General features: G+C 36.7%; 2 long non-coding RNA genes and 1 other non-coding gene across 3 annotated transcripts; 2 read left to right on the top strand and 1 right to left on the bottom strand.

The window, feature by feature from the left end:
* Nucleotides 1-1,154: 1,154 nt before the first annotated feature.
* LOC141617107 (uncharacterized) lies at nt 1,155-3,979 on the top strand. Its single transcript, XR_012531083.1, has 3 exons — nt 1,155-1,586; nt 1,958-3,257; nt 3,682-3,979. It is a non-coding gene; the product is annotated as an uncharacterized LOC141617107 (long non-coding RNA).
* A 22,303-nt stretch (nt 3,980-26,282) lies between these two features.
* Nucleotides 26,283-26,389, bottom strand: LOC141624299 (small nucleolar RNA R71). Its single transcript, XR_012534105.1, has one exon. It is a non-coding gene; the product is annotated as a small nucleolar RNA R71 (small nucleolar RNA).
* Nucleotides 26,390-42,760: 16,371 nt separating this feature from the next.
* LOC141617108 (uncharacterized) lies at nt 42,761-45,934 on the top strand. The gene is made up of 4 exons (XR_012531084.1): nt 42,761-42,903; nt 43,997-44,187; nt 44,274-44,407; nt 45,521-45,934. It is a non-coding gene; the product is annotated as an uncharacterized LOC141617108 (long non-coding RNA).
* The last annotated feature ends 26,155 nt before the right edge of the window (nt 45,935-72,089 follow it).

Here is a 72,089-nt window from a genome sequence, read left to right on the forward strand (position 1 = left end):
TTCAAAAACAATTTGAAAACTTCTGGGGTCGTGTGTAATATAAGCTCAGCATCTCAATGTTATAGTAGAAGAGCTATAACATTGAGTTCTTGCATAAGTAATGTTATAGCTGCCAAGCTATAACTTTACTAACATAAGAAATCCATTCGTATGTTACCATTACGAGATAATCACCTACACTATTCTAATCTTCTTAGGAGATCTTCGAGTATAGGCTACTTCATCATTCAAGCTTGATTAATCTTTAGATGAGCTTCATCTTCTCACGATGCTTGAATAATTCTTTCACTATCTTGTAATATCTTGATCATTGATTGAGGGCTTGATCACAATAGTTCTTTGTATACTTTCATCACAATTCTTTAAGCTTTGCAAATAATAAGTCTAATCTGAATAGACTAAACGAACAATTACGCGCAACAAGTATATATAATACAAAGTACTCTTGACATCATCAAAACATAAACATATATTCTATATGGTTCAACAGAAGTCATTACTTCCGAACCAAATTGGCCTATATTCTTTTCCTTAACTTGTTGGTGGATATGGAAATGGAGAAATAATGTCGTGTTTTGGCGTGACAATAAAAATCCTATCAACCCACGAACATTCCTCTACCAGCAATTCGATCGAAGAAGGCTTTTGATCGGTATAATATTTTCATCCCGCAACCTAGAGATTCAACCGTTGAAGTGTTCATTAGATGGTTGCTGCCACCTCATAAATGGGTCTTGCTAAATATTGATGGAGCGTCCAAGGGGAACCCAGGTCCCGCCGGAGGTGGAGGCATTTTTCGAGATGAAACGGGTAATTTCGTTACCGCTTATTACTTTTCGTGTGGTTTCTGCACGTCAATGAAAGCTGGGTTCCTAGCGCTACTACCTGGTTTGGAAAGGGCGAAGTCCCTCTGGATGACAAGGGTATTAGTTCACATGGATAACTCTAGTTGCGTCAAGATTATTACTGAGGATCAACTTATAAGCAATAGTCTAAAATTCATTGTCAAAAAATGTCAAGAATTGATACGCGAGGAGCATTAGATGGTTAAGCTGGATCATACCTACAGAGAAACAAATAGAGCGGCGGACTTATTAGTTAATCATGGAGTTTTCTCGAGTACTACACCTACACATCTAGAGGTCCCTACTAATGAATTACGTTCTATACTCCGAGAGGATATCTTTGGGGTAGCTATTCCCCGTGTAATAGCTAATAGTTAATCTCGGGGCTAAGCCCCTCATTTGTACCAAAAAAAAAAAAAAAACATATGGCTATCGTTGGCGATCAATCTGCCACCATCATTATTCGGGAACGACCCCCTATGGTAGCCCCTCTTGCCTCTGTTATGCATGATTTTTTTTTCAATTGATACGTCATTTTGCTTAATGCCTTCTCATGGAGTACCTCCAAGTGTTTAACTTGGAAGACATTCACACGGATCTCTGTTTCGAACCTTTCCTAGAGCAATTTTAATTATATTTGGATAGTTGATCATCATATGCTGTTATTAAATGTGGAATTTTGCATATTGGCATTTTGGAGTATATAGCATTTGTTGCCATTCAGTAGCCTTTGTGGTTCTGGTAAACATCTTCTCTGCAATGTGGATCAAATTATTTGTTATTCTGGCAGATGGATGTGTCATGTGTGCTATAAAATTCCCCTAATAATTTAAACCCTATCTACAATCCAAACAAGGGAAAATGTTTCCCTTCATTTTCCACCCCTCCCTCCACCAAAATTTCTCTGGTCAAACAAAGTTGAAAAAACGATTTGAGATTATAAGGAAATGAGTAATACTTTACTACGGAGTACTTCATTTTTCTGACCCCCTTGACATTCTCAGATCCTTGTAATGCTGATTACTATATACGGAGTAGTTAGTTGTCTTTGAGATGTTACTTTCATGGTTTTCACTTTTGACTGCATTATTCATTGCTCTAATTTTGTTCAGTTGAGCTAATGGAGCCTGGTACAAAAAGACAATTAGACCAGCAGTTGGCACATGGGATCGTATCGAGGTAACCAAGCCTGCTAGTTTCATTGTGAATGAGGAAACCCCCCATTTCTCCTTGGTTGACTATGACAGCGCAGAGAAAGTATCTTGGCTACTCTAACTATCTGAGTATCTGGTAATGTCTTGAAGTATTAGCAATTGTGAAGGGCTGTGTTTTGCTTGGATATTGGGAAATTGACCCTCTAGGTACAAAATCCATCCAACAGCAAAACTGACCCTCTCCCTTGTTGTGGGCTCCTAATTAATTAAATTTGAACATGACTTGTTCGCTGAAAAGACAGTCGTTACCGGCCATAACTCCGACGGATAAGGTAAAGGAGGAAGGTATATGAAAAGTGGCATGGTGGAGGCACAGTTGAACTTGAAAAACTGTCAACAAAACTCAGGGAATTAGGGTGTTTATTAATTTATTGTTGATGCATATTTTTGTTAACTCAGTTGTAAAGATATTTCTCTATGTGGCTATGTTACACAGACTTGGCTGCAAGAGTTGAAATGTCGGATACGGTTATTTTCCGTAAAATTTTCAATATTATGATCTAAAATGAAGTGTGTTAGTGTCGTGTCCTGACACGCGAGACGCAACCAATGTGAAGTGTGTTGGAGTCACTAAATTAATTAATAGGTTTGCTACTAATAAGTAATATGTGCCCTACATTAAGTCACAGGATGGCCTTCAATTAGTGGTGTGTGTTCCATATAGCAACTTAGTTTTGTTAGCTGTCATATACTTAGTCGGTAGAGCAACAGCAACATCCATCAAATAGGAAAGCAAGGAACATTTATACGCCATACTCTATAAAATAATTAAACACAGATCACTATCATAATAATAATACAAAAATTATTATTGCCTGGTTGGATGTATTTAAGTTACTTGTAGTATGAACTTAGTCAAAAGGGTTCCAAAATTCTTCATTTACTTTATCTCCTTTATCTTTTATGTCTCCCCTTTTTATTTATGTTCATGGAGAAGAAATCATAGGAGAGTATATCAGACAAGCTAGCTAACTGCTGATTACCCTTTTCGAGATCCCAAAATATTTTCCTGTGCAATGAAAGATGAAATTGTTATAGGAGTAGTAAGTCATCATCATCATCACAAAGACGAAGAAGAACAAGATGAACAGGAACCCAAGAGGAGAGGTTGCAGGCCAATAGCATTCTTGCTTAGTGTTCCGTTTGCCATTTGTGGGGTTCTCCTTTCTCTTGCTGGTGGCATTGTTTGGATTCTTGGGTATGCTTCCTTTCATCTTTATTTATATTTTTATTTATAATTCTTGTCATGCTCAGTAGCGGAACCATGATTTAAAGTCAGGGGGCAAAACTAGTAATATTATACTATAAAATAGAAGAAAAAAAATCGGAAAACTTTTAACTAAAATTTCAAAATTATCGGTGTCCAGCAGTGGCGAGCGACAGAGCATCCCAGCCTGCTAGATCCCCTTAGTTGTGCCTCTGGTCATGGTAACTCCAGATTGGAGCCTTGTTTTAAAAATCAGTCATCACGGTCTGATTTCTGCTGTTGATGTTGATGTTGAAATTGCGATAAATGAAAACACGATAAATAAATTATCTAAATTAGATGACAAATAGAATGGTTGTATACTTGTATGTTTATGATGGATAGAATTTGAAGGAGTCTTGTTTGGATTGAACAGGTCATTGTTGACTTACGTTTGCCCATGTCTGAGCTTTTGTGCCGACCTTTCAAATACAGCTATGGACTTCATCAAGTTCCCTATCAGTGTCTTCACATGGTTTATTGATAAGATCCCCTTCTGAATTAATTTTTTTTGAGGTGACGACTGCTATTAATCTGCGATCTATAGTTGAGGCTCGTCATGTTGAGTTGCTTAATTCCATTGTAATATTGTTAGTGACCAAGGGCATCACAGATAGGAATTGTCCACTTTGTATTGATGAATTTATGTGTGAAGAAATTGTTGGCCTTGTTCAGAGTTGATGAATTTACTTAGCTGTTTATCTTAAAAAACAAAAGGCATTAATCTTTCACCTTTGACACAAGAGTAACAGTGATCATTATGAGGAAATGATGCCTGTGCCTTAGGTTCTAATTCCCGAGGTGCGCTTGAATCTGGGATCGCATTTCACTCATGGAAAAGAATTGAGGTCGATTCTGCAGCACTCATAAAGCTTATTCAAATACTTAGGGAATGAGCTTAGTCAAAAGGTTTTAGTTGGTGTTCGCTCCGAGCGAACAGTCTGGTTACTAACTGATGGACTTTTTTTTTTTTTTTTTCATGTTCTATGGTGTTGATTGGTAATGTACGGAGCACTGCTTCTGGTGTCGGTCTAAGTGTCTTTAGGTTGTTTTTGTACTGCCATGTCAATTAGAGCCAACTTAGGGAAGGTCATTCGATTGTTGCTATCTACAGTGGCGGATCTTGACAGAAACAATTACATAGGTCAGGACTCAGAATTGGATTTTTTAAACAAAATTTTGGGGTCGGTTTCATCTTACGATAAATGCAGAGTATAATACAACCGTCTGCCCAACTCCTCCGTGGGCGATGACCTACTTGATGATTTTTGTTGTTTTGGTACAAACCCAGCTACCCAATACAGGCTCAAATTAACTTGACTCGAATCTCGATTGTCTTTCACATATGCCGAATTCCCAAAGTTTGAGAAGACCAATCTAGTCCTGTGTTTCAAGAGCAACTCCCTAACTTTGCTCGTTGGTTACACATTTTCGGGGCGGACTTTTTGGTTACATGTGTAACGATTCTAGATCAAAGATGTTATTTTCCAGTTTCGATTAACCTCCCAAGTCCGAAATATGGTAAAGTTCGAAATGCCATCCCAGTCCACTTCATCTACCACATTTGGGCCATCATCTATTCCTGTTATCGTCGTTTATCATGCTTCAAGCATAGAGCTGTATACGTTATGACTTTGGATAATCATACCATATTCATCCCTTGTGCAACTAAAGTGAGAAACTTTCAAGCTGTTGGGTAAAGCCGTGAAGGAAGCATTTCCGTCAAAAGTTTAAGTGAATGGTTGAAGCCTAATTAACGATTCTCTCTGTTAATACACCCTACACTGGAATGTAACTCTTCTTTAAGCTCACCCACACCATGTGATTGAAATTCCAACTTTTAGATTTAATTTAGAGGCTCTTAGGATTTAAACTCGAGATCTCTGTTGGTTGTTAGTTGGGGATTCAATCAACAATTTTCTGCCTTAATACAAACCATCACCCAAGGAGTTCATGGGCTAAAGAGTGGGTAATGTGCAGGTTTCCAAAGTAATGTGCTGAAAGTCCGAGGGTAAGTGTCAACGGTTTTCTTGGATTTTCAGAATCATCATGCTCTAAGCCTCTAATACCCGTTGACTAAAAACAAAACTATGAGTCTATGATAACATGTGAGAGACTCATCTCAATTAAAAGCGATTTCCCAATCATTATACTCCTAATAAAAAGTAAATAAATAAGTTATGATTGAAACAAAATGAGTATGTAAGTATTTGGGGAAAGCGGTAACTAAAACCCCTTACTTTATCTAATTTTTATCTAATGGTGAGATTAAACCTTCAAGTTTCAATACGAGTAATTAACCTCATTAAATTTGACAAAAAAAAAATGAAACTAAATATCTCATGATGAATTGAATACTATCTCAAACTACAAATTCAAATATTTAACCTAAAACATATTAAAATTAAAGAAAAAAATATAGAATTATTCTTACTTTATTTAAAAAATGATAATAGAAGAAAACAATTACATAATGTATAAAATATAAATTTTTGAAATTGATTTGGAATATAATTTAATTTTAAAAAATAGTTTAATTTTAAGGAAAATGTTATTCTTTTGTAGATAATGAGTTTTTCTTCTAAATAATTAGCATTTAATGTAGTAAAAGTCGGAAAACAATTAAATTAGCCAAAACTTGAAAATATAACTTTGATAATATAACTTATTTCAACTACTAAAAGTTTATCTTTTGTAGTTAAGAATATTTTGACAAAAAATGATGATCTTCCTATCAAAAGAATAAAAGAAATTGAAAGTACGAAACATATATAAAAAGCAAAAATATATATATATATATATATATATTTTTTTACTTTCCATAAATTTTAGAATTTCAATTTTTCATTTTTAATTTTTTTTTTCCCGATTATAACTATTTTTCTAAATTTTGTATTTAGGGTAGATCACAAAGTGTAGGGTAATTACGACCTCCAGGGTATCTTAAGATACTATGCTTATTTCCACACAAACAAGTTTTTGACGACCACAGTGGGAGGATTAACATAATTAGTCCTTCTAACGTTATAAATCTCATTAAGAAGTGGGAAATGTACTAAATCAGATCACAATCTAGAATGAGAGAAGGCGATCAAGGTAAAAGGCAAGACTTTACCAATGCTAAGAGTAAGATTCTTGGTAGTCTTGACTCTTGAGATAAGACTTATCAAAATCTTGAGACAAGACTCACTCAAAACTACCAAAGTCTTAACAAAGTCATAAGTTGAGTTTTTAAAATCTAAAACTCAACTTAAGACTTTACATGAGTCTTTACACAAATTTTTAGGGTTGTCATCCAATAAATGGCTCCCATGTATATTTTTTTTGTTTTTCTTTTTTTTAAAAGCTCATAAAAAAGTGAGGTGAAAAAGTAGAGTCTGAGGTGAGTATGGGGGATAATGTATAAAGTCGGAGGAAAGTCTGGACAATAAAAAAAATTAGTGAAAAACTGATGTGGTAGAGTCTTAAAATTAAGGAGAGTCTTACTGATAATCATACCCTAAAGATACATCCTTACAAAAAATATCTAGCAGTGATTCATTGGAGACTACCCATGAAAAGAACTTGGACAACCCTCGATCTATGTCTACTCCGATCCTAATGATGAATTTGTTAATACACATAAAGGGTCTGAACATGCTAGAAGCGTAGTAGATGACACAAATGATGTGAATAAATGTTATCTACCTAAACTAAATAAGAAATATATAGGATTTTTGAACAAATGTGTTGGTTGAGGTTATGATTTCCATGAACATTATAGGTTCTTAACTCAAGAAATTGTTAGAATTTTCACAAATATTGTAAGATCAATTGCTGAAAACCTTGAGAATAACAAATCAAGGGAGTTTTACAAGAGTTGAAAAGTCTTTAACCGATACTCAGAAGGCTTTATCAAAAGATGTAGCCCAAGAGGTCATAAGTCATTTTGAACCGTTGATTGACAAACACAATAACTTGAATGAGCGCTTATATAAGTTATTTGATGATGGGTTTCAAGAAATGAACATTAGAATCAATAGAGTAGAAAATAGTATTGGGCTATCCTTGAACAGTTCACAATGGTTTTAGTGAGTCTAGACTCTAGATCACGAAATCCCTTACCTACTTATTTAAGAGTATATGAGGCACAATTTGTACAACCCGTCGTTAAAAACCGGATGTATGAGCATGGTGAGTCATGAAGGCCTTTGGATAATAATCAAAGTGCTTATGGTTATCAGCGTTGTGTGTATTGAAATCGATGTGTTGAGGGAGTGCATCCTTACAACGGTACTCAGTCAACAAAACCAATGTTTGATGCTAGTAGGATGTCACCTAATAGTCAAGGTGGGTATCCTACACCGAACGCACATCCTGAAATGGGGAATGAGGAGCTTGAACCTCCATTAGGTTATCTAATCACACAAGTTTGAGCCACTTGCGAACTTTTCGAGCTGAGTCTGAGACCGAGCCAAGTTTTGACCGACCTGAGCTCAAGTTGCACATGAGCTGTCTCGTCTCATTATCACCCATATGGATGACCTGTGTAACACCCCCACATACCAAGGTGCCTTACTAAGGACCACCCTAGCATGAGAAGCTATTGCCATCTCGGTTGCTCGAGGTTAGTATACCAAAAGTAACCATTCCGAAACATTTATTAAAGTATAAAATTTAAACGATTACACTGTCTCAAAGAAATACCAAAAGAAAGTATATATGAACTCTCAATACAACTGAAATCCAAAACATCTAAACTCATAACAGCGGAAGTTAGACTCGAAGTGATGACATCCCATCCTTGTCCCCGTAGCTAAAGACAACCATCGCCTGTCATAATCTGCTCACCATCCCTGAATGGATCACCACATATTTACAAAACAACAACGGGGTCAATTCACTGCATAATTAAGATAAGCAAAATACAACAATATCGATAACAACTATTCCACAACCATTCTTCATTCCTAATCATGTCTCATAACTGACTACACACTTTAGTGTGTAGTCCTGCCAGATTACTGCCGCGACAGATAATCCACACCGCCAGTAGGGACCGCAGCCTTGCCCACCTAAGCCCCGCTCATCGCAATGAGCAATAACACATGTTCCTTAATGTGCACATCCTCTCTTGTGGCGGGTTCCACAAAGGGTGAATCAAGGGAGTGAAGCCACTCCCGCAAGTGACTCCACTCAGCCGAGGACACACCTCACAATCATAGTCAATCCACCACAAGTCCAATATTCCAGAATACAATCAACAACAATAATAATCATATGAATTAAATCACAACAGCACATCTTAAATCATTATACAATCAACTCAGTAGGGAAACCCTACCTTAGCACATAATCGATCACGAGTCAATAAGCAGAAGTTAGAAATGCTCTTCTACAAATTCTCCACCTAACAACAATCACAATAATCCAATCACAACATGCAAACATCCCCCAATTTCCAATACTAGGGTAAAACCCTAAAAGACAAAACTGACCAAAGGTATAAGACGGGTGACTTACCGACGCAAGAGAGAAATCAACAAGGACTCACGAACAATCAACGATCTTGGGAGAGATTAGAGATGATTAGAGTTACGTAGAATGTTTTAGGTTTTGGTAAAAGTGAAAAGTGAAACTGTTAATCGTAATTTATAACTCTAATCGTCTTTAATCAAACCGCGGAAATAATTCCCGTCAAACCGGATACTCGGTCTAGTATTGGGAATACTCGGCCGAGTATCCCTTACTCGGTCTAGTATTACCATACTCAGCCGAGTATTCCTGGACAATAGCCTGACCAGAAACACACGACGCATTACTCGGCCGAATAAGCCCTTATTCGACCGAGTAACAAGACTTAGAAAAACGTGGTATTACAGTCTTCCCTCCTTAAAACGAACTTCGTCCCCGAAGTTCACACCCATACCTACATAGCAAGCACACATACCACTCCACCAACCATCATCACATAACTCTCACCCTCTATCCTCGACACTAACTCACCCAATAACGCCTAACGCCTACCTAAAACGCCGCTCACAACATAGCATCAACCATACAGTAGCCCACCTAACTCCATAGCTCTATCGAATACCAACAACAGAGGTGCCGGCAACTTTGTCTTAATTCCATACCACTCACTAGTAATCCAATATCACCGCCATCTACCAAGCGAGTTGTTACATTCTACCACACTTAAAATGAACTTCGTCCTCGAAGTTTACTCACACTCATAACTGTCACCACCCAAAACTGACAATACTATCGTAACTATACCCATAAAATACATACTACTACAAGCATACCTTTATATTTCATAATATCAACCACAAATCCATCCTTTATTCCACATCAAGACTCAACACTTCCAAATACACTGCAACATGCATAACCATCAAACTTCTTCTGTCGCATCCTGCCACTCTTAAGATAAACGTTACGCCCTCGTAACCCAACTAGTACTATATCCTTAGCTATTTCTTCCTATTATCACCAATTCATGTCACCGATAACCGACTATAACCTCAACACAGATAACCATTCCCAGTACCAAGGCTCTCTCTCTCTCTCTCTCTCTCTCTCTCTCTCTCTCTCTCTCTCTCTCTCTCTCTCTCTCTCTCTCTCTCTCTCTCTCTCTCTCTCTCTCTCTCTCATTCCATACTTCTACTCACTCCGCACACCACCTAACACATACCACAAAATCCTCAACATAATCACTACCACAACTCTCCTACATTACCGCACCACCACATTCTTTTCTATTCACGTACTTATCCCCACCACTTAACTCACGACCCAAAATTGTTACACACCCACTTGATCCTCAAATTCCCCTTTTTATTGCCGTAAAACTCATCCATAACTTAACATAGTACTAATTCCCAACACCCTATACTCGTTGTCCCAATAAATATCGTGAACCACCCGCCGCTTCCAGCTCAGCACACACACATTTCACAAAACTATTGCCACATCTATGTCGACCAATGCCTCATCTAAAACAAGATCGAAAGTACTCTAACAACCTCTTCTAACTGTGTCCCATTAACAGAATATCACTATACCATGACAATAACGGAAACATACGCAAGTTTCTTCCGTATCATACTCTACCCTCACTCCCAAGCCGAAACTGGTAAGAAACATTTATAAACAAAACAACAATCTATATGCCCAGACCGACACTGACAGGAAACAGCAGTAAACAAAACAATAATCTATATAACTGATATATATATACTTTTGAAAGTTCGTCTCATCAGTATCCCGCCTACTCCACCACAACCGATGACGACATCGCAACACCGCCACCAACAGCCGCACCGCAACGCGAAAATACTTATATCACAACACGAAGTACCGTGTCCGGATCGCCACCCGAGGCACAGCAACCATATCGATAGTCATCGCAACTTATACAATCTTATAATTACCGACTCAGTACAATTTCCTTGATAAAAGAAAACTTCCTTAATACAGCTTTATTAGATCACCAAAACACAACATATTACACAGAATAATTAGATAACAACTTCATGAACATCATACCGTACTACTACTCATGAGGTCAGAACCTCACACAATCACTTACACACATCATAGACCCATAATCAAATCTAATTATTCAATCCTGATCACATAAGTTACCACTTGATAATGGATATCTCTCACCCGAGCTTAACTCAGATGCCCTTCATAACCTTTCCTCCAATCCGTACAGTTATCACCACCCGACAAACGTAACCATATCATAAGTACCCAACTACTAGCAACCACTTCCTATATCCACATCTTATACTCCCTCACAACCATACATACCAATCAAGCCTCCACAAAATCAACCTCCTTATAATGGCTAACTTCCCTATTTAACATCATCCTTAACCACCAGTGACAACACTACGACACCACAATCTTTCATATAACTACTCTCTTACCATCGCCTCTAAATATAACAATTCTTTTCCTCTCTTTGGTTATCGTCCCAAATAACGAACATTAAATCCATCAACAAAAATTACCTCAACAACTATTCGAATTTTATCCTTGATTATATTGTCACCTAGCTCACCACCATAGTCGCATACCATGCAAATACTCTACCAACCTCATACACCTTTAATTTCCTCAAAACTCATGACTAACAAGTCGTCCTGCAATTTATATATATATCCCTTAACTCACACCGTCATGATAATACCACACAATTCCATGATTCCTTACTTTCCCTAATTCTTGTGAACATTCACTCAACTTACCATCATCCTTCTCTTCCCATTACTTCCAAAAATCAAATTCCATTAGCCTACATCATTTTTTTTTCCCATTTCTGATCAACAATCCCTCTCATCATGCTTCTCACTCATACTCCCCACCGATAGATCCACCCACTCAATGATTTCTCCTTAATTGGTTACATCTTCTTTTGATAATTCTAGAAATCCAAGATTCACTTCATCCTGTGACCTCCCAAATGATTATACACTAGGCTCACCTTCTAGTAATATAAATCTCCATAACGACTACTACATACAAATCCTCATTGCGGCATCCCTCGATCCAAGCTCACTAGACACTAGTCTTTTCCATTTTTTTATCACAACCCTCCATTACGCATCTCCTCACCCAGCATCGTCATAATCATCTATCTCCAGAAATCACTATATATCCCAAATTACCATAATTTTCACATCCCTCATTTCAATTTTTGTTTCTAACATTTCTCGAATTTACATTACTGCTCTCATCATCACTCGACCATATACGGTCATCACTACACCACTTAAGCCAACGAATAATTCACTCACCATAGCCCACCAAATGTGCTCCTTATCTCAACAAACTCGTCAACTTCGCTTATTCTTTTCACTATCCATCACAATGCCGTATACTCATGTCCTCCCTACCTAAAACATATCCTTCATAAGCCGTCATTCTCCACATCATAGTATCTGGTAACTCACGTATCAAGACCGTCACATATGTAAAAGAATGCTTTAAGACCCAAAATATATGTGTGCACATAACCTAAAACTCAAAACATATGTAAGAACGTAGCCACCGACTCAAAACAGCCGCCCAAAGAGGTACTCGGTCGAGTACACGACGTACTCGCTCGAGTACAGGGCATTCGGTCGAGTAACTATACTACTCGGCCGAATTCCCGACTCCAGAAGCTGACCCAAATTGTCACAGAAAGATTACTCGGCCGAATACGAATGTTACTCGGCCGAGTAGGCCCTACTCGGCCGAGTTCCAGCACAGTTCTCAGCAACGTTCAATTTTCGTAAAATAGTCATATCTCACTAGTTACTTGGTCATTTTGAGCGTGTGACCTATCGTTAGAATCGTAAGAAGACAAGCTATCACCTCAAATTAGAATCACAACAATATCATTTCTAGAACTCGACTTATGACAGTTTTAAGACAACCCTTCCATAAACGGTCTTCATACAAATCAATTTTTCTTAACAAAACAACTTAAACATGAATAAGGCAAACAATAGCAACTCAATACTTATAAAAACCAGTACATAGGTGAACTTTTATCATACCCACATGTAAATTAAACACAACATTCATAAACTACACATGTTAGAAGTCACGTTCAATCTTTCTTACCACACTCATGCTCATACTTCCAAACCGAATAATGCACATCGCATCTCATCAAAATGAAATTCAAACCAAGCATATCACAATTCGGTACTATTCACATTATTCCTCCACTCACCCAACCCAATCGTATTACCCGTCAAAATCGCCACATCAGTCCACATACCCATATTAATGCGCATAGACTATTACACAGTACGATTCCACATCACTTCCAACCAAGATACACATACACCACTCTATTCAGACACATATAAACACACACACACATACACACACACACGCAACGATCCCCTTGACACATCCCATACTGACCGGCTCGAAATTATAAGGGCAATTTGCGGTTTTAGGATATCTCCAAAATCTTTGCGGTAGCTCCAAACAATTCCTACCCGGGTTCATTTTATTTAGACTCCCTATGTTCATTAGGTTCATTGGTTTTAGGTTCCAGAATCGTCGACTCTGATACCACTTTGAAACACTCTCACATACCAAGATGTCTTACCAAGGACCACCATAGCATGAGAGGCTGTTACCATCTCGGTTGCCCGAGGTTAGTATACCAAAAGTAACCATTCCGAAATATTTATTAAAGTATAACGTTTAAACGATTACACTGTCTCAAATAAATACCAAAAGAAAGTATATATGAACTCTCAATACAACTAATGCGTGTCATTTATATGATGTTTTACACCCTATTTTGCATGCATTTCAGAGCTCAATCAAGTAGTTTATGCTACTATTTTCCCTATTTCCGTCTACTTTCGTGTTTTTGTGTAATATTGCAGAAATGTGAAGAATCCAGCGGAAATTGAGCCAAATCTGTCCCTAAGTGCTTAGCATTGCATTTGACATGAAGTAGATGCTTGAGGAATGAGCTTGGTGCGCGTTTCAAGGCCTAAAGATAGCAAAAGTATGGGTGCATACGAGTTTAAGAAGCATTTCACGATATTGCAGCCTCATTCAGATGGCTATATCTCGAGTTCTAGAGCATATAATCGAGTGATTCCAATTGGAGGTGAAAGCTTATCCTCTTAGCTTTCCAACACCACGTAGAACGCCTGATTTGACCAAGTAACGAAGAAATGGCAGCTGTTTTAAGATCGGTGCACGCTGCAGGAATCGTCAGAATGCAATTCTGTACAGCACCTTTGATCGATCGACTGGCCTCATTGGTCGATCGACCACCACGCGAGCTGATGCGCAAATTAAAAGATCGAGAATTAGAAAGCCCAATGTATTCTTAGGTTTAGGAATAAGAGTGCGTGATATTCCTATATAACTAACCTATGTTTTCAGAATAATGAATGAGTTTTTGGAGGAGAGACATGAGGTCTCGAGTTTAGCATAGTTTTCATTCACATCCATTATTTTTAGTTTATTCAATAAAGTTCTTGTTTGGCTCTCGGATTTGCTTTGTTGCTATTCAATTCGGTATTTTCTTGCTCTTTATTTTCAGTATTGCTTTATTTCATTGTTAGTACTAGAATTGTGTAGTTAGAATCCCGGAACCCTAGATTTAGTTTTATGCACTTTAATTATTCTAGTTTTTCAATTATGAATTTTTATGCTTTAATCACGAATTTCATTGTTGTTATTATCGTTGTTATGTCTAGCTAAACACCCCTTGCTAAGATGTAGGGGATCTATGGCGTAGATGGCATTAGAATAGGTGACCCCGCATTAGGGCTTGGTCGATCGACTGGCTTAACTAGTCGATCGACTGAGCCGGTTGGTCGATCGATCATTGGGGTAGCTGGTCGATCGATCGACTGACTTCGTGTTTGATTAGCATTGTTTGATTCGTTAAGTGCAATATTTAACAATGAGACCGAGAGGAGACTTGTTAGATGCTTAGTTTTGACCGACCCATAGATCGAGAGATAGGGGAGGACATTAATTAACTAATTAAGATGACTAAATTACTCAGATCGAGAGATAATGTAATTTAGGCTTTAGGAATCACTAATCGGGGCGAGAGCTAGCATTAGTGAGACTTAGGGACTGGTAGCATAGGCCGAAAGGAGCTACTAGTTAACTTGGACCGAAAGGACATGTTTTACCCATCTTACACGACTGTATTTCGGACTTACCTAGGATTAAGTGCCATCACAGTTATAGTGAACCGACCGTCTTAGCATTTCTTTTATCATAGTTTACATCCTTAGCAACTTTTATTTATTTATTTAATTTATGTTATTACTTTTAGAATTAATTCACATCAAAACTCCCACAACTGTTACCCTTAGACTAGAATTAATAACAACTATCATCTCCCTACCTCCCTGCGGATCGACCCTTACTACCGCTTGCTAGTAGTAGTTTGGTTTTATAAATATTATTTTTGATACTCACATCGACAGGTATTAAATTTTGGCGCCGTTGCCGGGGAGGCAGCGCTAGTTTTAGTTGTTTTTCATTTTAGTCTGTTTTTCGCCTCAAGGGAAGACTGAGTACCTTGAGGCAGTTCTTATCTTCTTCTTTAGTGTTGTTTATTTGCAGTACTTCAGGAGAGTCCACTCATGTTCCATTCTCAGGAGCAGCAGGTGCCGTTTTGTGGGAGATGCGGCGGAGTTGGACACACATCTGAGGCATGCAAGCACCCTAATGAGAAGATGTTTGCTTTTCATCAACTTCAGCTCGACAATTCTTATAATTGCGCTCCTACTTCACCGCATCAACCATATGTGCCTCCTTATGAAGCCCCACCACCATCCACTCCGTCACAGCAAGAGTTGAAAAACGAAGTTGCAGAGTTGACGAGTCTAGTGCAGGTGCTTATGGTGGAGGTACAGAAAAGCAATGCGGCGAATCAGGCCTTAATCACGAAGTTGATATCTCAAATTGCTACATTAGACAAGAATACAACTGAGATACCGAGTCAATTTCACTCTCTGAATCAGCGTATTAAGACCGTACATGCAATGACGCTGAGGAGCGGGTCTGCTCTCGATGGACCCGAGAAAGCTGCTGAAAAAGGAAAGAAGAAAAAGGGCGAAAAAAAGACAATCAGCAGTAATCACGGTCGATCGACCACATCACCTGGTCGATCGACCAGTCCGCGACATACAACAGCTACTGTTCCTGTAGACGTCAGTCGATCGACTGACATGCATGGTCGATCGACTGACGACGCTGCCGTAGGTGAGTCTTTTCGTCCTCCGATGCCAGACAACTTGAGGGATCACTTATTTCGGGGTACGACAACTCCGAAAATATTGGGGCAAGACCCGAGTGCTGATAGGTCAGTCCCGGTTCCGAAATATGACCCGATGACGATTAATGGTTCATTTTTGAGACGGTCTGAAGAGGGGTCAAGCTACAACAAGGAGAAGGCAGTGGATTTTCAGCCTAAGTCCACTGATGCCGGTATGAGAGACCTAGAGGAGAGGGCAAAGCTACTTCTGACAGCCCCTTATCCAGAAAGACTAGTGCCGACCAAAGATGAGGTAACATTCGATAAATTTAAAGATGTCGTGCGTAGTTTTAACGTGCAAATTCCTTTCTTAGATCTAGTTATTCAAATACCTGCATATATGAAGTTTATGAGACAATTGCTAGCTAAGAAAAGGTCTTTGAATGTTGTGGAGTCAGTGCATTTAATGAAGAGTCTAGTTCGTACTTAACTCACATGCTACTCATAAACCGTCTCGACCCGGGTAGTTTCTCTGTCCCCTGCAATATTGGTACCTTCTCAATCGAGAAGGCATTATGTGATTTAGGGGCTAGTGTCAGTGTTATGCCTTTGAGTCTGGCTAAGAAGTTGGGATTAACTAGATTTGCCATTACTGACATGACTGTGCAAATGGCTAACCGTTCTGCAGTTCAGCCAGTAGGGGTCTTAGAGAATGTGCATGTTCAAATTGAAAAGTTCTTTTTTCCTGTTGACTTTGTTGTTTTGGATATTCCTGAAGATGTCAACACCCCAATTATTTTGGGAAGACCGTTTTTGCACACTGCTGGTGCAATAATTGATATAGGGGAGAGAACTTTGAGATTTAAGGTAGGGAAGCACTCTATTATGTTTGCCTAGTCCCCTAGGAAGAAAGACCCCATGTGGCCCATGACCTGTAATATGATTTCTGAAAAGAAATCTTATTTTGTGCTTTCTGACATTCCCACTTCCTTACCTGTACCTATTCCTGTTATGACACCTCCGCCCCAGGTTGGGAGCAATATGGAGGACAATTCTCTTGTTTTGAATGTTGCAGGAAATGGTTTGGGGAAGGAGGAACCGCTCATTGCTCCAGCTGAGAAGGAGCCCATTGTTCAGAGAGGCGGTCTAGGATGTCTTAGTTATGGCACAGATGAGGAGCCAGATGAGGAGCCCAAGAAGAAGGAGCCAATCAAAATCTCGGAGTTGGATCTTGAATGTGAGGAGCTAGGAGATGATGGCCATGCTTGGGAAGATGCTAGGGATGATCCATTGAGTATCCCAGTCGGAGTAGAGTGGAGTCCAACTTCTGAGATGAGCACTGCGGAAGCTACTTCATATAGACAGAAGCCTTGGTCGGAGATTTTCCGCAGTTTCCGTTGATCTATGCGTTTCTTAGACCTTTTTAAGACAATTTATTGTTTTTAGACTATTTATTGTTTTTCGTGTGCGCGAAACTTCGCTTAGTTTGGTTTGCTTAGGATTTTTATAAAACTTTAGACTGTTACTTTGGGTTTTGCGCAATTTTTGGGCGCGTTATTATGTGTCTTTGCAGGTTTATAGACCATATTAGCTCACTTTATTGAGCTAACTCGAAGAAATCAGAAAGTTACAGCAGGTTTCCCAGTCGATCGACTGCCTTCCATGGTCGATCGACCGAGCCGCAGCTTCCAGGAGCTACTGTTCTTGTTCACCCTGGTCGATCGACTGGGTGATGTGGTCGATTGACCACCGCCATTTCTTATGCACTGTTCACGACCTTTCCCCTTTGTGTTGGGTTGTTTTGCGGAATTGAGGGAGTTTTTTCCCCACTTTATTCTCTGAATTATTTCTGATTTCTTCCATTTTCGTACCTTTGCACATAATTACCGCTTCATTATTGTTTTCTCGGTTTTATGCGTGGTATTTTCTGTCTTTTCAGGTACTTATGGTAGTACTGTTGGCTACTGAAACCTCCTAGCTCACGCTGGTTTGGGGAGGTTTCCTTTTGCTGCGCTTAAAATCATGTGAGTTTCCGAGTCCTTCTTTATGTCAATTTTAGTTTTTATTATGCAAAATCCCATTTCCTTTTGCTTCTTTATACATGATTTTGCACAATGGGGACATTGTGTGATTTGGTTTGGGGAAGGGTTTTGCATTGCATTCACATGTTTTATTGCATTTTTTTGTTTCACGTTTATTGCATTTCAGTTTGCATTTGTTTATTTCCCTTATATATACAAAATTTCAAAAAATTGAAAAATTTCAAAAATTTCAAAAAATTGCACGTTTATTATAGCATATAGGTTGAGTCGGAACAGTAGTATTTCAATGATGACATTGCATTTGCATCCGTTTATGCCTGAGCCTTGCTAATTGACATGTTATTAGTAGAATCATATATGCATAGTCTACGAGTTTTCGTTAAATTTCTTGCTGAACTTGAGACTTGACTTAGATTTTTGGCAAACTACATCATATTTCTGAGATTTAGAGCTTATAACTGGTGACATTCATGACCAGTTCATCTAGGATGTGAGTAGTTACTCCTTATAAGACATGTTACATCAATATGCATAAATATGAACTTAATCTGCTTAATACCTGTATGCATTCGGTTTGTGGTTTGTTGACACATGTGGTAGAGGTTTCCCTTTATTCATTTTTACCCATGAGCCCCTCATAGCCAAATTTAGCCTTTTGTCCCTTAACTACATCCTATATTTAGCCTGCCTTTGTCAAGCTAGTAGTCTTAGTTTTTGGGAATATGTTTATTGCGGTTTGGTTATATGCTCTCATTGAGATGATGTTGGAAAAAGAATGAAGGAGGAAAAAGAATTGAGAAAGTTGAAAAGAAAGGAAAAAAAAAAGAAAAAGAAAAATGATTCGACTGTACTCATTGGTCGATCGACTGAAGTCCGAGAAAAGAAAAAATCGCCTAATTCAAAGTCTTTATTTAATGGCGATTTTTGCTCCCATGTTGCATTTGTATCTTAAGGAGAGTTGGCTATTTATGGAAATTGTGAGATTTGTGCTAATCATTAGCACCGGGTTTATTGTTGTTGATTTTGAGTAAGGAAGTGGATGTTGTCATATGGTTTTATTTGGGTACTAGCTTGGCCGCCTATACCTCCACATTTCCATAATTATTTTGCCCTTCTTACCCATTACCTCACATATCCATATTTATCTCGGCATGTGTCATGGTCATTTGTTTGGTTGAATGCATATGTACGGTTGTAGAGATTATTTTCATATTAGACTGCAGGCATGTTCTTATAGGTCGTAGTTAGGTGAGTGTCACTACAAAATGAATTCTTTCTATCTTATACATTATTCACCTGTGCTTATGAGTGATTCGAGTGACCCGTGAGAGTCCAATTTGATAAGTCTCTATAGTTGACGGTTCAGCAATTTTTAACGACTTCATAACTCGTTTGCATGATTCATATTTCTAATTGATTGTTGATTTGTTGCATTAAATTGGTTTAGGCTTTACATGTTGCATTTCGCTCTGAGATTGAACTCGTTCCATTAGGTTTTAGGATCGAGTCTAGTTCTTGCTTGGAGGCAAGCAAGGGTTTGGTTTGGGGAAGTTTGATGCGTGTCATTTATATGATGTTTTACACCCTATTTTGCACGCATTTCAGAGCTCAATCAAGTAGTTTATGCTACTATTTTCCCTATTTCCGTCTACTTTCGTGTTTTTGTGTAATATTGCAGAAATGTGAAGAATCCAGCGGAAATTGAGCCGAATCCGTCCCTAAGTGCTTAGCATTGCATTTAACATGAAGTAGATGCTCGAGGAATGAGCTTGGTGCGCGTTTCAAGGCCTAAAGATAGCAAAAGCATGGGTGCATACGAGTTTAAGAAGCATTTCACGATAATGCAGCCTCATGCAGATGGCTATATCTCAAGTTCTAGAGCATATAATCGAGTGATTCCAATTGGAGGTGAAAGCTTATCCTCTTAGCTTTCCAACGCCGCATAGAACGCCTGATTTGACCAAGTAACGAAGACACGGCAGCTGTTTTAAGATCGGTGCGCGCTGCAGGAATCGTCAGAATGCAATTCTGTACAGCACCTTTGGTCGATCGACTGGCCTCATTGGTCGATCGACCACCACGCGAGCTGATGCGCAAATTAAAAGATCGAGAATTAGAAAGCCCAATGTATTCTTAGGTTTAGGAATAAGAGTGCGTGATATTCCTATATAACTAACCTATGTTTTCAGAATAATGAATGAGTTTTTGGAGGAGAGACATGAGGTCTCGAGTTTAGCATAGTTTTCATTCACATCCATTATTTTTAGTTTATTCAATAAAGTTCTTGTTTGGCTCTCGGATTTGCTTTCTTGCTATTCAATTCGGTATTTTCTTGCTCTTTATTTTCAGTATTGCTTTATTTCATTGTTAGTACTAGAATTGCGTAGTTAGAATCCCGGAACCCTAGATTTAGTTTTATGCACTTTAATTATTCTAGTTTTTCAATTATGAATTTTTATGCTTTAATCACGAATTTCATTGTTGGTATTATCGTTGTTATGTCTAGCTAAACACCCCTTGCTAAGATGTAGGGGATCTATGGCGTAGATGGCATTAGAATAGGTGACCCCGCATTAGGGTTTGGTCGATCGACTGGCTTAACTAGTCGATCGACTGAGCCGGTTGGTCGATCGACTGGGGTAGCTGGTCGATCGACTGACTTCGTGTTTGATTAGCATTGTTTGATTCGTTAAGTGCAATATTTAACAATGAGACCGAGAGGAGACTTGTTAGATGCTTAGTTTTGACCGACCCATAGATCGAGAGATAGGGGAGGACATTAATTAACTAATTAAGACGACTAAATTACTCATATCGAGAGATAATGTAATTTAGGCTTTAGGAATCACTAATCGGGGCGAGAGCTATCATTAGTGAGACTTAGGGACTGGTAGCATAGGCCGAAAGGAGCTACTAGTTAACTTGGACCGAAAGGACATGTTTTACCCATCTTACACGACTGTATTTCGGACTTACCTAGGATTAAGTGCCATCGCAGCTATAGTGAACCGACCGTCTTAGCATTTCTTTTATCATAGTTTACATCCTTAGCAACTTTTATTTATTTATTTAATTTATGTTATTAGTTTTAGAATTAATTCACATCAAAAACCCCACAACTGTTACCCTTAGATTAGAATTAATAACAACTATCATCTCCCTACCTCCCTGCGGATCGACCCTTACTACCGCTTGCTAGTAGTAGTTTGGTTTTATAAAATTATTTTTGATACTCACATCGACAGGTATCAACAACTGAAATCCAAACATCTAAACTCGTAACAGCGGAAGTTAGACTCGAAGTGATGACATCTCATCCTTGTCCCCGTAGCTAAAGACAATCATCACCTGTCACAATCTGCTCACCATCCCCGAATGGATCACCACATATTTACACAACAACAACGGGGTCAGTTCACTGCATAATTAAGATAAGCAAAATACAACAATATCGATAACAACTATTCCACAACCATTCTCCATTTCCAATCATGTCTCATAACTGACTACACACTTAAGTGTGTAATCCTAACAGATTACTGCCGCGACAGATAATCCACACCGCCAGTGGGGGTACCGCAGCCTTGCCCATCTAAGCCCCGCTCATCGCAATGAGCAATAATCCATGTTCCTTAATGTGCACATCCCCTCTTGTGGTGAGTTCCACAAGGGGCGAATAAAGGGCGTGAAGCCACTCCCGCAAGTGACCCACTCAGCCGAGGACGCACCTCACAATCGTAGTCAGACCACCACAACTCCAATACTCCAGAATACAATCAACAACAATAATAATCATATGAATTAAATCACAACATCATATCTTAAATCAATTATACAATCAACTGAGTAGGGAAACCCTACCTTAGCACAGATCCGATCACGAGTCAACAAGCAGAAGTTAGAAATGCTCTTCTACAAATTCTCCACCTAACAACAATCACAATAATCCAATCACAACATGCAAACATCCCTTTTTCCCCAATTTCCAATATTAGGGTAAAACCCTAAAGGACAAAACTGACAAAAGGTACACTACAACGAAAACGCGGGATAGTGACGGGCACACTGACGAAAAAAACAAGCCGTCAGAAAACACGGGAAACTGACGGTTTTCTAACGGAATTTCTGTCAGTACCAATTCATGACAGAAATCCCGTCAGATATTATTGGCACGTTGCAAAAGTCAATGGCGCTAAAAACTATCTGATGGAATTTCCATCAGTACATTGCTATTATTGACGGAATGTCCGTCAGATGACTCTTACACACGGCAGTGCACACCAGCTGTTAAATAACTTGGCCATCTGACGGAAATTCCGTCAGGAATAGCAATAGCAATATACTGACGGAATTTCCGTCAGATGTATTAGATATTTCAAATCCAGTGTGCAACACAGCTATCACAATAATTGAGTCTCCGACGGAAATTCCGTCAGTATTACTAAATTACTGACAGAATTTCAGTCAGAGACTCACTTACTGTGACGTGTACTGTTGGGTGAATTATTGACTGAGTTATTGTGCCTCTGACGGAATTTCCGTCAGTAATTTAACAATACTGACGGAATTTCCGTCAGGAATACTAAAGCACTGACGGAATTTCCGTCAGAGGCGTCTTTTATCTCAAACTCGCACTCTTCCCTCGACACTTTACCCTCCTCCACTTCCGGCGCCACTACCAACACCACCACGCCGTCGTCGTCACCATTAGGTAATTATCTTTGTCTTTTCTTCCTCTCTCCTCTCTCCTTTCTCTTTTTCCTTTTCCTTTTCTTCTTTTCATTTTTTTCTTTTCTTCCACAGTTACGCCGTCATCACCACCACCCTGACGCTGCCCTGCCGCTGCCTCCTTCTTTCTCATTCTTCCTTTTAATTTTTTCTTTGTGAAGTTAATTAGGTATTGTTTAATCTTCTTTTAATTTATTTTTGTTTAATTAGCTTAATTGATTTAGGATATTAGTTATTGTTGTAATTGTTGTTGAATTATTGTTGGTGTTGATGCATGTTGACTTAAGATAGAAGCCCATTTTGTTTAAATGTATGTTGTTAAATTTTAATGTATGCATGTTGACTTAGGATAGCTATGTAATTTTATTGTTAAAAATTAGAATTATTGTTAATAATATTGTTAAAAATTGGAATTTTTGTTAATTAGATTATTGTTAAATTTTGTGAAATGTTAATGTTTTTAAAATGATAATTAGACTTAATGTTAATTAGACTAGATATGTAAAATGAAAAATTATTCATGTTAGTTTTTGTTAATTGAAAAAGTAGTCATTGTTGTATGTTTTGTTTTTAATATTGTTAAAATTATTGTTCATATTGACCTAGTACCCGTTCAAAAATTACTCACTAGGAGTAATTTTTGAATAGTCCCCGTTTTTGGATTGTCTTTGTACGTTTTAAGTCACTTAGGTAGTACACATGTACTTGTGATTTGTTAATGAGGAAAGAGTTTGGTAACAATTCCTTTAACGTTCTCTGAATGCATATGTGAAGTAATTATTTGTTCTACATTGTGTATTTGGGGAACGAATGGGAATTGCTGCCGAATTTTTTTCCTCGTTAATAAATCACAAGTACATGTTTGCAGTAATTATTTGTTCTACATTGTGTATTTGGGGAACGAATGGGAATTGCTGCCGAATTTTTTTCCTCGTTAATAAATCACAAGTACATGTTTGCAAGTGACTTCAAACGTACATTGATGGGTTTAGGTTGGAGTGATAAGGTGATGTGACCATAATTGGCGCATATTTAGCCCCCGAATTACCCTTGTTTCCATGCTTTTTAGTGCTTATTTGGGTCATTTCTTATCTTTAGTTCTTTGTTTTGCATATTCTTTGAGATTTTGATCCCTTGGTAGGAAAGGAGTAAGAATCTTGCATTTTCATGGCAAATCGAGACTAAATTGATCAAATTCAATGACCAAGCATCAAGGAGAGACAAGATTAGAAGGCCTTTGTACATATCATAGTAGAAGAGCAATGTTGAGAAAAGATCCTTGAGTCCCCAAGGAAATCCCCAAGGAATTTATGAAGAAAAGGGAAGAAAAGAAGAAGTTACCTGGTCGATCGACAATCCGAGCGGATTGTCAACAATCCGCCCGTCCTGCCCTTGCACAATCCGAGCGTCCCAGCTGGAATCTGCTCGGATTCCCCCTCAGCAATCCGCCCGGATTCCCCAGAATCCGCTCGGATTCCATCGCCCAAATCCGGCCGTCCCGACCTTAATCCGCCCGGATTCCTTCACAGCACGGGTTGTCTTCTTCAAGCTACGAAAAGAGAAGCCCTTCTCTCCAAAAATACCGGCTTCTCCTTGCTCAACTTAAAAAGTGTAATTACTAGTTTAGCCCTTAGTTAACCCTAATGCATCCTCCCTAATTTTCACTATAAATACCCCATTAGTCTAATTAGAGGAGCATGTTCTTCTTATCAATAATTAGTGTAGTTAATATCAATCAAATCTCTCTTCAATATTGTAATCAAGTATTAATCAAGTTTTAATCCAAGTTTTAGTTCTTTAATCTCTCTTTTGTTCATCCTTTATTTTGGGTAATTGAAGATTATTTGGGTTATTATTGGGAGATTGACAACCTCTCAATCTAGCATTCAAGTACTTCTATTATTCTTGCTTTATTATTGGAATCATTAGTAGGTATAATCTCTTAATCCCTTTTTAATTATTGTTAATTACTTTCATTTATTCATCATGTTTCATATTGTTGGTATGATTGACAACCTTGCTAGCATGATCAACATGATAATGAGTGAGTAGTCTCTTAGCTAGGGTTAATGGGTGATCAGGGGAAACCAACATGGGGAATGATTCATGCTTAAATTAATATGCTTTCATATCTTATTTGCTTGCTTGTTTTGATCTCAACTCATGCACATGTTATATTTGATGAAATGCTAAGCCTATGAATCCTTGCATTTACTATCATCTCCTATCTTTTCAATGAGACTTGTAAGACATAACCCAACTCGAGTCTCATTAGACCATGCATGTTGTTGAGTAGGGAAGATTAAGTCGACTTGTAGGTGTTGTACAATCTAATCGATTCGGCTCCGGGACCCAAACTTTCCTAGGATTGTAAGATATAACCCAACTCAATCCATCACAACAATAATTGCTTGCTTATAATTTGAGAACATGTTTGTATGATCATATCCCATGATTCCCCTATGACCCCATGACACCCTAGTGCCTTTAATCAATTGTTTACACCCATTTAATTCATCTTGCTTGTTTATTTTCATTGTTATTCTAGTTTAGTAACCTTCTACATCAACCCAATTTGTGACACCCCTTAGACACCACTAGTTACAATAGAAATCTCATTTCAACTCCCGTCCCTTGGGATCCGACCTTTACTTGCCTCTTTACTAATTGTAGAGTTGCTTGTTAAGCTATAAATTGTGTTTTGATTCGACCTTGACCAACGACCACATCTATTTACTTGTGAATACGAAACGGACCCGATCAAAAATGGCGCCGTTGCCGGGGACGGTGTTTGTTTGATTTAGATTTCCTTTTTGTTATTAGTTGTGTCTTTCTTCGCCTTGAGGAAGTAAAAATCCTCAAGATTTGTTCTAATTGTTTTTGAGTTGTTTGATATTTTGCATGTCTAGAAGGTTACAAAATGATTTGTTACCTTTTGACCGTGAAATCGAAAGAACCTTGACGAACAATAGGAGACTTGTTAGGAGGAATTTGAGAGGTGTTAGTGAAGTTGTTCAACCCACTAGTGAGTTTGTCAATCCTTTCGCAATAGAAGGAGAAGAAAACCCATTACAGAATACCCCACAAAATCCACCTACAATGCCAAAATTCTCGTCACACTCCGTACCCACCGAGGAGAATCTACCAAATGGTACTCCTACACCGCAACATCTCACCGGAAATTTTATTGCCAAGTCCGCCTTCATCCAACTAGTTGAGAGGAGCCAATTCGGGGGAATGCCTAGTGAGGACCCTCATTCTCATATGGAAACCTTTTGCGATTATTGTGATGCTATCTCTCAAACGGGCGTGACTCAAGACCAAATTAGATGGGTCTTATTTCCTTTTTCCTTAATCGGCACCGCAAAGCAATGGTTGAAGGGCCTTGATAAGGCCACCCTTGGAATAGATTCTTGGAAGAAGTTGGCTCTAGCTTTCTACAAAAAATTCTACCCACCGGAAAAGACCAACATGCTAAGAGCTCAAATTACGGGTTTTAAGCAAAGGGATGAAGAGTCTTTGTATGAAGCTTGGGAGCGGTTTAAAGGTATTTGTCGCTCATGTCCTCACCATGGACTTAGCGAATGGTTTTTGGTGCAACAATTTTGGAATGGTTTATATGAAGATTCTAGGAACATTCTCAATATGGGATCAAATGGAATGTTCACCGAAGTTGATGACAATCAAACATGGAACAAGATTGAGGAAATGGCGGTCCATAATTCACAATATAGTAGACCTCGCAAGGCTACTAGAGGAGGAAAGCATGAAGTGGACTCCGTTACTCAATTGGGTGCTCAACTTAGTGCTCACATTGACACAATCAACTTGAAGTTTGAACAAGCTATGGCTAGACTTGAGGAAAACTCAAAATCATCGAAGCATCATGTCAATGCCATGACGGCATCCTCATCAATCCCAAATGGGATATGTGAGAATTGTGGAACTTTGGGTCATGACCCAAGTGAGTGTAGGGGAACAACCGAACAAGTTAATGCTTTCCAAGCTTACAAAAACGGTACCCCTTATTCAAATTTTTACAATGAAAACACCAAGTTCCATCCAAATCTCTCATACAAAAGCCAAAATGTTCAAAACCCTCAAACAACATACACTCCACCACCCATGAGAAACCAAAATCAAAGACCCTTTTACAATCAAAACCAAGGTTACCAAAATCAAAATCCATACAATCACCAAAATGACCAAGGTTTTGATGTCCAAAAAGCGGTCCTCCAAATGCAAAAGAATCAACAAGAATTTTTCACCCAAATGCAAAAAGATAGCCAAGCAAAAGAAACCACCATCAACAACATTCTAGCTCACACCAAGATGTTGGAAACACAATTGACTCAACTAGCATCTTCAAGCTCACAAAGACAAAAGGGGCAATTACCACCTCAAAGTAATCCCCTAGACATGAAACGGTTAGTGCCATTCACTTGAGAAGTGGTACAAGGTATGAAGCACCGAAGAAGCAAGTTGAGGATGAAGTTGTGGAAGCTAGTGAAAAGGAAGAAATTGTGCAAAACTCCAAAGATGGAGAATCATCAAAAGAAGAAAGTTCAAAGAAAAATGAAGACAAGGCCAAAGAGAAGGAGCCCATTGTGATTAGACTTCCTTTTCCAAGTCGTCAAGCCAAGCCCAAATTTGATGATCAACTTGGAAAGTTCATGGAAATTGTGAAGAATTTAGAAGTCTCAATTCCTTTCACGGAATTAATCAACCACGTTCCGGCCTATGCAAAGTACATGAAAGATATCCTCACAAAGAAGAAGTCGATCCAGAAACTTGAGACTATCGCCTTCACTAAGGTGAGTAGTGCAATACTTCAAGGGAGTTCACCTCCAAAGTTAAAGGATCCGGGGAGCTTCTCAATACCGTGTACCATTGGCGACACGACGATCAACAAAGCCTTATGTGATCTAGGGGCTAGTGTGAGTGTCATGCCGTACTCGGTAAGTAAAGGGTTGGGAATGGGAGAGCTTAAATGCACCAACATCACACTCCAAATGGCCGATAGATCGACGAAGACACCGTTAGGGATATGGGAAGATGTCCCCGTGCGAATTGGGAAGTTTTTCATCCCGGTGGACTTTGTCATTGTTGATATGGAGGAAGATTCCAACATTCCAATCATCCTAGGAAGACCTTTCCTACACACCGCGGGTGCGGTGATTGATGTGAAACATGGAGAGCTCACTCTAGAAGTGGGAGATGAAAGCATAACTTTTAATCTTGACAAGACCATGAGAGCTCCTCGTTTGCATGAGCCATGTTTTATGATTGATCATTATAGCCGAAAAGATGAAAGGAAGAAATCGGAACTCCAATGGAGGAAGAAAATTGAAGATGCTCCATTCAAAGAGCAAGTGAATTGTGACAAGGAGAGCTTGCAAAGCTCATCAAAATCAACCAAGGAAGAAGAGGATGGCCTCATTGGCCAAGAGAAGAAATTGGGAGAGTTGTCTCCATCTAAGCAAGAGATTTTCAATGATCAACTCAATGAAGTTTGTGGTTTTTGGGACGACGAGTTTGAAGGGATTTTTAATCCCTACATTGGGCATGCCATCGATCATGATCAACAACAAGGGCCACGGTCTATTGAGGACCTCTACCATAATAATGAACAAGCTTTTGATTACTTTTTCAAGGTGTTGAGCAACATCAACAACACCTTGAACATGCCCCCCTTGACATCTCATCAAGAATGAGAGTTTGGTGGAGTCCTCCCAAACCACCACTTGTAAATATTTCTAACTCCCTAACTTACATTTCAATTCTTGTATTGCATTTTTGTCATTTTTGGATTTTTATTTACTTTGATCAAAATAATTGTCATGTAAGAGAGAAGTGAGGGAGGGACTAACAACTTCAATTGATGTGTAGTGCTTTACCTTAGTGTGGGGATGGCAATTGCCTAGGCTATTCATGCCTTCGTATTGCCCCCACAATGAAGAACACAAGCCTTGAAAGAAAGAATGGAAGAATAAAAAAAGGGAATGCGTTTGCACGGATGGGAATCGAATCCGTGTACACAGGGGAAGAATCGAGCGGATTCGGAGAATCCGTCCGTCTTATGCAATCCGAGCGTCCCGGAAAAGACGCCCGTCTTGAATCGAAGCTGAGTTTTGGAATTTTCTTGATTGTTAAAGAATTCGAGCGGATTCCCAGAAATCCGCCCGTCTTGAAGAATCCGTCCGTCTTGTAAAAAAGACGCCCGTCTTTTGATTTGAAGAAAACAAGCAAAAATCTCTGGACTGAAATCCGTCCGTCTTTGAAGAAATCCGCCCGTCCCGTGTTCAGCAAATCCGAGCGGATTGTACGAAATCCGCCCGTCTTTAGGCGAGCTTTTGCAAAGATTGAAGAAGCAGAATCCGCACGGATTGTGCCTAATCCGCACGGATTGCCCCTGCAGTTTTGAAATTTTCGGCTTCTTTAAAACCCCTCCCACCTTCATTCATTCATTCATTCATTCATAAACACTACCCACAACATCAAAACCCTCATCCTCTCCATCATAAAAACAAAAACCCTCAACAACATTCAACAAAAACAAATCAAACCACCCTTCCAACAACAATTTAATCACTCCATCTTCAACAAAAATCAAAACCAAGAACAAAATCTTCAACCTTTGAGTCGATTTTTGTTTTCATAAAGGCAAAGCCTTTCACCTTAAAATCGATTTGGGCATACTACATATTGAAGATTTTTCATTCTTTTCTTGGTTAAGCTCATCAATGGCAAGGACTAAGGGTGCAACAAAGGCAACAAAGGCACCAAAGGCTAAGGCACTTTCACAAAGGCAAAAGGCTCTTCAAACAAAGAAAGCTTTGGCTATGGTGGTGGCAACACCAAACTTGGAAGTACAACAACAACAACCTTCTATGGGACCATCAACATCCTGTACTCCGGTAATTAATCAACTTTTGCATTATCCGGAGGTAACTTTTATTTCCGATACCCATAGAAATACCTTTGTCAAGTTTGCTATGAAATCTATTCAATCCACCAAATTCATATGTAAAGATGCCTTGGAAAAATTGGGTGTTCTTGAACAAACAAAAGCCTTTTTCAAAGCCATGGGGTTGGAGAAATTGTTTGAAACAAAGGAATTGACATACCCCTCCCTTGTCTTGGAATTTTTAAGTTCTTTGAAAGTCACCAAAGTTGAGAATAGGGAGAATATCGAGTTTCGTCTAGCTAATGTTAGTAGACGCATTACCTTTAAGGAATTGGGTGAAATTTTGGGTCTTAGTGATGAACAAAGTTATTTCAAGAGTTATGGAAAGTATGACCCCGAACCTCTTTGGGAGGCAATCTCCGGGAAGAAATTTGAGGATTTTCATGCATGTCGTGCTCTTTTGGTCCATCATCCGGGCATAAGAGTATGGCACAAGGTTGTGGGAAATACCATAATTGCTAGGAAAGACACCAATCATTTCACAAGACTCGATTTTATTCTCCTTGAATCGGCTTTGAATATCAGAAGAATTCACACCAAGCCTTACAATTCTTTGAGGTTATTGGTTGATAGATGGCTTAATGTTGATAATGGGAAGAAGGGCACGACCGTTATTGTCAATGGCGGCCTAGTCACGGTCCTAGCTAAGCACTTTGATCCTAATTTCAATAAGGATAAGAAGTACAAAGCAAAGGAAGGTGGCCATCTTATTGATATGCATATTATGATTCACAAGTTCAAGTGGGTTGCCCATAACCCCCTTGACACTAAATATGGATGGCTAACTAGTGAAGCTAGATCGTTCACCTTGCTCTCGAAGATTTGTCGCCTAAGCGTCCACCGGACCAATTATCTACTTCCCCTTTCCAAAGAAGCCGAGTATATCATTCAACAACAAAAGGGTGATCTTGAAACCCCCTCCTCTTCCATTGTCATACCACCTTACCCCTTTGAGTATGAAGAGTTCAAGCCGGAAGGAATTGAAATTGGGAAAGACTATGTGACTCTTCTCATGCAAGCAATGCACAAGCAAGCCCATGAAGATCGGAAAAATGCGTATTTGGCTCAATATCCACCCCTCCTACATCTAGCTAGGCAAGGACTCCTTGATCCATCTTGTCCTTTGCCTAGTTGGGCGGATAGAGAAGTCTTATTTCCGGGTGCATCTAGGGACGTGGTGAGAGATAATGAGGTTGTTGGAAATGATGAAGAAGTTGATGATAATATTGAGGAAGAAAGTGAAGAAGCAAATGACAAGGAAAGTGGCAATGTGACCACTTCTCATGAGGGAAGTGGTGATGATGATAGCATGATGGAAGACTAGCAAGCCTTGGAGACTCCTACACTCCCATGGTTTGTCTATATCTCTTTGTATTTTATTTCATTTTGATCATTGTTGGTTTAGTCCTAGCAACACAAAAGGACTCACACCTCGATACCATTGAGGTGTTCTTATCTTATTGTTCCCATTTGTAAAATCCAAAATGACAAACTAGTTTCATGCATAGCATAGTGTGTGCATGAACTATACCCATCCTTGGACATTAGCAATAGTGTCTCACTCGGTTTGGGGAAGTTAATGCATACGCAACGGGAGGTAATCTAAATTATCCTCTCCGTCATAACAAAAACCATGCATCATGTAGTGTAGCTTAGTATAGAATTGCATTTAGTATAGAAATCATGCATCATCTTTGCATAATTTCCATCATTTTGGCCATTGAGGACAATGCCCATATTAGTGTGGGGATGGGAATTCTAACATTTAACTCTTATTCAAAAACCCATAAAAATTGAAAAATTTCAAAAATCATAAAAATTGAAAAAATTGAAAACCCAAAAACAAGTTCATTTCCTTTGTATATATTGTCTTGTATATAATGTGTTTGTTTTATCCTTGTTCACATTGATTGACTACGCCACATCCGAGACATGAGGATATTGAAGACCGCATGGTATGATCTTTCCAATCTCCTTTTTCCTCTTTATGTTAATGACTATGTGGCTTTATTTTGATTGATGCGGTATAACAATGTGAATCTAGGACTTGCAATTAGATTATATGTCATATTAGTTGGTAGAATCATATGCATTAGGATGTTTATATGTTAGTTGCATCATGGCATGTAGTTGCATGTTAGAAAAATTTTGCGAAACCGTCTACTTGGGAAGCTTGACAAGTGTATATAGGCCCTAGTAGATGCCTTTTGTTCTTAAGACTTTGCTTGTTAGAATGCTTGTAAAACACCCTAGGATGTGTCATGCTAGTATCCGTTGACCCATGGTTTAAGGCCTAGTCAAGAGTACCTTGTGGTGTGATAACTCCTTGGCTACCGTTTATTCCAAGGTGACCCTTGAAACCATGCAACCATCATTCATCCATGTTCTACCATATATTTTTGTCATCAAAGGGAATGGGCACAAAAAGAAATCAATTTGAGTTCAATGAAATGAAAAGTGAAATAAAGTTTGCAAAAATGCATCAAATTAAAAGAGGAGCAAAAATAAAACTCCTAAGCTTCAAATACAAGGCACCCTCGTTACTAATTGGGGTGACTTTGAAAATGTTCAAAAAGAAATGCAAAAAGTTGTCAAGTATCGAAATGCCAAAAATCAAAAAGAAATGGCAAAGAAAGTGTTCTGAAAATGTCAAATGCCACAAGAAATTGGGGGGAAAAACAAAAACAAAAGCAAACTCCCAAAGTGAAACTCAAATACTATCGATCCCTTTTCCATCTTATCCATTTTTGTGCATGGTAGAGAGGGGACGACCCTTCTTCTTGTCTAGGCAAGAGGGGGAATTCCGTGATCCTCCAGTGTTTCTAACACCATAGGGAGTCTACTCTTGACAAAAGCATTTAACGATTGAGGACAAAGGTACCCTAGCTTGACACAACTTGGAGGTGATTTATTGGTATCCTTCTAGGCTTAGTAGTTTGAAGAAATTGCATCTATGAAGGATTGTGTACCCTTGAATTGCTTCCCTTGTAGATAATTTCCGCCACTTGATGAGGGAGTGGCTATTCTTTTTGTAGATGCATCCATTATGTGTTTTTGTGTGCTTAATGTTTGGATGTGTCGCCATTTTGGCAAGACCCACCTTGCCTTGCAAGAAGGCATCCTACCTCATGGTTGTCTTGTTGTGAGTTGAAGGGGCGGAGTGAGACCCGCTAATTGTCTCATATCGGCTATATTATTAGGATAGGTTAGTATTGGTCCTAGTCTTTGTCACCTCTTTACTCGGGACGAGCAAAGGTTCGGTTTGGGGATATTTGATGTGACCATAATTGGCGCATATTTAGCCCCCGAATTACCCTTGTTTCCATGCTTTTTAGTGCTTATTTGGGTCATTTCTTATCTTTAGTTCTTTGTTTTGCATATTCTTTGAGATTTTGATCCCTTGGTAGGAAAGGAGTAAGAATCTTGCATTTTCATGGCAAATCGAGACTAAATTGATCAAATTCAATGACCAAGCATCAAGGAGAGACAAGATTAGAAGGCCTTTGTACATATCATAGTAGAAGAGCAATGTTGAGAAAAGATCCTTGAGTCCCCAAGGAAATCCCCAAGGAATTTATGAAGAAAAGGGAAGAAAAGAAGAAGTTACCACGCTGACTGACAATCCGAGCGGATTGTCAACAATCCGCCCGTCCTGCCCTTGCACAATCCGAGCGTCCCAGCTGGAATCCGCTCGGATTCCCCTCGACAATCCGCCGGATTCCCAAGAATCCGCTCGGATTCCATCGCCCAAATCCGGCCGTCCCGACCTTAATCCGCCCGGATTCCTTCACAAAGACGGGTTGTCTTCTTCAAGCTACGAAAAGAGAAGCCCTTCTCTCCAAAAATACCGGCTTCTCCTTGCTCAACTTAAAAAGTGTAATTACTAGTTTAGCCCTTAGTTAACCCTAATGCATCCTCCCTAATTTTCACTATAAATACCCCATTAGTCTAATTAGAGGAGCATGTTCTTCTTATCAATAATTAGTGTAGTTAATATCAATCAAATCTCTCTTCAATATTGTAATCAAGTATTAATCAAGTTTTAATCCAAGTTTTAGTTCTTTAATCTCTCTTTTGTTCATCCTTTATTTTGGGTAATTGAAGATTATTTGGGTTATTATTGGGAGATTGACAACCTCTCAATCTAGCATTCAAGTACTTCTATTATTCTTGCTTTATTATTGGAATCATTAGTAGGTATAATCTCTTAATCCCTTTTTAATTATTGTTAATTACTTTCATTTATTCATCATGTTTCATATTGTTGGTATGATTGACAACCTTGCTAGCATGATCAACATGATAATGAGTGAGTAGTCTCTTAGCTAGGGTTAATGAGTGATTAGGGGAAACCAACATGGGGAATGATTCATGCTTAAATTAATATGCTTTCATATCTTATTTGCTTGCTTGTTTTGATCTCAACTTATGCACATGTTATATTTGATGAAATGCTAAGCCTATGAATCCTTGCATTTACTATCATCTCCTATCTTTTCAATGAGACTTGTAAGACATAACCCAACTCGAGTCTCATTATACCATGCATGTTGTTGAGTAGGGAAGATTAAGTCGACTTGTAGGTGTTGTACAATCTAATCGATTCGGCTCCGGGACCCAAACTTTCCTAGGATTGTAAGATATAACCCAACTCAATCCATCACAACAATAATTGCTTGCTTATAATTTGAGAACATGTTTGTATGATCATATCCCATGATTCCCCTATGACCCCATGACACCCTAGTGCCTTTAATCAATTGTTTACACCCATTTAATTCATCTTGCTTGTTTATTTTCATTGTTATTCTAGTTTAGTAACCTTCTACATCAACCCAATTTGTGACACCCCTTAGACACCACTAGTTACAATAGAAATCTCATTTCAACTCCCGTCCCTTGGGATCCGACCTTTACTTGCCTCTTTACTAATTGTAGAGTTGCTTGTTAAGCTATAAATTGTGTTTTGATTCGACCTTGACCAACGACCACATCTATTTACTTGTGAATACGAAACGGACCCGATCATAAGGACACAATTCAAATAAATAAAGATTATTTGTAGACAATTGTCATTTATATTGGTTAAAATGTTAAATTATTGTGTATTATTCTTGATTGTGTTTGTTGTAAAGTTATTGTCTTTTTTAACAACATATATATATATATATATATATATATATATATATATATATATTTTGAAATGTATGTAGATACATAATAACATGAAAAGATTAGAACGGCAGTGGATGTATGAAAGATTAGACGAAAAAAAAAAAAGAAACCCAAGAAAGCATTTGCATATGGGGTGAAAGAGTTTATTAAATTCGCGGAAGAAAGTAGTGAGTATAAGAATTTAGGTGAAATGAGGTGTCCGTGTAAGAAATGCAAAAACCTAGGTTTTAAAAGGAAAAGAGATGTTCAAATTCATCTTTGGTCGAATGGTTTCACCAATAATTACTATGTATGGACATATCACGGTGAGAAACTACCTAGTAAAGCAAGTACAAATTCTAGTGAGAATCCTTACCGTGAGTTCGTGGAAAATGCATTGCGTGATACTGTTGACTAAATTTTGGAGGATCGACTCAATCTTGATAACCTTAGCGATGAAGAAGTGTGTTATGAAACCCTGAACCCCCAAGTTTCTTCCTTCTTTAAAATGTTAGAGCAAGCCGAACAACCAGTGTATGAGGGAAGTGATATGAGTTTGTTGCAAGCGGTTGTTAGGTTGGTATCCCTCAAATGTGAGAACAACATATCTCTTAGATGCGCTAATGGTTTTGTGTCGTTCGTTGGTGACCTAATTCCAAGGAAAATAAAATGGCGCCCAATTTTAATGAGATTAAGAAAGTTCTCAAGGGACTCCAACTATCCCATGAGAAATTGATGCATGTCTCAATGGATGCATGCTTTTCTGGGAGGAAAATTCTAATCTTGAAGAATGTACAAAGTGTCGTGCATTTCGGTATAAAGGTAAAAAGAATTCAAGTGGGAGGCGAATTTCTTGTAAACCAGTAACTTATTTCTCGCTTGCGCCAAGGTTACAACGACTATATGCAACCAAGCACATAGCAGGTGAGATGATTTGGCACTACAAAAACTCTCGATTAAGAGAAAGGGGGACAATGGCACATCCAAGTGATGGAGAAGCGTGGAAACATTTCGATAAAGAGCATCCATATTTTGCAAGTGAACCCCGAAATGTTCGGCTAAGTTTGTGTACGGATGAATTTCAACCTTTTGGGCAGTTCGGGACGAAATACTTCTGTTGGCCCGTGATTGTGACTCCGTAAAACTTACCTCCTTGGTTATGCATGAAGAGACAATTTCTATCCTTATTTGTGCTCATTACCGGTCCTAAGAACCCTAAGTCAAATTTAGATGTCTACCTCCAACCGTTGATCAAAGATTTGAAACAACTTTGGGAAACCGGCGTGGACACCTACGATGTCTCTAAGAAACAAAATTTTTAATTAAAGGCTGCATTAATGTGGACGATCAACGATTTCCCGGCAAATGGCTTGCTTTCTGGTTGGTCCACAAGTAGGTATCGTGCTTGTCCTTATTATCCAGAAAATGAGCATAGATCTTTTTGGCTTAAAAATAGCAAAAAGGTTTGTTGGTTTGATTGTCACCGTGAGTTCTTAAGACCCGACCATCCTTTCCGCAATAATTGTAAGCATTTTCTAAAAAACAGAAAAACTGAGAATCGCATAGTTGCATCAAAATTAACGGGTGATGAAGTGTGGGATTCCGTAAAAGACTTGCCAAAAATAGTTGATGCTTCTGATCAAGAATTGAAAAGATTGAAAGATAAGAATGAAGGTTGGTGGAAACAAAGCATAATCTGGGAACTTCCCTACTGGAAAACGTTGCTGATTCGACACAACTTAGACGTTATGCACATTGAGAAAAAATTTTGTGAACAACTTATCAACACCATGATGGATGTACCAGGTAAAACTAAATTTGGCCCAAGGGTAAAGACGACTTTAATGAACTTTGCTATAAATGGCCCCTATCATCTAGGTTTGTTTTATCAATCGCGGAGAAAAAGGCTCTATGTGACAGGGTTGCTAATTTAAAATTCCCGGATGGTTATGCTTCAGATTTGAGTCGGTGTGTTGACCATAAAAAGATGGTGTTGCATTACATGAAAAGTCATGATTGTCATGTCTTTATGGAACGACTACTCCCTGTTGCCTTGAAAGAGTTGCTCCCGACAGGTTCTTGGAATGCAATAACTGAGATAAGCCAATTTTTTTAGAGACATGTGTACTTCTATGATTAGAGTTGATTCTATGGAACATCTGGAGTCAAACATTGCGGAGATAATATGCAAGTTAGAGAAGATATTTCCCCCGTCTTTCTTCAGTTCCATGGAGCATTTGCCTCTTCACCTATCTTATGAAGCGAAAGTTGGAGGACCTGTTCAATATCGATGGATGTATCCATTTGAGAGATTTCTTAATCATTTAAAAAAAAAGATTGGCAACAAAGCTCGGGTGGAGGGTTCAATATACAACGCTTTTTTGTTAGAGGAAATTTCAAATTTTTGTTCATTTTATTTCGAAGATCACATTAACACAAAAGCTAAAAAACTTAGATGTTGGTGTAAATTCCAATGACCAGTTAAAATCTAAGTTACCTGAGTTATTCAATGATGACATGGGAACTACAACCGGGAAATGTATACAGAGGTACTTGACTAAGAAAGAGTATGAAGAAGCTCATTTTTATGTCCTAAGGAACTGTGGAGAATTTTTAGATACTTCTGAAAAGTAAGTTAATACTTCATCATTACTCAATTGTTTTTTAATTATCAAATTAGATCGAATTTATAGGTAATACATAACTAAAACATGCTTTTCGTACTTATAGGGAATTTGAGACACATATCAAAATCAAATTTCCTGATGTCACGTCCTCTGATGATGTTTGGACAAAACATGACAAAATTTTTCCGAAATGGTTCCGAAATGAAATAAGTGATGATACATTTTCTTTGAAATTAAACTACACATTTGAATTTCTTATTAAATATTGAAAAAAATACAACAACTTAACTAACATTTTTTTTATTCATAGGTTCATAGATGGAAGGATCATCTAATAATAGCTTTAGCATTGGGTCCTAGTAACATGGTGATGTCTTAGACGGTATTCCATCAATGGCTATAAATTTCGAGCTTTTTAAGGAGGGAGTTGATGTTTCGAAGTCTACCTTAAGCAATGGGGTTTCTGTGAATTCAACTGAAGGGTTGGACTACTATGGTAATAAGAATATTTATAATAGTTGGGCCTCAACTATCACCTTAAGGTTTTGGTTGAGTTGGTTCATCTATCATGGTATCAGAGCCAGTGTGACCGAAGGTCACGGGTTCAAATCCTGGCAACCTCAAAACTCCTCAAAAACTCGAAGTGGAAACCCAATACACGGTACGGGGGAGCCGGTGCACAACTAACCACTCTTCAAGCCCAACGGGCATTTGAGTGAGGGAGCGTAAAAAGAATATTTATAATAGTTGGGCCTCAACTATCACCTTAAGGTTTGGTTCATCTATCATATGGAACCCTAAATGAATTAATTGAGCTTTCTTATTATACCGAGCAAAGGATTTATAAGGTCATATTGTTTAAATGTGATTGGTTTGATAATTCCCCACAAAGACTTAGTATCCATAAGGTTTACGGACTTGTAGATGTAAACGAGAAAAAGAAACTTCGTGGACATAACCCATTTGTGGCAGCTTTTCAAGTCGATCAAGTTTGTTATGCTCTTTATCCAACCATTAAGAAAGGTAATCAAAGTATTCAGTGGTCCGCGGTTTTTAAAACCAAGGCAAGATCACAAGTTGATGCTCCTATTGAGGAAAGTGTCTTTCAAGAAGATGTGGTTGTGAATGATCACTCAATTTCACCAATTTTGTTGGAAGATATAGAGGATAAAGATGAATACGAAGTGGTAGTGGAAAGAGGTCAAGGGGAATATGACCGGGACGTCGGAGAAGAACGGGATGAAGATGAAGTTGAATAACTTATTAGATACGAAAATGAGGAATCAGAGGAAGAAGTAGGAGTGCTTTTTTCAGATGATGAACCTCTTTTGATTTGTAGAGACACTGATAGTGAGGAGGACTAGCTGTAATTGTACAATTATTAATCCATTTGTAAAAAAGTTTGAATTTTAAATATTCAATAAAATTTGCATTGTTTAAAATTATATTTAGTGTTTGTTTCCATTGTTTATATATAGCCTGCAGAAATGGTTGATTTGCATTAACGATTTTTTCTTTGGACTAACAATTTGCATTGTTTTTAAGCAGTGATTATGCCGAATATTTTTCGACATTATTTTGGGAGCAATAGTAGTGGATCTCGTCGTGATCAGGAGAACGAGGAGGTTGAGGATGACGCTGATCCTGAAGCTCCAACATGGGAGCAGGAAGGCATGCAGGTGATTCTCTCAGAGAACCGTTCTCGGCCAGATCGTTTTTGGTAAGTTTATGTTATTTTTTTAATTTTTAAAACTTATATATATATATATATATATATATATATATATATATATATATATATATATATATATATATATATATATATATATATATCATTTCTGATTTTAATTTCAAATATTTATGTGTTTTTCAGGTGGGATGACAAGCCGGACAAGCAATATGTTACTTGGTCGTTCACCCGTAACCTCGGAGACGAGTACTTCACTAGGTGGGGTGAAGCTAGCCAAGCACAGCGTCAGAAGATGTGGAATTACTTTACAGTAATTAATTTGACACTTATCTACAATTATGTATTTCAATAATAATTTTCTTAAGTTTATAATAATTTTCATAAGTTTTATATAACTAATTTTACACTTGCTTTTGAAACAGACTCATGTAAGATCCATCGATCGTGAGTCGTGACTATGATCCTAGGCATGCGTGGCAGAGTACAGTAGGGTAACGAGGCGGATTACCTCTCTTATTAATGGACTAAAGTATATTAAGAAAAAGGCAAAGTGGGTGCCTGATACTTGGTGGGAGAACCTTAAGACTAGGCCAGAAGATCCCACTTTTGCCAAACATTCGAAAATCAACACGACAAATAGGAAGTCGAGTGCTAAAGATGGGAAAGCATTGGGCACCCACACTCTTGGTCGGAAGAGTTGCTCCGATGCTTTTAAGGAATTGGTAAGTATTGTTTATATTGCTTTTAAAAAGTGGTTAATATATATGATTGGCAAATATATACTTGATTTTACTTGTTTCCATACTACTTTCAGGGTGAAGAGGCCACTCCGTACAAGTTGTTTACGAAGACGAAGAAAAATAGGAAGGGCGAGTGGGTTAATCCTCGAGCTGCTCAGATAGACGTAAGTTTTTGTATTCAATTTAATGTTTATTTTTATTACAAAGAACGGTAATATCTTTCTTAGAAAGAACGATAATATCTTTCTTAGAGAGATAGGTAATATATATATATATATATATATAGAGAGAGAGAGAGAGAGAGAGAGATAGAGAGAGAGTTAGGTTCTTGTAAGTTTTGTTTTTTATGGTGAGTTGTGAGTTTGTGCTTGGAAATCTCAACCACTAGATTATATTATAGATGAATGGGCAAAATCTAATCTTACCTGTCATATAAAATCATTGTCATTTACTTATTTTCTCTTTTTTCTAGTGCTACTTTTTTTTTACTTTAATTTTTTTTTTCTCTTTTTTTTTTTACCTCGTGTTATTATGCTTTTTTTTTACAACTTTGATTTTTTTTTTCTCTTATATTTTTCTCTAATTTTCTCATTATGTTACCTTTTTTTCTTTTTCTTTTTGTACCAGATTTTTTTTGTACTTGAAATTTTTTTACTCTTATTTTTTTACCTCGCGTTATTATGCTGTTATTGTGCTTTTTTTTACTTTGATTTTTTTTACGAGTTTGATTTTTTTTCCTTTTTTACCACATGTTATTGTGCTGTTATTGTTACTCCGCTGTTATTGTGATGTTATTCTGCTGTCACTTTGATTTTTTTTTACGACTTTGATTTTTTTTCTTTTTTTTACCACGTGTTATTGTGCTGTTATTCTACTGTTATTGTGATGTTATTCCGGTGTCACTTTGATTTTTTTAATACTTTGATTTTTTTTACTACTTTGATTTTTTACTCTTATTTTTACCGCATGTTATTGTGTTGTTATTCTGGTGTTATTGTGATGTTATTCCGGTGCCACTTTGATTTTTTTTTTCTTTTTTTTTTTTACCACGTGTTATTGTGCTGTTATTCTACTGTTATTCTGCTATTATTGTGATGTTATTCCGGTGTAACTTTGATTTTTTTTAACCACGTGTTAGTGTTATTTTGGTGTTATTCTTATGTTATTGTGGTGTTAATCTGATATTATTGTACTGTTATTATGGTGTTATTCTTCTGTTATTCTCACGCTTCTCTAATTTTCTCATTATTCTAATCTACCCCATTGTTATTCCGTGTTACTCTTATGTTATTCAATATTACCTACTCTTGTTCCAAAAACGAGTCAAAACGAAGTTAAATGAAAGTATAACGACTTAGCCAAATCCCGTTCCAAAACGGAGCAAACGTTGAAGCATAACTTTTGCTCATATCATGAGAGATCTACAAGAAATGAAATCCCAGATGAAAAATAATCCCTCAAAGAAGTAATGTTCAAAGTTCAAACATTTTAAAGAAAGTCCTCAAGAGCTTATAGATCATCAACCTACGCATACACCGATGCAAGTTACCACAGTAAAAAAACATGGATAAAAGAATATAAGATTCTACCTCAGCTACCATCAGGTCAATCACTCACACTAGTAGAAAAATATTTATTTGCTGCTCACTATTTGAGGCGTTTTAGTCAAACAGCAGCAAAAGCTAAAATACTTTTATATTTTTTTTTAATCTACCAGACCTATATGCGGCGTTTCGTTTAAACACACGCTGCAAATGACTTATTTGAGGCGTTTCTTAATCAAACGCCGCAAATGTCTCTAGGCAATTCTTAAGCGTGTTTTCCCTATTTCCTTTTCACTGTCATTTTTCTTGCCCTTTTTATCACTCTCTCTCTCTTCATCTACTTGCTCCCTTTCAATGTCGACGATCAAGATCCATTCGAACGACGACTAGCCACTCCGTAAGAATGAAGACCACATAGGAACTACGATAACGATGACCACCCTCACTCCTTTAAACGACGGCGATGACTAAACACGGTCGACCGATGGCGAAGACTATACGCCGCCATCATCTCCTTAATTAGGTACTTATATTAATTAATTAAGCATTTCCATTTTCCCTGTTCATCTGAAATCTAGTTTAAATTCTGTAATTAATGAAGAAATATTGCATTTTTGATCAATTTTAGGGTTTATGATTGAAATCCCACTTCAAGATGAATTTGAGTAGAAAATGAAGCCATATATTGTACTGCTCACGCCCGTGATCCTTGAAAGGTTACAATTATCGTCTCTTATTGATTTTATTGATCAATGAATGTATTATTGTATTCTGAAATTGATGCTATAATGTTGGTGTAGTTGATTTTGATTAATTTGGGTATGAGCATTCCAATTGTCTCTAGGTTCGGTGGAGCGGAAGGTTCACTATTTCAATTGACATCTTATTTTATATTGCGAGTTTCAGGATGCTTGTTAATACATCAATAATGAAACTCCTGACTAGTCTTGAGTAATGACTTATTTTTAATGTTTCAAGATGCATTTTTCATCGTGGCCTACTTTAAAAAATGGATCATGAAACATCGACTACTTTCAGTGTATGTATCAAAATTTGTGATGGGTTTGCAATTTTATTTTATTTTATTTTATTTTATAATGAAACTACCTTATGCTCTGGTTTCGGTGAATAACAGTGGCATGATATTTTAAACGACTTTGTTAGCATTTGTAATGTTATATGAAAGTGTTTGAAGATATGATTTTCTCGATCCCCAAATTTGCTTGATTGTAACGAAAACTTAATGACTATATGTAATGCACAAGCTATCTCGGATACCAATAATCCCCCTCATTGTGATAAAGTGACCGAGTATACGCCGCCGTTGGATAAGTCTCGTCTTCGCTTCAATTGGATCAATTATATATAAGGTATACACTACTTGCTCTCCTTTTCTTTTAGGGAATTAAACTTCAACTCCCTCAATTATTTTGGTATTACGTGTGTGCTCTAAGTAGTATATGTCACTCAATGTCGTTTGTGTATTGTATTATATGGTAGAGACCATGATGTCTGATTTATGCTTTACTGTTTTAGCTAGGGACTTCTCAAATCTATATCATTCGGTTGCTTTCTCCATCATTTATACACGCCACTTATACCAGCACTGGTTCGGTTGCATCCCCTCTTCCCACGATCTCGTCCCCTAGTGCAGCTAACATAATTGTTTATTTTCTCAAATTCTCAATTTGATGGTTTAATTTCTTATCCTATTTTCTCTCTTGTTGAGATGAGGAGTGAATGGGCTTATTTGGCTTCTTATTGAAAGAAGTTTCCCATCCGTCCTTCTAATCTCATGTTAGTAATCGTTTCTTATGCTTTGTATCTGTACTATTTCATGCTTGCCCAAATGCGTGACTTGACCAACTTAATACAAGTGACCATCATTGGCTTCTTTTTCCATGCTTTGTCATCACAAAGGTAGTTCCTTTCTTTAGGTGTTTTTTGGTTTGCTACAAGTAGCTCTTTTCTTTCGTATTTGTGGTCCACTAGCTAAGGATTTTAATGATAGTGGTAATGCACGCTTCTAAGTTCTACCTGATTTAAGTGGTTTAGTTTTTTTTTTCTCGTTTGATGTAATGCACGCCTCTTTATGATCATGTCTTACTCGCCCTGTTTAGAAATGTTATTAGCTCGACTTTGGCGCTTCTTTTTAATTCATTTCTTTAGGCTTTACTGATTTTGCATTTGTGTATTAATTTAGGAACGAACACTAGTAGAAAAATATTAATTTCAAATTAGCGCTGGTAATCCCATTATCGTTTACTTGTTCTTGTCGTTTTCAATTCTTTTGTTAAGTTCTAAGATGGGGGCTCTACTTTGGTATATTGTCGCCGTATTCTTAGTTGCCCATCAAATGTTTGATCCTTTGTCTAGCTCAATTCCAAGTTGAGACGTATTTTGAGTGGGAGGAGAAATCATTTTTCCATTTCCGTTCCTTAAACAATACTCATTGTTTTGCAGGTGGTTCATTTGGCAGGGTAAGAGGGGGGAGATCAGTGCTGCCAGAGAAAGGAGTTTTTCCTCTAGATCATATGCATGAATGCGACCTGTACTTCCTTATTACTCAACTTTTATCCTTTGTTTTAAAGGGACCATTTGTCTGAAAAATGTATAGAATTTTCAAAGAAGTATTTACACTGCCGTATGGAGAAGTGAGTTTGTATACTCTTCTTATCTCCTCCTCACTTTAAATTTGGGGTGGAATTGTTATTTGGCAATTATATGTCAATTTTATTAGGAGTTTGCAGAAATTTAATGGCAAAAAAAAAACATGTCAGAGCTTGGATTTGATAAGTATGGCGTAAAAGATGAATCTGTAGACAAGGATGATGGCAAGCAGATTGTGATTTGGTGTGGCTGGAGCAATTGTGGGTAAGTAGAGTATTTCTCCATGTGTTGACGTCTATTATGTTATTCAATTGTGTTGATGAGGGCGTCAATTGTGTGACTGTTGATGGTGACATCAAAATTTGAGGGATCTGAAGGAGGGGCATCTAATCTCTTTAGCCGTTAAAAGAACCCCTTAATTTTACATTTTATGCAAATATGACCTCAGTATGATTAGTTCAGCATTCTGTTATGAAACTCATACTTGGTTGCGATATGATAACATCTCTATTTGTTAATCTGTTGTTTATCTGCACTTGGCTGTTAGTAGAGTGTTTTAGTGCATTTTCTTGCTTGTACTGTTCATTCAATTTTCTCATAGATTTTCCAGAACACTAAAATTTTGCCAATGTTATGATCAGAGAAAAAAAAAGCGGTGCTATGCTTCTTTCACTGTACTCGTTGGTTGATTTTCTTAAAGCTTATCTGATTAGTTCAAGCTATTGTCTCTTTGAGCTTGGCTAATATTTACTGATGTGCTAAATTTTGTGTCGGTGTTAAGCTTATCCTATTGATTTTTCTGGGTTTGTGTACAGACAAATAGAGGTAGTTGCTTCCAAATGTGTAATGTCTACTATTCTCTGGTTGTTTGGAATGAATGGAATCCATATTTCAGGGCAAACATATGAAACATTAGTTGTTATAGTAAGAAAGTAAAATGTTCACAATGGACATGAAGTATCTTTTGATATAGTAAATTATCTTTGCTAATGGTCAGACAAAGGCAAGCCTTCTTCAAAAACCGTATCTGGTCCCTTTCTCCTTTAACATATACTCAGCTTTTTGATGATTATATTAAGACCAGTGAGGTTATAATGGACAGCTGTGTAGTAAAGAACAATTTTCAAATTGTGTGGTGGCACTTAAGTATTGTTAGCAGTTTGATTACCCGGTTCATTAAGGTATAATAGGCCAACACTTTTATACTGTACTGCTTGTGCTAATAGAGTTACAATGTTTTTTTAAGCGTCTTTGGTGGCTCTCGTTGATAGCTTAGATCGTGAAACAAGAATATTAACTTTCTTCCCTTAATAGAGTAACAATGTTTTCTTGGGTTGCTATTATTGTCCTAAACCTGACATCATCTGGGAGTTGCAGATATGGCTCATAATAGACTTGTTGTACAGACCATAAGAGGAACTTTTGGCCGAGCTGGGCGAGTTCAGATCCAATGTAGCCGCTTTCTCGCCTTTCCTACCAAAGACGTTAATCATTCTGCCTAACAACAGGGATTCGAAGCTCTGGTGACACATTATGTAACAAGCGGAAAACTAAACCTGGATGCAAATGTAACGAGGTAACTTGAGTTGGGGTGTTCAGTGCTTAATGGACGTGCTAGTTTAGGTCATTTTGTTGTGCTATGAACACATTGTTGAGTCAGCTAGTGTAAGTGGTAGTCATTGAGATAATAGACTTGTTGCATTATTCCATTTGTATGTTTTTATTCTATTTGATGTATGAATAAAAATAATGTAAGATTGTCATTCTATTTGAGAGTTATTATATTTAAATCATTTGTTTGGATCATTTTTTTTTGTAAAAAAAAAAAAAAAAAAAAAATTTTTTTTTTTTTTTAATACCTATTTGCGGCGTTTTTTTTGAAAAAACGCCTCAAATAGCCTATTTATTTGCGGCGTTTTTTTAACGCCGCAAATAATTTTGCTATTTGCGGCCCCCCCCCCATTTGCTGCTACATCAAAAACGCCGCAAAAGGGCCTTTTTTTGGAGCCGCAAATAAATATTTTTCTACTAGTGTCATAAGTCATAACACAACCAGTATAAACCCAAACAACCCAAACACTTATCTCGAAACTGGCCCCCCACACACAGCTAGATCACCGGAATCTACCACAACCACCGACCACGACTCACCATGGCTAGCCATTAAATTCAGATTCCGACAAGAAAAGCACCAGCATCACCACAATTCAACTCGGTCTCGAAACCGACGACGGAGCTCGCCAATCGACAACTACCCACGGGTCATGTTTTGCTCTTGCGAAACAAGACCAGCAGCATCACCATCCTTGGACTCCATCACTTACCGTGAGTACCGCACTAAAGCAGCAGCAGCTCGACTCAATTGCCACCACTCGCACCATCAAGCTTGAATTCTCGTGCACATATTCAAAGCGGTAGCGGCATCGAACTAAAACCACTCATATCCGCCTCATTAACACTCTCTCCACTCCTTCCATCCTCTCAAACTGATAGGACACCGTTTCAACTAGAGCTGCTGCCGCCATATCTCGCCTCTATTGCAGACGAGGCCAATATCAAATTCATCAAATCAACTCCGATAAAAAATCACACAAGAATAACGAACAACAAATACTATGAAATTGATCCAATCAATCAAAATTATAATTTGTAACAAATAGTCGCCTATCAAAATCGAGTATCAGAGTCGCAAAATAGCGGATCAATTACCCCAAATTCATCAATATATACCTCAATCAAGAATCCCTATTTTTCGATCAATTCCCCCAAATCATCATCAAGTCCCACAAATATCTCCCCTTAACTTTAATCGTGGTTTTTCCGAGCATAATCGCCCTCTCAACTACCTCCCTGATCACAAAGTCGTCAAACTCGACAGTACATGCAACGGCGTCGTAATATTTGGGCTCGAAAATGTCGAAACTTAAATACATGAATTTGAGTTTAGAAATCGGGAAATTTCAATGACATAACATTGCTACTGTAATTTTTTCCCAAAATTCTATGTATTTTTTTGTTTATTAATCTTTTTTTTCACACAAATATGGGTTTTTCTTTTGAGGGAGAGAAGATGAAGATAAAAACTTTGAAGGGGCGTTGTTTTATTTTTGAAATTTAATCTCTGCCCTTGGTTTCCTTTGATCTAGTGGCTGAGATTTTCAAAACTCACAACTCACCGTAAGAACCAAACTCACGAGATCCCGCCTCTATATATATACCTATATATATCATTTCTGACGATTTTGTCTCTTTTCTCACCATGATTACAATGAGGAGATGAGTCAACCATTGCCACCTGGACAGTCTCCCGACGAGATCCGGGCGTACTACAAGGCTGTCAAGGGCTTTGACGAGAAGAACCGGCTATTTGGGACCGGAGATAAAGGGGCCAAAATATGATATGATCCTCCTACTAACAAAGCTGGTCGACGGTCTTTCTCTTATGCTCCTAGCATGATTTCACTGCTTTCCACCCAAATGAATGATGAGCGAGCCGCTCGAATTGCTCTTGAAGAAACTGTTCGTCAACAGGCCAAACAAATGGCGGCAATGCAAAAGGCTTGGGCTGATATGCAAACATCTCAACCCTCAAACACGTGTTCACAATTCAATCCACATAGGCGGGACGACTTTGCGGATGATGGACACGGGTTTGGAGGTGGTAGTTTTATTTCCCCTATAGATTAGAGCCTTTAGTTAGGTTAGTATTGTCGTCTAGTAGGCAGTATGAAAAAACATTGGTGATTTGTGTTTAATTAGTAAGACAATGTACGAATTTGACCGACTTTTTATGTAAAAAATTTGTGTTCAATTCTCTTTTGTTGCCTCTCTTGATTCCTGCAATTGCGGTCGACGTGAAAATGGATTACCGCTTGGCGGTCGACGATTGTATATGTGTTTTGCAGGTTTTGGTTGTATTTGAAAGATGCAAATAGGCATCGTGGCTGTATTTGAAACGATGCAAATACGCATCGTGGCTGGGCAGCAAGCTGCTGTTTCCAGCCACTGCCATTAAACAATCCTGACGGAAATTCCGTCAGTAAAGTCCAAAATACTGATTCCGTCAGATGAGCAGAATCTGGGTCACCAGTTCACTGACACGTGTCCATGTACTGATGACCCTTCTGTCAGTAAAGTCCAAAATACTGTCGGAATTTTCGTCAGGGCCTATTTTTCAGAATTTTCAGCTCAAACGCCATAAATGCCACGTGTCATCCCCCTGACGTAAATTCCGTCAGCAAAGAGGAGTACTTACGGAATTTCCGTCAGTTACCTGCTGCTAGTGGACGACGGAAAATCCGTCAGTGATCCGCCAGTATTTCCTGTTATTGACGAAAATTCCGTCAGGACAGTGATTTTAGTGACGAAAATCGCTGACCCTGTCTCCCGACGGAATTTCCGTTAGGAAATGGAAAAACTGACGGAAAAACCATTAGCACGGCCTAATTTTGGCCGTCAGTACCCCGCGTTTTTGTAGTAGTGGTATAAGACAGGTGACTTACCGACGCAAGAGAGAAATAAACAAGGACTCACGAACAATCAACGATCTTGGGAGAGATTAGAGATGATTAGAGTTACGTAGAATGTTTTAGGTTTTGGTAAAAGTGAAAAATGAAACTGTTAATCGTAATTTATAACTCTAATCGTCTTTAATCAAACCGCGGAAATAATTCCCGCCAAGCCGGATACACGGTCTAGTATTGAGAATACTCGGCCGAGTATCCCTTACTCGGTCTAGTATTATCATACTCGGCCGAGTATTCCTGGAGAGTAGCCTGACCAGAAACACGCGACGCATTACTCGGCCGAGTAACAGAACTTAGAAAAACGTGGTATTACAACCTGCTCTTGTAGAGCGAAGAGGAAGATTCATCTTATCTATTGTATGTACATGGTCTAAACTCCTATGATATTGTTGCAAACTACTCCCTCCGTCCCGGTCAATTGTTTACCTTTAGTTTTGTTACAAAGATCAATGAGGAGAGAGACTATTTGTGGGTGTGCAAATGTGTTATTGCGTCAGAAGTGGGTAATAGGTTACATAAATAATCAAATTACTTTTTATATATATATTTCTAATATAGAACACAAATTCAATTGTGCGACGAGAGAATGTGATCACTTTTGGATAAATAGTGACCTCTTTTTATGATTAAATAATGACCGAGTATGGTAATACTAGACCGAGTACTTTTGGGTAAATGTGATTACTTATTTTCGCAGTAAAACTTTTACTCATTAGAGTACTTTTTACACCAATCTTTCCATTCCTTAACCCTTCACTAAAAAATATCAAATCTAATTCTCTATATCTTCTCTCCACCTTCCTTCCATTGTTAAGACTTTAAACTTCGTCAACCTTCTTAAAATTCTTCAATATGAACGATAATTCAAATGAATATCATGTATTTAATTCGTTAATCTCATATTAATAATTTAATTGACTCTTTCTTATTTTATTCCTTTTTAATTAAAAATCCCTTTTTAATTAGAGTTTATATCTATATTAATTAAGGGCTAATTAGTGCGATATGGTCGTATGGTGGGCTTGTTTGTGGTGCTTTATGAACAGGCGTGGCCGGTGTGCTTCGACGGCAGTCCACCAGTGACGTGAGAGTCGTTGTTCGAGCATGATACGATGGTAATAGTGTTTGTGGTGGAGTGGTACGGTGTTAATACATTGAAAAAAGGCATTGCATTACTGAAATTACTTTTCTTCAAGTCTTCAATGTATTGTGCAGTAATGCACTAATGCCTTGAAAACACGTATGATGGTAATGGTGTTTCTGGTGGAGTGGTGGAGTGGTTTTTTTTTACTCAATTCCTTTTTTTCAGCGTAGTATGTAGAAGTTTACGAATATAGTACACGTGTTTGTAGAATGTATATGTATATAGTACATGTGTTTGTAAAGATAATTCATGAACGAAGATACGAAGTACATAACTTATCGATGTAGTACATGATTAATTAGGGTGGGTGAAATTAGAGGATTGTGGGTAAGTGAAATTAGAGAGAATAGTTTAGAGAGAAGTTAGAGAGGGAAAATGGGAGGGGAAATAAGAGGGGTATGATTGTCAATATTATACTGCGATGAGTAAAATGCATACTGCGAAAATCAGCACCCTTTTTTTTATAAGTGGTCACCAAATACTTAAGAAGTGGTTGCATTTTACCAATTTAAATCAAAAAAACAGTCCTACGCTCGAATTATACTAAGCAAATGACTTGAAAATGAGTGTGTTAACAAATAACAAGTACTCCTTCTATTTAGATAATTTGTTGTCTTATTCTGTTTTGAGGTGTCACAGTCAGTTGTTGTCCTTTTTATTTTAAAAATGAATTTGATGAATAATTTAATCATTCACCCTTAATTTGGTGCACAATAGCAATAGAAGAACTCTATATAAAGTTCATATCATACCATATCATATTTGTCTATTTCCAATATTTAAGAACTTTAATCCATAATAAAGGAACTTTTTTTTTCTTGAAAATAGACAAAGTTTAAAGACACTTTACATTTTCTATGTCATGGCCATTGGTCATCACATTCCCATATGCTTAACAATCTAGTTCTTATTTTAGAACTCAATTCTTAAAATTAAGAGCCAACTTTATGATTTAGTAGATCAACTCTTTAAATAAAGTTCTTGGTGATAATCTCAAAAATAAGAACTACTATTGCTAATGCTCTTATAATTTAGTAATTGGTCCCTTTTTTTTCCTTGGTTTTAAAGGGAAATGGATCCTCTCCATTTCCTTTCTCTCCATTTTCTCTCACAATCTATTTAAATAATAATTACCCCTTCACTCTCATTTCCCCTTTATTTTTATGCGTAAATTTAGAACTGTTAGATGTTGCCAAAATGCAATCTGAACCATTCATAGAAACTTGCCTCTCCATTTCTTTTTAGAAAATGAAGAGAAATTGGGCTCGTTTTAAAGATAGCCATTAACAGAGATGGAGAGAGTAATCAGTAATTAATAAGGAAGGGCCCGCAGAGATACAGTCGTGAGACAAGAGGCGGTCAATGCGGAGGAAGCATAAGGTGTGTTGAGATTGACAAGAATATTCAGCCTACTTGCCCCTTCACCACACGCCTCTTATTTTATTTCTTTATTTTATTTGTAGCTCTCTAGGTCCTCCTGCATTACCTCCTATACCTACCAATCTAATCAACCATTCCAATACCTTACGGCTTACGCACACATACTTTTTTTTTTCTTTAATGTAAAACGCTGCACAAATTCTAATTTGAAGATATGACATATCCGTCACAAGCTGAAGATGGATACCATTTTACCTCACAATGTACCCACTTTTTCTCTCTCTGCAACACTATTCATGTGGTCCCCTTTCTCCACTAACCCATTTTGTTACCATTTTATCTCACAAAATATCCGTCACAAATGTTAACTCGTCACAAGAGAGACCAATTGAAAACGCTGAGCTTAGGATAAACTATGTGTTTTATTATTAACAAAGCGTCTTGCTTGTGACGGGAGAGAGGACAAGGTAGGGCACCCCCTATATGCTCCTGGACTCACCTCTCATGGATATTTTGTGAGAGAAAACGGTATCCATCACAAGCTTGTGACAGATATCGCCGTCTTCAATGAGATTTTGTGTATTATTAAACACACTCAAATACTACTCCCTTCATTCAACTCCACTTTGGAAGTATTTCTTTTTCGTCCATTCAACTCCACTTTACATGTTTCCTAATTTGGCTAAGAAAATGACCATTTTATCCTTATTAGAAATCTATATTTACAAAAAATGTCATCCATACTCCACACTAATCCACCATAAAACCCCACCTTTATATTTTTTTTTAGGGTTATTTCATAAGAATAATCTATCCTATAGCTCGTCTGCATAAATTACTCCATCCTTTCTATTATTCCAATTAAATCCATCCTATACAACCTAGCTTCCCATAACAGTCTAAGATAACCGACTACCTGCTCATAAGGTCAATTTTTTTTTAAAAAAAAAAAATCTAAAACTAATAAAACAATATTAAATTCTAAAAAAAAAAAAAAAATTAACATTAATAACTTCATCACTCTCGTTCTTCTTCTTATTTCCCTTCTTTAATTTACTCACATCATACTCCCTTTAATTCTCTTCTACAATCACATTTTCCCTCTTTATAATCAAAATCCACTTCTCAATTTCTCTGATTTCTCTTTTGATTTCAATCAATCAATACCATACCACAATTAATAAAACAGGGCGGTTTAATTAATAAATAAATCGGGAGAAATTAAAGGTCACGTTAATGGTGGCCATTTTTGTTCTTGTTATTAATCTGATTGGAGTGAGATATGATGGTTCGGATTATCGTTACAAAGCTGGAGATCAAGTCCGTCTTTATGCTAATAAATGTTATCACTGATTTTATGATGTTTATGTGGTTAATTTGGGAATTTAGGGTTTTCTGATAATCACCCACACACTGATGGTGAACACGACGGTGAATGACGACGGCGATGACAGCGCAGGTCGTGCCTTGGTTGTGGCGTCAGAGAAGGAGCAACGAAGATCTCTATTGCGAAAACACACTATCGGTGCCTTGATGGTGGTTAGTTTGGGTTATCGAAGAGGTGTTGGGAGGGTTGTGTTTGGTGGGCGCTGGAGGGGTAGTGGGTGGTGGTAGAGGATGTGTTGAAAAAAGATAGAAAAAAAAGATGGTGGATGAAGTAACAGGAGAAGAAGGACAAAAGCTGAGAGGGGAAGATGATAATGTTGGAATAAAAAAAGGAAGGTGACTTGATACAATGGGTCAAAATTGAGTGAGTTTGATCTGGGAAGAAAGGGGCCATACGATGGATTAAATTCGGATTACTTAAAGGATGAAGTAATTTAAGAAGATCACCTATAGGATGGATTATTCACATGAAATAACCCTTTTTTTTAATATTGTTAACCTCTCCATTCTCTTTCTCTATATACTTTTAATACTCCCTCATATTCATAATAACTCTTTCCTTTCAAAAGGGCACACAAATTAAGGGATGATTATTTTATTGTAAAGTATTGTGGTGGTGTAAGGTAATTGGAGAGAGGGAATGTATTATTGTGGGGTAAGATGATTAAAATAAGTATTGTTGTGGGGTAAGATGATTAAAATAAGATAAAGTATGAGTATTGTGGGGTATTGTTGTGGGGTGAGGTGATTAAAATAAGTATAAAACTTTACTAAATAAGGAAAGGGGGAGAGTTATATGAATAGATGAAAAAGGAAAGGGGGAGGATTATTATGAATAGGAGAGAGTAGTTTTTTTTAATCCACTCCTTAATATCCGTGTAAAATGCAAACTTACAAAGTGAAGTTGAATGAAGGGAGTACATTTTAATGGTAATAGGGATAAACTTAGAGCAATAGCAATAGAAGAATTGTATATTAAGTTCTTATTCTGTCATATCATACTTTATTAGTTCCAATGTTTAAGAACTTTTATCCACAATAGATGACATTTGTAATAAAATAAGTTATTGATCTTCCACATTTTTAAAGTATGCTTATTGGTTCTCAAATTCCCATGTAAGAACAACCAAGTTCTTATTTTGAAACTCAATTCTTAAAATTAAGAACAACCTTCTGCTTACAATAGAAGAACTTTTATTTTGGGTTCTTAGTAACCCCAAGACTAAGAACCACAAATACTATTGCTCTTATACTATTACGATACGTAGTCCTTACTCCTTAGGTAGTTGACTCCATAAAAGTGATATTTACTTGAGCTGTTTTTTTAAAATTGATATATTTGTATTGAATAAGAATTTGTGAAACTTGAAACAGATCAATATACAACGGCGATCCTTTTATTTTAAAGTCTTTCTTTATTCTCTCTCCGTTCCGGTCATTAGTTTCCCTTTGGTTTTGACACAAAGACCAGGGAAAGAGAAGGAAATCAATGATTAGATAACAAGTAGACCAAATTGAATGTAAAGATGATTCAATTACTCATCAAGGACATTTCTAAAATAAAAGACAAACAATTGACTGGGACACCCGAAAATGAAATAGGTAAACAAATGATTGAGACACCCAAAACAAAATAAGTGAGCTGAACTGAACTGAATTAACTTAATAAAGCAGAACTGAACTGAAATAAAAGTTAATTTCTGAAAAAATGAGCTAAATTGAAATGAACGGAATAGAGCTAGACTATAATAAAATGACCTAAAATTAAGGTAGAAAGAAGATAGCCTAAATATCTTAAAAACTACTCCCTCCTATTCTATATGATCTTACACATTACTTTTGGACCAATATTTAATGGAGTGGTAGTATGTCGAGGAAAATAAGTAGGAGAGAAAATGTGGGGTTAGAACTTAGATGTTATATTAACCACAAATAATAGACAAATAAGAAAAGTGGAAGATTTTTGTGAATTTTACGCTTTAAGAAATGTGGAAGATGTTAGTGAATCGGAGGCAATATAATAAATAATCATATGTTACTAATTTATTTATATTAACCATTTAAACGTTTCTTACAAAATGTATTTTCAACCCAAAATTTAAACAATAAGGCCCTGTTCTTTTGGACTGAAATTGTCTGAATCGAATCGAATCAATGAATCAATTGAATGGAGTGAATCGAATCGAATCGAACTTAATGGAGCGAATCGAATCGAATCGAATCGAATCGAATCGATTCGAATCGAATCAATCAATTGAATGAAATAATAATAAAAAGATTATATTATTATTATTATTATTATTATTATTATTATTATTGTTATTGTTATTATTATTATTATTATTATTATTAAATATTATAATAAAAATAATACCAATAATAATAATAAATATTATTATAATATTATTCATTAATAATATTAATATATTAATATAATCTAATAATAATAATCTAATAAGATATATAAAAAATAAAATATTAATATAATAATAAATAAAGTAATAATAATAATAATATATTAGTAATATAAATGATAACATTATTAATAATAATATAATATATTAATAATAATAATAATAACTAAAAAATAAATAATATAATAATAATAGGTCTAATATAACAACTTATTAACATAATAATATTAAATATAATAATAATAATAATAAATATGTGATTAATAATATTAATAATGAGTATATTAATAAAATAATAAATATTAAATAATAAATTATTAATATAATAATATTAAATATAATAATAATAATAATAAATATGTTATGAATAATATTAATAATAATAAATATATTAATAAAATAATAAATATAATATAATAATAATAATGATAATAATAATAATAATAATAATAATAATAAATGTATTAAATATAAATATAATAATATAAACAATACGAATTAATTATTAATAAATATAATAGTAATATAATAAATATAAAAATAATAATATAATAATAATAATAATAATAATAATAATAATGACAACAATAGTAAATACATTAACATAAAAATAATAATAAGAATATCAATAAGAATAATAATAGTAATGTTGAAATAAACTTGAATCGAATCAATCAATCGAATCGATCTCAATCAATCGAATCGAATCAATTGAGTGAATCAATCAATCGAATGGAGTGAATCGAATCGAATCGAATCGAATCAATCGATTAGAATCGAAATTAAGTCCAAAAGAAGTTAATGCGCTAAGTCTTACTTGTGAGACGGATATATCCGTCACAAGCTTGTGACGGGTCAAGTATCACACACATGTGTAGATAAGATAAAAGTTAAAATAAAGGGGGAATCACAAATTACTTGTCTTTATCCTTCCATGTGAGTTTTATTTGATCAGTTACAAACTTGTGACGGATATCAGCAGTCACAAATAACAAATGAGAATTTGTAAGTTAGCATACGTACGTAAAATTGATGATAAGCTACATATCATTTGCTTGTAAGTTAGCATACGTACGTAAAATTGATGGCTACCTAGACAAATAGACAATGAGTGGCGACTAGTGCATCATCCACTACGGAATCAGACATGACTAGGATTAAAGCCATGTTACATGCTACCAAGTTTACTAACTGATTCTTCACAAATTCTTGTTTGTGACGGCACATATTCGTCACTCTTGAGTGACGGATACCATTTTACCTCACAAAGTACCCACTTTTTTTCTCTCTGCAACACTATTCATGTGGTCCCCTTTCTCCACTAACCCATTTTGTTATCATTTTATCTCACAAAATATCCGGCACAAATGGTAACCCGTCACAAGGGAGACCAATTGCCGATTCTTAGCCTAGTTAGAACACAAAGGCACGGAATATGGCCATGTTCTTTTAGGAAAAATCTTCCGTCTTCCTGGAGAAGGACAAAAATGGAAATTAAATATTGTATCCTCCTTATGTGTGAGTAAGGAGGACGTCCTTTAGGAGCACGAAAGAATTTTTCGTTCTTTTATTATGATACTTTCTAAGTTAAGTTCATTCAATCGAATTTAAAATTAAATTAGATTAAATTAAATTTCTAAAGCTGAAATAAAATTAACGTTATTAATAAAAAGCGAAAATAAATTCACAAGACATAAATTGAACTAAACTAAACTAAAATTATAAAACCTAAATTAAAACAAATTTATAGAACTTGAGCGGTATTAAACTAAATAAAAGTAAGCTGAAAATAACTCATGAAATAAAATACAAGACGTAAGCCTTATTTAAGATGGATTGGAGATTCGATTTCTATCTAAACTAACCTTAATGACTTGAGTGACCTATGCAACATTTTCAAAAAAACAAATAGAGTTAAACATTAGAGACTTTTCGAGAGTATTTGCATCAAACAACATTAATCGTATATATCAAAATGTTCAAAAATATTGTAAAACAAGTGTTTCTTTTTGTTTATATATTCCTATCTATTTTGTAAGAGTCCAATTAATTCACAAATTCTTATTTGTGACGGCTGATATCCGTCACAAGTTTGTGACGGTTCACGTAAAACCCACATGGGTGGATAAGACAAATCATTTGTGATTCCTTATACACTTTAATTTTTGTCTTATCTACTCATGTGGGTGATATTTAACCCGTCATAAGCTTGTGACGGATATACCCGCCACTAAAGAGACTTATTGCAATTAATTACTGTAACACAATAATAGTGGGCAACTAATAATTGAAAGAAAAAATTAGGTAGGAAAATGGAATATAATAATTTTCTAAAAAAGGAAAGCTAAAAAAGGAAAGAGGAAAGTGAGTGAGAATGATGCGTGCGGATACAAAATGGAAGCGTGACTCAATGTCCGCAATTCGTGCGCCTTCTTCTTTCTTTATTCCTTTCGATGCACCGACTCCCTCTGCCTTCTCACGTGCTCACGTGACTTCTTACTCTTCCTCTTTTCACTAATTATTCTTCTTAATCTTCCTACTTTTTTTAATCACTTTTCAATTCATTATTGTATGTTACCATTAATCAATAAGTAGTAGTACTACATTTTTTAAATATTGACTTTCAAATTTACAACTTGCGGATTAAATAGCATTCTATCAAAATCTCCTATCAAAAAATAAAATAAAAATCTCCTACCAATCATTTCAAAAAGCAAAAAATAATAATTTTACTCAAAATTAATTATAAATGATTTCTATTTTTGTCCAAAATTACATTAGAGCAGAAGTTTGTGATGATTACTCCGTAATCTTTATCGAAAGATGGCTTTATATTCGTAAAATTTCTTTTCCAGTAGAATAACAATGATTTTATATTTAGATAAATTTTGACAATGTTATAAGTTGACAGTGGTGAGGTAATGCATGTTTTTGGTGTAAATCGGAGTGAGGTAATGCATGTGAAGTCAAAGTAAAATCGCTAGAACTTTAGGTTTAAAGTATAAATTACAACGGTTTTTCTAACCTATGTCCACTAGGCATAGGATAAGAAACCTGAAATAATTAAATGTTGTTTTTATGGGAACTTGTAATATTTTATCACTTTCACTTTTCTTTACAATAAATACATTTAATTTTTTCCTTTTTGGGTTTCTTATCCTATGCCTAGTGGGCATAGGATAGAAAAACCCAAATTACAATTAGGAAGTTTTATAGCCGTTAAAAAAATAGCTTACAACTAACATTCCCTCTAACTCAGTGAATAATTTCATATTTACTCTGTCTCATAAAAAAATAAATGAAAACTATTCGATGAATAGAGAAAATAACATCAAACTCGAGTTATTGATTACTTCTAACTCTATAATTCTAAGTATCAACTTCTCTTTTCAACTAAGTGTTGTCTAAAGTGTTTAAGAGTTTTAAAAGAAACTTTCATTAAGCTTAAATTTTTAAATAGACACCTAATTCACCCCTCCCCCTCTTAGGTGTTCTCGCTCTTGACTCTTCAATTGATATCAGAACCTCGTGCTCTTGATACTGGTTAATTACCGGAGAGTTGATCCTATAGTCATGGACGAGAAAGATACTAAGTACCCTATATTCAAAGGGGATACCTATTCGTGGTGGAAACACTGTATGGAACACTATGTCAAAAGCACGGATTATGAGTGTTGGATCATAATTCAAAAGGATCTCCTTGCTATAACGGTCACTGACTCTAATGGAATAGTAGCGTAAAAAGTGAGGAAAATTATGTCGTGACCGATTATCATAAAGTTGAGAAAAATTCTAAATCATGTCCATTCTTCAATATGGCATCAGTGAACAAGATATTAATCGCATCTCCGGATGTACCTCGACTAAAGAGATTTGGGACACCCTAAGCCTTACCTATGAGGGAACGTCTCAAGTTAAGAAGAACCGTATTGACCTTCTCATGCAACAATATGAGATGTATGTTCAATATGATGAAAGATGAGTCAATCAATGGTCTTTCTTCTCGCTTTTCTAGTATTGTCAATGAACGTAAGGGTCTAGGTAGAGAGTTCGAATCCGAGGATATACTCCGAAAGATCCTTCGTAGCCTAAGTGATAAATGGCAACCGAAGGTGACGGCTATTGAGGAGCTTAAAGATCTATCCAAATTGTCGCTCAATGAACTAATAGGCTCACTCATCATGGCTCACGAGTTAAGTCTCGCAAAGCGCTCAGGTGAATGTTCCACAGTTAGAGGTTTCGCTCTCAAATCAAACTCAAGTCACGAGGAAGATGATGGACACGAGGAAGATGATGGAGATGACGAACAAGCCATATACTCACGTAATATGGCGGATATGATCAATTGTCACAAACCTATAAAGTTCAACTATGCTAGTAAGAAACATTTTCAAAAGAAAAGATCTTATTCCACGGTGGCTTGTTTCAAATGTGGTGAGGAAGGTCACCTTATCAAAGATTGCCCCAAATGGAATGAGTTCAAATCTAAAGATAAACGAGATTTTGCAAAGAAAGATTTTAAGCATAAAGTCATGTCTGCAATATGGGGTGTATCTGATTCCGATAAGGATGAAAGCTTTGAGGAAGAATTAGATGCCAAAGTTTGTATGACCACTCGTCTTGATCTTGACGGACCCAAGTCTTCAAAGAAAGAATCTGCACTATGTCTTATGGCTCACTCCGACGACTCCAGTGATGACTCCGACACCGAGGTAATTAATCTCAAGAACAAGGTGAGAACTCTTTCTAAAGATAAGCTTTTTTTGATGTTTGATGACGTACTTGACAAGTGTCTAGCTAAAAATAATGAACTCTATGATATGCAAATTCAAATTGAGGAAATTGCAGAAGAGAATGTTGGTTTTAGAGAATGTCTAGACGAGATAAAATAAAGTACCATCATTCCCTCACTTAAAAAAGAAATTAAGAAATTGAGAAAAGAAAACCTTGTTCTCACTAACATTGCTAGCTCGTCAAAAGCAATAGTAACCTTTACTGTTGTATCTGATGTTGAAAAAGAAAATGAGTCTTTGATTATTCAAGTCGATATTTTAATTAAAGAACAAGACTCTCCGCCAGCTGACCTCACCTCGCGTCGATATGATAATAAGCAACTCGAACAAATTGCTTTGTTGCTTAGTGATGAATGTAGTCTTGATAAATCCGCTTTTGACAAAGTAGGACAACTAAATCTTGACCATCTTGCTAAAATTGAAACATTGACTAAAGAGCTACATGATGCGAATGAATTCTACAGGAAATGGGAAGGAAGCCAAACTGTTTTAAACTCTCTCTTAAGTTAGTCCCAAAAATCTGAAACGAAAGCTGGACTTGGTTTTAAAAGCAACAGTACAGTGAACTGTGGCTTTCGAAACCAGGAACCGAGTAAGACTGATTTTCGAAGGAGAAAATATGCAGGCCTTCCCGAGTATATTGTTTGCAATTTTTGTGGTAAGACCGATCATGAATTTAATGCATGTCCTGAAAGATTAAATGACTTAGATAGGAACATCAAGGTTGCTAAAAAGGTGTGGATCCGTAAAGACTTGATAAATGATACGATTCACAAAAAAGGGCCCAAGCTAGTTTGGGTTCCTAAACTAACCTCTTGATTTCTTATAGGCATTAGAGAGAGGCCGCAGCAATTGGTACTTGAATAGTGGATGTTCACGTCATATGACGGGAAGTGAAAACCAATTCCTCTCACAAGAAGCCTACAATGGTGGCACCGTGACGTTTGGTGACAATAAGAAATGTAAAATTATTGCAATCGGGAAGGTTGGTAAGTTATCGTCACAATGTGTCAACAAAGTGTTGTTTGTCAAAGGGTTGAAGCATAATCTCCTTAGCATATCTCAATTGTGTGATAATGGTAATATCGTTGAATTTTGTGCTAGTGAATGTCGTGTCCTAGATGGTAATACAAGGGAAATTGTTTTAGAAGGAAAACATTTAAAAGATGTTTACTTGACTAATCTTTTTACATTGTCTAGTCGTACCATGTTTTGTATGAGTGCTTTGAAAAAGAACGAGCCATGGCTTTGGCATACAAGATTAGGTCACGTAAATGCTAGAACATTGAACACCCTTAAGCGACTTGACTTAGTTGACGACATTCCTAACATAAAATTCGACTTTAATAGCTTATGTGATGATTGTGCCAAAGGAAAACAAGTAAGAAGCTCCTTTAAATCCAAAAACTTCGTTAGTACATCAAAACCTCTTGAGTTACTTCATATTAATTTATGTGGTCCAATGCGTGTTAGAAGTAAAGGAGGTAGTCGTTTCTTATGTGTGATTGTTGACGATTTTTCACGATTTATTTGGCTTCTCTACTTGAGTTCTACAGATGAAGTATTTGATGAATTTTTAATTTGGTTGAAAAAAATCAAAAATAAGTTTGATAAAAAGCTCATATCTTTGAGATCCGACCATGGAATCGAGTTTGAAAATTTTTCATTTATTACTTATTGTGATGAGCACGGTATTAGCCACAACTTTTCCGCACGTGCTACACCTCAACAAAACGAGGTTTTGGAGCGTATGAACCGTTAACTTGAAAACATAGCTAGGACTATGCTCATTAGTAGTAAGTTGGCAAAGAATTTTTGGGCCGAAGCCGTCAACACATCATGGCACATTTATAACCGTGTTATGATCCGAAAAATGCTTAACAAAACTCCCTACGAATTGCTTAAAGGAAGAAAACCTAATCTATCCTACTTTAAATGCTTTGGAAGCAAATATTTTATTCACAATAATGGAAAGGATAATTTAGGTAAATTTGATGCTCGTAGTGATGAGGCCGTATTTGTTGGTTATTCGGATCGTAGCAAGGCTTATAAAGTTTATAATAAACGATCCATGAAAATGGAAGAAAGTGTGCATGTCATATTTGATGAGTATAGTATTTTTCATTCTAATACACAGAAAGAGGATGATGAATATGATGAGGACTTCGAGCTTGGCATGATCCGACATGACATGGATGATGTACACGAGAAAAAGGAACAAAATGAGGAGAACCAATAGTCGGAGCAACCTTTGATTGAAGAACCTGAGCAAGAAATAGGGGGAACAGATCCACTTACATCTCAAAATGAGGCTACTACATCCAGGGGGAACATGGGAACACTTGAAGAAAACGAACAAACAGAAATAAACCCCCAAACACAAAATGAACCAGAACCAACAGTTGAGCCAACTGTTGATTCAGAACCCCATGATGTCTCACCATCCTTAATCGTACCAAAGAAGTGGAAACACCAAAAATCTCACCCCCTTTCAAACTTGACCCGTGACTTGAATTCGGGAAGGAAAACAAGATTGTACCTCAATGATTTCTTTGCATTTCATGCGTTCCTCTCAGAAATTGAACCGGAAAATATCACCGTGGCACTCGAAGATGCTAGTTGGGTGATGGAGATGCAAGAGGAACTTAATCAATTCAAAAGGAATGAGGTATGACATCTTGTCCCGAGACCTACTGATTGTGCCGTGATTGGTACAAAATTGGTCTTTCGCAATAAGCTTGATGACTCGGGTAATATCGTAAGGAATAAAGGTAGACTAGTGGTGCAAGTATTTAAACAATAAGAAGGTATTGATTATAATGAAACCTTCGCACCGGTAGCTAGGCTTGAAGCCATACATATGCTAATAGCTTTTGCAACTCACAAAGGCATCAAACTTTTTCAAATGGATGTTAAAACGGCTTTTCTAAATGGTTATTTAGAAGAAGAAGTCTTTGTGGAGCAACCACCGGGTTTTATGAATAATGAATTTCCACACCATGTTTTTAAATTGGACAAAGCACTTTATGGTTTAAAACAACTTCCAAGGGCTTGGTATGATCGCTTGTCAAAATTTCTTTAGAAAATGGTTTTATGCGTGGATCGGTTGATAAAACATTGTTCATAAAGTCATAGTGTGGTGAACTGTTGATTGTACAGATTTATGTCGATGACATAATATTTGGTGCAACTAATGAACTCCTTTATTTTGTACTTTTCGGAACTAATGAAATCAGAGTTTGAGATGAGTATGATGCGAGAACTAGGGTTCTTCCTTGGGATTCAAATTAAACAAACTCAAGATGGTGTGATGATTCATCAACAAAAGTACATAAAGAAGATGCTAAGTAAGTTCGGTATGACTAATTCTAACCCATTCTCTACACCTATGGTATCATCCATCAAGCTTCACAAAGATGAGAATGGTAAGAAAGTTAATGAAACGATGTAGCGAGGTATGATCGGTTCATTACTTTATTTGACCGCTAGTCGTCCAAATATTTTATTTAATGTATGTCTATGTGCTCGTTTCCAAGCAAGTCCTATAGAATCACACTTCATTGTCATAAAACGTATCCTTAGTTACTTGGTTGGAACACAAAATTTGTATCTTTGGTATCCGACACATTGTCCTTTCGAGCTTTTAGGGTACTCGGATGCAGATTATGCCGGAAGCATTGTTGATAGAAAGAGCACGTCGGGAATTGCCGCTTTCTTAGGTCCGTGTTTGATCTCATGGGCGTCAAAGAAACAAAACACCGTCGCTCTTTCCACCGCCGAAAGCGAGTACGTAAGTGCCGCTATAATACCCCGTATTTAAGACAGTAGAATTATATTAAGGGTTATTTGATTAGAATAATCCAAACTATGACCGACCTTCTTAAAATAATCCAAACTATTCATTATCCTAAAATAATCTGATTTATAGCATTATTTAACTTATATTGCCTTAGATGAAGGGCAACCTGCTCACCAGGTCACTCCTTCATTTTTATCAAGTTCTTCATCTCTATTATTTCTTCTTCTCGTCGCCATTACCTCCATTGATGACACCAATAAAGAAAGACTTAAAAAAATAGACAATATCACTGAATCTTTAATCATTAAAGTAGAACATAAATCTTCCCATTTATTAACTGCCATTATTTCTTCTTATTCTTCTCTGTCATTACCTCCAAACTACTCAAATGAGAAAAAAACTGTAACAGATAAAATAAACTAAATCAAATAAACCATTAAATTTCCATAACAAACAAAAATTAAGAGAAGGGGATAAAATGGAACATCCATTTGAATATAAATACCATAGTTCATATCTGATAGAACACTAGCACAAACAATACCACAATTAACTTTGACAATATTTTGGAGGTTATTCTTCATTAATGGGGATGTCGCCATGGTTTCTCTTTCATTGGAACAACAACAACTATCATTAATAACAGAACCTCAAAACGAATTACACTTCAACGACGCCGTTTCGACCACAGTAGATTCGCCAGAGATTTCTCCATTTGCCAAAGATTTAATTTTTTTATCTAGGTATTGATCAATTTTTATTGTTTGTTTAGTAAGTTTTCTGGCCAACAAATGATGCTTCTGGGCTGTTTGATTTGAGTCGTATATGAGGATATGGTATTGATGTTGGTGGTGATGTAGTAGACTGGTGGCAGCAGCTTTGCGGTGGTGTGCTGGTAATTTTTTTGGTATTTGGTGGTTGGTGATGGAGGAGTGAAGGGTGTGAAGAGGATGAAGCAAATATTGCTCTAAATAGAAAAAAAGGGAGAAATTAATGGAGGAAGTTACATTGGAGGAACACGATGAAGATTACAAATGAAGATTAGATAAGAAAACAAAAGCAACCTACAAAAGTTTAAAGGTTACCGACGATAACAAGTCAATGAGAGGATCAAAGCCATACAAGACTTATAGTGGCATAAATCAGATTATTTTGGGTTAAACAATAGTTGAGATTATTTTAGGAAGGTCATTGATAGTTTGGATTATTCTCATCAATTAACCCTTATATTAAAATGGGTTTTAAATTGTATTTAATAATTAAATTAATTGAATAATTAAGTGGTGAGACGGGAATAAAATAATTAAATAATAGTGAAACGGGAATTACTGGAGCTCATGTGTAACACGTGTGGTGTCACGTGTCTCGTTTAATACGGGATTGGGTGACGGAAGTATAACTGTACAATACTACTAATAATATGTAATAATAATAAAAGTAAAACAATAATAAAGAGAATTGGAAATTAGAAAGTTTCCTCCCTCTTTCCTTCCTACAACTATATAAGCTAATCTTACCTACCCCATAATCATATACAATCATAAAAACACAAATAATTTACCAAAGGCAAGGGAGAAAGATCTAAAGGGAGAAAAGTAGAAGGATTTCATAAAAGTTTATTGTCTCAAGGTAAGATCGCCGTATTATATCTTTATCTCGCGCTATTCAATTAAACTATCATATGCACACCGTATGGGCTGCCGTGAATTACACCGATGACCTTAGTATGTGTCGTGGACCACCGTGATTTTAGTAAGAGCAATCTTGACCGTTGTTGACCACTGGGGGTGGGGGTTCGAGCGTCTAAAAGGGTGGTTGTCGCGAGGTTTAAGACGGATTTAACCCTTGTTTTAATATCGAGTTGACTTGGGACTTGGGTGGTTGGACTCGTCGGTGTTGGGCGACCCTAAGGTTGGTGACGGGGTGGTTGCAGATGGTGGTTGGTGCAGTGGTTGTCGAAATTGTGGTTGTTGTATGCTGTTTGTGTTGAAATCAAGTCGTGGATTGTTGTAGCTTGGCCGTGGACTGACCTGGGGGTTGGCGACGATTAGTGGGACCACCGTGGGTCAAGGGAGACTATAATGCTAGCCACTGGTTGTTGTTGGTGGTGGTTTAGAGGTTGAGAGTGTTTGTTGGTGTTGTGTTGATGTCGGGTATGAGGGTAGTTAGGGCGTGTTGGCGTAGGTTGTTGGGGGTGGTTTGGGTGGTGGTTGGGGGCTGTTTGGGTGCGTCAGATTGCAGGCTAACGGTGGTTGGGTTGAGTGGTGTCAGTGGTGGCTTGGTGGTGTCGGTATTGGCAGGTGAAGAGTGGTTGTTGGACACAGTTTTAACCGTGTTGTGTGTGGGGTTTAATGGGTTGGTTAAACGGGTTTTATTGGGTGATTGGGTTTGTTATTAAACGGGTTTTTGAATTATAAATTATACGGGAATATAATTAATGTAATTAAATTATAATTGGTTAAATTATAATAGTGAATCGAATTATTAATAATTAAATTATAATATTGTATTTAGGTGACGGATTTGAAGTGGAGTACTTTTGATTATTATTCTTTGGTCTGCGTATTGAATTATTGCTGCTGAGGTAGGTTATCTACTCAACTTGAATGTGCTTTGGTGATATTTAATATTTGAACGATGATTGGAATTGGATATGGGTTGTTGGATGATTATTGATAAGAATTGCTATTGTTAATCCGTTGATTAATTATTATCCATGTTGCATACTTGTATTGTTGTTGTATGAAGACCCGGTCCAAGGGTGGCGGGATATATAAAAGGGTGTTCGGAGTTTATTGTTTATATGGGAGTTCAGAGTATTGATATGGGTGTTCGGAGTTTATATATATGGGTGTTCAGAGTTGTGAACGGGTTTGAGCATTTACATAATTGATTGTTTTATTATTGTGTTATTCTTGTTGTTTAGATATTCCTACTCAACTGTTTGGTTGACCGTGTATTCGTTAAACATCTGTGATGAACCAATTATTATGGAGCAGATTGATTTCAGGTAATAGAGCTGGCTTAAAGGGTGGCTGAAGGGCGTGAGGCATTGGCTTTTACTTAGCAGTCTAGATCACCTAGAATGGACAAACATTATTTATTATTCATTTTATTTAGTTTCCGCTGCAGTTGTATTTTAATTAATTATAGTTAATTGTTTTGGAACAATGTAATAAGGTCATTTAACGTTATATTTATTTAAAGTATTGTGGTTTCATTTACCTTTGTAATCACTACCTCAGGCAACTGAGATGGTAACACTTTCATTTATCTAGGAATGCCTAGTAAAGGCTCTTAAATAAATGGGGGTGTTACAGCCGCATTGTGTTGCGCGTAAACTCTTTGGGTTCGACAACAACTAAGGGACTATGGTATTATCTTTAATTCAACACCTATTTTATGTGACAATACAAGTGCCATTAACATTTCAAAGAACCCAATACAACACTCAAGGACTAAGTATATTGACATAAGACATCATTTCTTACGTGATCATGTGGAAAAAGGTCAAATTCGTCTTAAATTTTGTAGAACGGAAAATCAAATAGACGACATTTTTACAAAACCGCAGGAAAGAGAACAATTCGTAAAACTTCAGTTGGAAATTGGTTTGTTAGATTCCGCGTAAAAATTTCATGACGACTTGCCTTATATGATTGACTAGAGTAGATGTTTACATTTTTTAATATAAGTGATTATGTGTTAATTTTACTCAATGAATTAAATGATTAATTTGCATGTAAATCCAATGGGTAAATATATTGTTCACATGGAGCCACTCAATTACCATCATAATCTTTCATATCCTACTTTACCTATTTCCCATGCAAGAGTTGCCTACTACTACCCTTAGCCGGCTACACCTCCACCTCAACCAATCCAATAAATGAAAACACTATTCACCCACCTCCACCTCATTTACTACATGTAAAATTTCAACATTTAAATGATGAATCCACTTTTAACTTTCAAACTTTTCAAAAAACTTCACCTTTCCCAAATATTCTCCAAAACCGTCAATAGCATATCACTCCCATCTGTTACTTTTACCTTCACTATAAAAGTAATGCCTCCAAAATCGACTCAACCTAAAACTTTGAAGGAAATCCGAGACTCATATAGACCGAAAGCTTCATCGGTTGAATCTCAATATCGAAAGTCTTGGTTCCCAATTTGTCCAAAATCAAAACCACCAAAGAAACCTAGAGTATTTGTACCAAAGCCCCAATGTCGAGAAATAAAACAGTTGCTAATCGTCCCAAAACAGCGTCCGAAGCAAGGAGATTTTCAAGTCGGGTTTTTAATCAGAAATTCGATTTGAATATGCCACATGCAACTGAAACCGAGGGTGAAGACGGTAGCTCAAGGGTTGTTGGTGATGTTGATGATGATGGTACACCAATATTTCAAGAAGTTGATGAAGTTATTGTTGTTGATAAAGGAAACGGAAAGGAGAAGGAGGATGATGGTGAAGAAATCGAAGATGAAGAAGAGAAAAATGAAAAAGAAGGAGAGGAAAATGAGAAAAGTATGGAAAAAGAAAAAGAAAAGAGTGTTGAAAAATCAATTGAAAAAGGTGAGGAAATAGAAAAGAGTGTTGAGAAATCGGTTGAGAAGAGTGATGGGAAATCAAAATCAAAAGAGAGTGTGAGTAGTGATGTGATGATGAAGTATATGGTAGTAACTCGAAGAAGAAAGGGGAAAAAAAAAACTGTGTGTAAGGATAAGGTTGTGGAAACAGAAGTTGATAAGGAAAAATTGAATGCCGTCTTTGAAGATGATGAGTGGTTCAAAGATGAACTCGTTCCCAAACCGAAAGCTAAAGCTCAGAGAATTCTCACACGGTTGAACTCTAGGAAAAGGAAAGTGGAGGAAATGAAAAAGGAAGTTGATGATGAATCTAATAGTGCTATGATTGGTACTAAGCAACCTCTCGATTAGAACAAGACCAAGGCACTCGAGATTCTTCTTGACTATCGCTTTCCAAAGGTGACATTTGATTGTTTCAAGCATGTCATTCAAGGAAACTTTAAGTCGGGCCGCCGCTATGAACTCGAATGGTATGATTCTGAAGGGTTCTGTAACGATTTTCAATAGATTTGAATTACAAAATTCCCAAGACCTCATGCATGTTAAATATTAAGATTAAATAAAAGGGGTGATTAGCAAACTTACTTGGATGCGGAAGAATTCCAATAATATGCTAATAATATTTTTTTTGATGACGAGGGGGTTGAATCCCCCCGGGCCCATGCATTCCCGCACCACCACATGGACCATGTAAGCCACCCCCTTCGGGGGCCGCAGTGGCCAAGTGATCATCGCCCCAGCTGGCAGTCGAACCCGGGACCTCTCAACTCGCTACCACTGGACTAACACCACTTGGTTAATATGCTAATAATAAGAAGTATAATAAAACCCAAATCGTAGCTCCTTGAATAGAAATATAATCTGTGAGACCGTCTCACAATAACGCTCCAAGTATTGCGCCTCTACTGGTATCCACGCGATATGAGTATGTATCCTACTACAAATTTAAGGGCAATTTTTTTCCTTTTTCTCCCTTGAGGTTTTGTCTTTCAGAAAAAACCGATCTCTAAACATCTCCCCTTATATCTCTATCTATAGGAAGTTCAAGGAGAATTCTAGACTATCTAGGATATGGAAAGTCTAATTAAATAATCTTTTATTATTCTTATTACCTTTATAATAATTAATCTATATTAATTATAATTGCCCAAAACTCATCTAGTGTGTGACCCTGTATGACCGATTAATACTACCCAAATCCTAACTCATTTAGGACTCAGACTACAAGCGGCTCCTAGCAGAACATTGTAGCCACATAGAATTAATCGGTTATACAATATTCCGGAAATATGGGCACCCTAACTCTTCCAGTCTCCCACTTGCACTTATGTCTTATAAGGCACCATAGTCTCTTTGCTTCTATCTCTTCAGATGAGAATAGGGTAAGAGAAGTGTCATACCTATAAATCTCTAACTCTTTTCTCGAATCTCTGAGTTGAATTGTTACAACAGATGACTGACTTTCACCTCGTCTGGGCATGACCATGCACTTATACAATTCCCACTCTTCGAGAGGCCGAAGATGATAAACTCCTTTCTCAAAGGAGGAGCAAATCCCATTTTGTCTAACCACATTCTGTCACACATTCCATGACGAGTTTAACCATCACCTTTATAGCCACCAGTCATGGTTGACGTTTGATGATGTCAAAACTAGCACTTCACATGTACAGAATAGTCAAAGACTCAGGTCTAAAGACTACCAAACGGTACGGTGAAAGAAACTTTGTTGACACTAAGTGAAACCTTAACAAAGTTCTTTGACGGGTCAGTCTAATACACATTCCAAACATGTATCCATGTGTCTGGTTTGATATCTCAATATCATGACTTACGGAACGTAGTCATTAACCAACTCACAACTAATCATTATGAGGCATAAGTGTCCCTTTCACTATGCCCTGATTAGAGACTTATATAAATACATTATCTTAAAAAACAGAGTTCCGTAACCAAGTTACGCACTTGGTGATCTGTTTAAACAATGTATACTATTTTAGGACAAACATTCAATTATACGATAATTAAATGCAAAATCAACCATTTATCATATAAAAGAACATGTCATACAAACATATCAATCATATCGAACATAACCTCCCACTAAAATAAAGACCTCTTTGTAGTATCAAGACCACTCGCTAATGCGTCTTATACAAATCGCAGTGCTATGAATTTTCATATTATAATTACGAAAGAGTTTTCTACGAGACATGCAACCATTGCATCAATTACTATCTTACATATGTTTAATTTACCTTATCTGAATAAAGTAAAATCAATAGCACACGTTTGATTCTTAAATCAAATGTGCTCTTTGTTTCTTCATAAACAACAAAGTATATAGTTGTGTATATGTTTGATTTCTAAACCACACACTGTATTCGATGCTTCATAAGCAACAAAGTACTCATTTTAGTTGTAAGATTAGTCATAGTGTCGTACTTGAAACCATTTCAGCACATAATTACTTTCATTTAAACAAAATGTCTCCAGATTACAATCAGGAACCATACTTGTCTATTTGAAATTGATATCAATGTAACCAACTTACAATGATTATTTCTCATGTTGTCCATAATAGTCATCAAGACTATATTGGTATCCACTCATCATACGAGTACATAAACAAAATCTTTGCAAGTCTCATTGAGACAACAAAATGTCGTTTCCTTAATATGTATGTCATTAACATACCAAACCATAAACGCGAATTATACTCCCATAACTTTCGTGTACATATAAAATTATCCTTATCTCAAATAATTCTAAACACTTCTGAATCATTTTATTGAAATCGAAAATTCCAACCTCTGGATACTCGTCTAAAAAACGTTCTCACTTGCATAGCACACTCTGATAACGTGAATCTCAAGTGTGTCTGACACAACTTATTGCATATTTCCATTAAAGAAAACTACATTATTCACGTATACCTGTCAAATCTCATTTCATGTATGTTGACATGTGCTAGGAGAATTCAAACTCTATATAGTTACAGCACCATCGGGGTATCAACCTAAGTCCAAAACTTTGTAATGATACATGAAATCATTTTGGATTCATGGCCTCTAGCCACTTTACACCTTTTGAGTTGGAGCTCATAATTGCTTCCTTTAAAATCAAACTTATGCGGGCTTATTCATAGATGGTACATCCATGACTCTTCATGGATCTTAGCCATCTCCATCAGCATTTGATGAGAATTACTATGAATCTTGATCTTTTCAAGAATATTTTACTCCCACTGTTTCTTTAGAGACAACATTCCCATTGAGAATCATTTCAAGTAAAAAATTCTTTGTACTTGAATGGGACGTAGAATTAATATATTACCTTAGGTTAATCTCACAAAAACATGTCAAATTTGAGTCTAAATTTCAGAAAACTATTTTTTTTAAAAAAAGTTTTAAAGATCTCAAATATTAAGAAAATACTATATAGGAACAATTCCCTTACATATCTTATATGTAATGTATATTCATTGACTTAGATTGAAGCAATTTTTAAATTGTGTACCTAGATAATTTCGAGCGTATAAAATAACGAGATCTGCATGACTCATCATAGAAAGAACCATATCAAAATAGGGCTCTTCTTATCTTATAAGACATAACATTTCACAATCATTAAGAAAAAGACCACCATCAAAATAAAATTAGTATTATATTTCCCATTTGATACGAAACCGCATAATTATATCTTTGTGACATTCCCAAAATATCACATACCAATTTTAGTTAGTGATGTCTTTTAAGAAAAAACAATTTTTCTCTAATATTCTTAGCGTGAAACTTATATTGTCTTCTTAAGACTAGTAGTGAAACAGTTTCATTACTATTATGATGATCAGAAACATTTGGTTCAAGTTTCCTATCTCGATCAAATCGAGCGATGCTGATTGTCTTCCT

Source organism: Silene latifolia, chromosome X (genome assembly GCF_048544455.1).
Source record: "Silene latifolia isolate original U9 population chromosome X, ASM4854445v1, whole genome shotgun sequence".
NCBI lineage: Eukaryota > Viridiplantae > Streptophyta > Magnoliopsida > Caryophyllales > Caryophyllaceae > Silene > Silene latifolia.